This window comes from Ptychodera flava, chromosome 9, assembly GCF_041260155.1.
Source record: "Ptychodera flava strain L36383 chromosome 9, AS_Pfla_20210202, whole genome shotgun sequence".
In the NCBI taxonomy this organism is placed as follows: domain Eukaryota; kingdom Metazoa; phylum Hemichordata; class Enteropneusta; family Ptychoderidae; genus Ptychodera; species Ptychodera flava.
In genome coordinates, this window is record NC_091936.1 from 6,273,550 (window position 1) to 6,345,638 (window position 72,089).

The 72,089-nt window shown below is 37.5% G+C and overlaps 4 protein-coding genes across 4 annotated transcripts; 2 read left to right on the forward strand and 2 right to left on the reverse strand.

The window, feature by feature from the left end:
• Nucleotides 1–10,652: 10,652 nt before the first annotated feature.
• Nucleotides 10,653–12,928, reverse strand: LOC139139859 (stabilin-1-like). Its single transcript, XM_070708803.1, has 2 exons — nt 12,257–12,928; nt 10,653–11,264 (listed from the first exon to the last, which is right to left on the reverse strand). Exons 1-2 carry the CDS (start codon nt 12,606–12,608, stop codon nt 10,978–10,980), a joined length of 639 nt encoding a protein of 212 aa, XP_070564904.1. The 5' UTR covers nt 12,609–12,928; the 3' UTR covers nt 10,653–10,977.
• Nucleotides 12,929–15,330: 2,402 nt separating this feature from the next.
• Nucleotides 15,331–24,187, reverse strand: LOC139139860 (uncharacterized). Its single transcript, XM_070708804.1, has 2 exons — nt 23,460–24,187; nt 15,331–15,944 (listed from the first exon to the last, which is right to left on the reverse strand). Exons 1-2 carry the CDS (start codon nt 23,776–23,778, stop codon nt 15,658–15,660), a joined length of 606 nt encoding a protein of 201 aa, XP_070564905.1. The 5' UTR covers nt 23,779–24,187; the 3' UTR covers nt 15,331–15,657.
• Nucleotides 24,188–39,249: 15,062 nt separating this feature from the next.
• Nucleotides 39,250–46,077, forward strand: LOC139139861 (uncharacterized). The gene is made up of 2 exons (XM_070708805.1): nt 39,250–39,472; nt 43,264–46,077. Exon 2 carries the CDS (start codon nt 43,292–43,294, stop codon nt 44,111–44,113), a length of 822 nt encoding a protein of 273 aa, XP_070564906.1. The 5' UTR covers nt 39,250–39,472; nt 43,264–43,291; the 3' UTR covers nt 44,114–46,077.
• An 8,154-nt stretch (nt 46,078–54,231) lies between these two features.
• LOC139139862 (uncharacterized) lies at nt 54,232–60,191 on the forward strand. Its single transcript, XM_070708806.1, has 5 exons — nt 54,232–54,401; nt 54,923–55,044; nt 55,599–55,707; nt 56,196–56,331; nt 58,736–60,191. The coding sequence occupies exons 2-5, from the start codon at nt 55,008–55,010 to the stop codon at nt 58,871–58,873; spliced, it is 420 nt and encodes a 139-aa protein (XP_070564907.1). The 5' UTR covers nt 54,232–54,401; nt 54,923–55,007; the 3' UTR covers nt 58,874–60,191.
• The last annotated feature ends 11,898 nt before the right edge of the window (nt 60,192–72,089 follow it).

The window sequence follows — 72,089 nt, forward strand, 5'->3', positions numbered from 1 at the left end:
GATCAACTTCCCTAGAAGCATCTTGTGATGTTTTTAGAACTTCTTGAACGGTTGCATTCTCTGTTATTGGAGCGAAAATGGGACGCATGTAATCAATAGTAGTTATGTGTTCGCTACCAGCATTATTCCCTGTGACAGACACCCAGCCTGCCCACGAAGGTACTTTCAATGTTTGTCTTGAATTCTTAAGCAAAGCCCTAGCAAATATCCATAACATATCACAGTTTTGAGCCTTTCTTATCACATTATTATTTTTTATTTCGGTGGTTGTTATTTTTAGTGTAGGTTCAGCCTTAGATTTCATAAAACAAGGTTCTATTTCATTTTGTCGTGCTGTAATAGATCTTTTTTTTGTTCTAGGTACACTTTCAGATACACCTCCTGTTTCACTTGTACCGTTACTGTTTACTGATGTTTCTTGTAGAATGATTCCATGTGCAGTGTGTGTTGTGCCAGCCCCAGATGGCGTTTCTTCCCGCATATCAAAATTATCCCAACATAGATGAGTTACAATGTTACAGTCCGTCTTAACAGAAGGGGGGATCACACGATTTGTTTCCTCTATTCTCCTACACATTGCTGTTTCCAACTCAAGAAGGGTAGAATATGATGAACAATGACCGAAACGATTGATAAATGTTAAAATTTCAGCACTTCCTGTTAGATGTCTCAAGGTCATGCCAAGCAATAGATGCTTTGGCATTGTCCACTGTCCATTTGTGACAGCTGCACAGAGATCTTGACCAAAAGACATAGCCAATCGTTCCTGCTTACCAGTTGAAACTTCAGTTTTTTTGCCAGTAATCAAATATGCAAAAAATTTTGAAGATGTACTGGTGGATGAATGGTGTCACCAAGTAAAAATGTTGATGACGGTGGCCATTGCATTTGTTCTGACTCTCTGTAAGCATTTTGAATTACTCTACGCAAAAACAATGCTGATTCTTCCAAACGCCTGGTATCCGATGCAGCTGTTTCAAAAGCTGATTCAACTGCTCGGCCTTTTTGCAATCCCGAGGAATACACAAGCTCACTTCTATAGTTTGGCTGCCAAAAATTTAGCTCATTTCCAAAATGTTTAATCAGTTTGTCTTTCAATTTATACGTTTTATAGTTTGGATTGTAAAACTCAGGATTATTTTCAAGAATATGCGACATATATCTTTCTTTAAGCATTGATATTCGTTCAACATTCAAACCTTTTATGACGTTTTCAAAAACGTAACAACAGATATATTCAAATGCTTCCTTGTGTGCGATTTGTTTTTCACTTGGTTCGGTATTACTTGTGTATTCATTACGATCATCATCACGTGTATATGCTTTCCTACAAGATTCATGGTAATGTACTTCCCTGGCTACCAAATCTATACCTTCAACTTTACGTATCATTGTCTCGTCTTGCTTTTTCTCTACTGCCACCTTTATAGAATTTTCAGCTGTTTTAGTTTGACATTTGACGAGTTTTATGTTTATTCCTCGTTTTGTGATGCGATTCCTGTCGCAAAACAGACACTTATCGGATGGGAATAAAACACTCGTTGACGACTGCTCTGATGTTCTGCGCCTTTTTTTAACACATACATCGTCCGCATTACTTGCTGAACTTTTACGCTTAAGAAGTCTAGATATGTTAGTGAAGTTATTGTAGCACCATCTGTGACACCCATGTACATTAGAAAGGAATTCAGGCACTGAAGAACAAATTTGGTCTAATCTATCCGTTAATTTGTCCTGTTGCTGTCTAAGTCTACAAGAATCCTGAATTTTTTGGAAACTGAATTGAGACAGCGGCCTTACTTTCTTGTCCGAATTATTTTTAGGGTAGTGAATAATGCACACCAAACCACCCGTGTCTTTAATTGGTTTGGTTTTATTAACCCGACTCATGTTTACAGGTTTTTCATCCAGGCGTTTCTCTTCTGCCATTTCTCGAATGAGAGAGAGAGAGAGAGAGAGAGAGAGAGAGAGAAAGAGAGAGAGAGATTCAATATCTGCCTTTGTTAAAGCACGTGTAACAAAACAATTCGTTGTAAACTATCACCTCACTAACGACGAGAACCAACAATCACTACTGTGCTTTGACACAAAAAACACCCTCCTAGAACGGAAAAAACTTCTGAAACCACCCTTATCAACTGTTTACAGGTCGATATGTACAGTAAACTACTAACAGTTTTAGCAGCAAGTAGAGGTATGGGAGCGCGCAGCGTGTGAACGAGAGGAACGGTTTACGCTCTGTTGCTTTCACCGCTTACACTGACCAGACTGGCGAAACCTTTGAAGCCTAGAGTTTTTATAACCTTCATCACGTGACAACAAACGCGCCACGTCTAATTGTAAAAGGGTGTCCCAATCTCAATACAAGGATGTATTGAGATGATGTAGTACATATGCCGGAAGTGTCACGTCAGCATGTCCGGATATACAGGCAGAAGAAACAGCGTTTGTGATTCATGTAATGATATTATTTTTGTCACTGAATCACATTCAATAATTTTCAATCCCGCAATCTTTTTTTTGTTCAGTATAAATGAATTAGAAACAATATAAATATACATTAACACTGAATATAATTTAGAAAAGTAGTAGGGTACAGAATTCTAGGCGAAATCAGTGTTAAGGAAAATAAATGTGGATGGCATCATTTATAATATATTCTGCTCTGATTGGAATGACCTTGACCTTTAACCCTAAAAATGTCAACTTACCACTAAACAGCCAGCAAGTGAAAATGTGAATGTAAATGTCTAAACTTTTAATACTTTCCAGTGAATTGATAGCAACGATATGGTCATTTCTTATTTTGAGGATTTTGGGCAAAGTTGGTATCTGTCGTTATGGTAACAAATTTCATAAATAAATCAATTCCATAGAGTAAGCAGCACAACTTGTTACAAATAACATAAAATCCTATGTAATGACCACTTTTTGGCCCTCAATGTTGAATATTTTTCCGTTAGCAGAGACTATTGGCGGTTGTTTTTCTACAAGATGCGATAATCTTACGTTCAACTGAAGTTTTGAAGGTGACCTTGACCTTTGACCTTGTCGGTCATGTGACCATTGAATAGCATGTGTCGAAATATGTAAGAAAGAGTGTTTGAATTTTTTCTCTATCATTTTCAGTTCCTGAGATATCACATATTTTAATTTTAAGGGTTTTGTGTAGAATTTAATATCAGATGCTATGGTAACTGAATTTGATATCATGCGATATCACGCAATATCACAAAAGTAAACCAACTTAAATTTCTTTAAAGTAATATAATACCCTATGTGATGACCAATTTACAGCTTCCTATGGCAAGTAATTTTGAAGTAAACGGAAACTATAACTGGTCATATTTGTCGAAAAACAGTGAAATTTCTACTTTCCTTTCAATTTTCAAGGTGACCTTGACCTTTGACCTTATCGGTTATGTCATCATTGAATAGTACGTGTCCAAATAAGTAAGAATAAGTGTTTGAATTTTATCTCTATCATTTTCAGTTCCTGAAATATCACATTTTTTAATCTTATGCACACCCCTCAAATTTTGCTGCCGTTACCATGACAACAGCTCCCCACAGCCACACGCATATTCGATACGACTGCAGACAACCTGATTCCGACAGCTGGATAGATAAGCTTTCAGAAAATATCGGTCTGCAAAAATCCCTAGAGGGGGGGAGGGTTTCGGTTCCTGGCCCATGGACTATAAGTATTGGTAGTTTTCTATTGACTAGTAATGGAGCATCAATACATTCTCTGTTAAGTATAGATGGCAAATCATTCAAAAAGAGATTAAACAATGTAGGACTGAGATTGCAGCCTTGTCTGGTACCAATGTGTGAATGAAAATAATTAGTAAAACCAGATGGTAACTTGATACAAGATGTAATGTTGTCATACAGAGACTTGATAATATTTAAAAACTTACAGCTAAAACCTTGTTTAGATAACTTATAAAACAATCCCATATGCCAGACACTGTCAAAAGCTTTCTGGAGGTCAACAAAGCATGTAAATAAATGTCTAGATCTACTCTTGTGCTTGTAGTAATTGATAAGAGATTTCAATACAAAAATGTGATCTGAAGTGCGATGACCTTTTTGAAAACCTATTTGTTCACAATTAAGTAAATTATTCCCGTTAATAAACTTGTTTGCTCTGTTATTGAGAATCACAGTAAAAAGTTTACCAATACAACTACTAACAGTAATACCTCTGTAATTTGTAGGGTCATATTCTGACCCAGACTTGTGGATAGGCACTATATGTCCTTTGGCCAAATAGTAGGAAAAAGTTCAGAACTCAACACAGTATTGAAAATCTTAAGTAAAGCTGGCATCAAAATGGCAGAACCACTTTTAATCATTTCATTTAAATTGCATCATCACCACAGGCTTTCCCTGATTTTAGAGATCTGATTGCAGCTGACACTTCACCGGCAGCAACATCAGAGTCAAGAATTGCATTATAAGAAAACTTAAAACCATTAGCAAGCTGTTTCTTTACCTTTGCCTGAAAATTGGTATCAAAATGTTGAGAATGTAAACCTTTCTGTGCAAGTGATTTAAAGTGGTTGTACCAAGCATCAGGAGAAATTCTGTCACTAGCAGAGTTATTTTTGTTTTTCAGGGTATTAACTAACTTCCAAAATTTTTTTTGGATTTTTCTTTTCAGCATCTGCAATAATTGTTAACATATTTTCTCTAAATGAACGCTTACGGTGTCTTACAGTCTTAGTGTACATTTTTTTATAACGGAAAAATATGCCTCTAATGACTGGGTCATAGGGGTTTTTGTGTAAAAGTTTACCCATCTTACAAGTCTCCCTTTTCAATTCATAACACGAGTAATCATACCATGGTTTGTTGATTTTTCTCTTCTTTTGTTTTGTTCTCATTTTAAGATTTTTACATGCCATGTGGATGATCTTAACAAAATCACCAACTAACAAATTAATGCCACACATGTCAACATCATATTTCTTACTTAATAACAAATTAATGTGGTTTTTAACCATTGGATTATTTAATCCCTTAATAAATGGTTCTGAATTTGACCAAATATAAGAGTTGGGTAAAGCACTGAGAAGGTTGTCATACTGTGTATTGGATTGAACATGTGGTAACTTAAAACCGAGTGAAATCATACAGTGATCAGATAAATGACTTGGATAATCTACGTGAAAATATTCACACAGCTGTAAAACATCATGACTAACAATACCATAATCTACTGTGCTACAACCATTATTATGATAGCAAGTTGTCATGCCCAACAGATCACCACTGACACGGCCATTTAAAACTAATAATCTACTTGTTGTACAGAGAGATATTAACTTCCTGCCATAAGGATTAACAAAATTATCTCTGTTCTTTCTAGCAAAGACAGATTCATCACAATCATTTTCCAGATTTTGGGGTAGCTGATCAGAAATAAAATCCTCTAACGTACCTGTGCGTGCATTGAAGTCACCCAACATGATGACTTTACCAGAAGAAAGATAGGTTTGCAACTCCTTTTCAATCATTTCATAAGGATCAAAATCAGTAACAATTTTTGTCATTCGTAACATGTAACTTGAATTTTCGGGAGGAAAGTAGACAAAGCAAATGAAAACGTCATGACTGATATTAAAAAATGACTTATCTAATCTTAGCCAAACAGCAAAATCATGTTTCTTTTGTAAAATTTTAACACCAGCTCGTAAGGAGTTTTTAATAAATACACAAATGCCTCCACTAGTTTTTCGACCAATAACACCCATAGATCTATAAGAATTATAACAATAGTAATCATCAATAGAAATACACTGGTCAGAAGATGACCATGATTCAACAATTCCAAAATGTCAAATTTCATAACCCTACCAAGGAAATCAGGGTCAGACATCTTACTATCAGAAAGACCTTGAATATTCCAACATGCTAAGTTAATAATAGGTTTTGATACAACCATACTTGAATTACATACCATAAAGCACAAAGGAGTAACCTTTGGCTGGGAGAAATCAGCAATATGATACAAATATTATACTAATACTGGAACTTATCACGGAAAGGAAAGAGGGAAAAAACAATATAGACAAGGATGAAAAGATGGGAAGGAAGGAAGGGGGAAAAAAAAAATACGTACCACCCTCATCCCTTTTTCACTCATGGATTTGAAGTGAATTAAACACAGAGAAAGGTTCTTATTCAATTTAGTTACCCACTATAACCAACACACTGTTGTGGGTTTGAAAACATGGCATTAGCACCTGGAGCAACTGTTCCAGATGTTACATTGGAATTTAAGTAAACATTTCTAAAATTGCCTCTTGGCACAGAAACACTTGTGGAACCATGAAAAGTGTTTGGAGTGCCTACTGGGTTAGTATAGCCTCCACTTTGAGATTGTTGTGGATAATTTTGATTGGGAAGTACAGTCCCTTTACTATTTTGATCAACACTAGACTGGCAGATGAAAGGCATGCTAGAATTTCCATCTGCACATATACCAGAGTATATTTGACCAGTATTTACTGGGTAAACAGATCCATTTATTGGATAGCCATGACGTGGCCATGCATAGCCAGTAGAACGTGTAGCGGCATTGCTTTGTAAGGAATTCCATGAGCAGGAATTTGAGACATTAGACCCTTCAATATTAGGATCGTTAAATCTGTTATTATTCAAGCTAGGCAGCTGATGTTGTGTTATATTTCTTGCATTTGATTGCTTCTCACTGTGATAAACAAAATCACTCCCATGTTCCTCAATGTCACCAGATTTCACAAACTGTAGGTCCTTGGTGTTGATTTCTTTGAAAGCAGGATACACCAATCGTTTGTTCCACTTCTCAGAATATTATATTTCAAAGCCCATCCTGTTTTCGCTCGGCGCATCGTCGGGGTCGTGCATCTCTTTGACCTCTGCTGATACGACAATGTTATCACACCACGAATAGCTGAATTGGTATGTACTGCAATGAGCGATGGAATTCCATCTCTTCGTCCTTGATCGTAAACTTCGGAAGATAGCAACGTGCTTTACTGTGTCAGAGCTTTGTTTGCGTAATCATCATGTTTCCTAAAGAGATCGACCCAATAATTATTGTACATAATATTGTAGTAGAAAAACTTATACAAGTACAAATCGAAAGAAAATGCATTTTTGAATAATTTGTCGATAAAAGCTTGGATAATCGTCCTTAATAATGAGGGGCGATGATTCGTTTTGCAAATCATTTCATGAGCCAAACTTTGTCCATGATTTCCAGACGCGTGTCCAGTTTAAGACGATTGCATGCAAGAGACGCTGTGCCCCTATTAGTCAAGATAAAAGAATTAAACCTACTATAAATTGCAACAGATTTTTTGTCTTCTAAGGGACTGGTCAGTTTCTTCAGCCTGGGGGGGGGGCGGTGGATTCATGGGGGGTCACCCTGTTTTGACTTTGGTGATAGGGGGGTCACCATGTTTTTGAAATGCCCAATAGGGGGGGTCAGTGTGTTTTTGAATTTTGACACAGGCTCATCATTGCCTTAAATGCTAGTGTCAGCCACAAATTTCATCATTTAGTTGTATTTACGGCGCGCCCTTCGGCGCGTAACTTTCATAATCAGTCATATTTTTCAGCACGCCCAATTTTAACATATCAAGCATACATACATCAGAGATATCTGTATGTTCAATATTTTTCAGCGTGCTCTTCAAGTTCATTACTTTTATATATCAGACATTTTTCAGCATGCCCTTCAGGTGCATGACTTTAATATACAAGACATATATATATCAGAGATATCAGGATGTTTCATATTTTTCGGCGCGCCCTTCGGGCGCCATACTTTTATATTTCAGAGATATCTTGATGTTTGCTAAGTGAAAGTGTACCATTATGAAATCTGCATTTCATATGAAAAGGATGACAAATTCCTGATACTTTTCTGTTCTCTCTATGAGAATTCAGTATGAGAAAGCAACATGCACAAATATTTCACAATATATATTTGATACAGTGACTTATTTTAGAAATAGAAAAATGACAAGATATCTTTCCTTCTCATTGATGCAATTATTTTCCTTTGTGTCACTGGTTTTCTGTAGAAAGATGCTCGCTTTTTTATGAACAAAATAACAGTTAAAAAAGGCAGTTTTTGTCATTATTACCTGTGCTTTTATGGTTTCAATGTTACAAGAAAAGATCCTCTCAGACACTGTACACATCAGATTTGGCTAAAAAAGCTCTCTATGGCTCCTCAGGAGATTTAATTGGATGGTTGGCAAGTCTTAACACCCATAAAAGTTTTTGATTCACTGCTTTTTCCTCTTTGATATTAATGATTGACATCCATTTCTGTACAACAGTTCAGGACATCTGGTTAAGCATAGAAAGTGTGAAATACATTCACAGCTCATTCAAAATACAGCTCATTCAAAATGTACTGTATTCAAACTTTAAGATTTACATTTTGAAATTCCTATCTTACAACTGACATGTCAACAATTTCATTAAACATAGAATGACTGTTAAAAATATAAATATATGTAAAATGTAAAATATAATGTATATATATATACATATATATATATATATATATATATATATATATATATATATATATATATATATATATATATATATATATATAAAATTTATGTCCACCTTTTGTTTTACCTATGTCGCGCCGGGGGGGGGGTCACCCTGTTTTCGAAATTTGGAATAGGGGGGTCACCCTGTTTTCAAAATTTGGAATAGGGGGGTCAACCAGTTTTTGACGTCGGCAAAAAATAATCCACCGGCCCCCCCAGGCTGAAGAAACTGACCAGTCCCTAAGAGAGGTACCAAGAATAATGTTTAAAGGTTATCAATCCATGTTCAACCATATATTACATAGTATACAAGCTATATTTCTTTGGCACAGGGAACTTTTTTGTGAGACACGATGTTTTACATGGGCACTTTGATAATTTGCATCAAACTAAGGTGGCTGTCTGCATTCCGACGAAATAATATGTTTGGGCTATTTCAGTGATTTTATAAAATTTCTTTGGCATGGAACTATTTTTACAGGTACCATGATTTAGAGGCATTTTGACAATTTGCATCGATCCAATATGGCCATCTGCATGCCAATAGAAGTATGTAAAATATTACACTAAATATTTCAGTGATAAAATCTAAAATTATTTCTTTTGAATGGGATTTTATATTGATACGATGTTTTACAGGGGCACTTAGATAATTTGCACAAATCAAATATGACTGACAGCATTCTGATAAAATATTTTCGACTATATACCCTGTATTCAATAGGCTGTTTCAGTGAAGTGAAAATACAAAATTATTTCTCTAATATAAGAAAACATTTTAGAAGTTCAACGTTTTACATAGTCACTTAGATAATTTGCAAAAGTCCAACATGACTGCTAACAGTCCTACCAAATAAAAATTTTGACCAATATATCACATATAATTTAGAAGTTTCATTTTTTACATGGACACTTTGATAATTTGCAAAAAACCAACATGGCTGCAAGCAATAGACAAATTGTTTTTGGCCATATCTCAAGTATTTAATAACCTATTTTGATACTTTAATTAGGTGTACATCATTTTGTGTAAACAACCAAAACGGCAATGATTTAATTTGATATTTTAGAGATTAAGAACATTATGAAGAAGTTTTGTATACTGAGTAGTAATATTATCAGATTCTAATTTGCAACACACGATACTTGCTCACCTAGCAAGCAATGCATGTGCTTTCGGCGGTGCAAAGGTTTGTTTTTACACCCTGAAATTAACCAATTGTTTGCGGAGTGCTATCATCAACCATCATATGCTTTTAAGATACACACACACACACACACACACACACACACACACATGCACACACACACACACACACACTCTCTCTCTCTCTCTCTCTCTCTCTCTCTCTCTCTCTCTCTCTCTCTCTCTTTCTCACACAGACACACACAGACACACACAGTTGGTATACAGTGGATCGGTAAGTTCGTCCATAGACGGTCCCTTCCGCGTCTCTTTAAGGGTCAACGCTTGTCCTCACTCTTCACAAGAACATCGAATTTTTTTTCTTGCATTCCAAAGGAGATTTCGTTTGAATTTTATGGAGGCTCAGGATTGTAAAAGTGGTCCTTCGTCAGAGATGGTGCAGATATTAACTGATATAAAGAATAGCAGCTGCAATTTTTTCCCTGGTGGTCTTGGTGATTTTGACGGTAATTATGATGATTGATGATGATAATGATTGTGTTGTTGTTGTTGTTGTGTTGTTGCTTTTGTTGTTGTTGTTGTTGTTATCATTGCTGCTGCTACTGCTGATGATGACGATGAAAATATTTGTATTTTCCCCTCGTGAAAAATTCCGCCCCCCTTATGCAGTTGATGTTCATCCCTTATTTGTTATTAGAGGGCCACTACCCTTTTCACTGCCAACTTTTTGTGATGGTCCATTGTCTTCTTTGATAAACTTTGACCCCTACGCAGAAAAAAATGAGGTGAAACAGCAATCGAAGGAGCCTATAACAATATGCATTAACAACTTCAGCCGAAAGTAAATGACCGGGAAGAAATCACAACTTCCCGAGTAAGTGGTACAGTTATTTGTCCCGAGAACACACAAGGATAGAAAGAGACGAGGACTCTCAGGATTTGACACATAGTGACATATATTACAATGCTAATCAAACAAATCATGCTAGAACCGTGAAACACACAGTCACAGACGACCGCCTTTACCTTGTCGCTATTTGATGTCAAAGCATCAATACAGACAAGTCGATTCGTAAATCAAATGTTTCCGGCAAAAATGAACACTGTTGCAGACGACCCATGCTTTTGTTTCGATAGACTATCAAAACTAGGCTATGTGTTAAAACGTTTCGGCTCCAAATGTTGAAAGCTAACATGATGCAGCACATTGGAATCTTATATCGCTTCCTTGATCGTTGCCATGACGATAGCATAGACAAAAAATTAACATCTGACATTGGACATGCAGTACACGTCATATTCCCTATCTTTGGAGGGGTAACCCGCGCTATGTATTCCCTTTCTATTGCCACAGCCAGTCCTTGCCGACTGCATTGGAAACTGCGCACTGCCGTCGGACAACCATCCATATGCACACACTTCTAGACCATTCTCCCAAGCCGCATACAGGTCATCGTACGATGCCATCCGTGCGTGGTGTTTGATGCATTCAACTGCAGCCTCCGCGAAAGTCAGCTTGTACGTTCCTTCTAAGCTCCGCACATGGAATGCTGGAAATGAGAACACGAACTCGATATGAATTCTTATTTTTATCATCAGCAATTAAGTCAGGCTTGCATCCACTTTGTCTTTAAGGCAGTACGCGCCTCCCAGGTGAAAGACTTAAACTTTTGCTCAAACTTTCCACGCGAAATCTTTTCTCCACTTTCTTTCAAAAATCGAGAATAAAACTCGGGGGTCAGGTGCACATTTCAGTACTAGAGAAACAAATTATCCAAGATTTACCAATATATGAAATTCAAAATGGCCGTCATCCCCATGGAGAAAAATAAAAATTTTGATTTTCAAAAAACTAAGACGGTGGAAGTTTTTCTTTCTCCAATGGATTCAAAATGAGCCCCACACAAGTAGATCACAAAAGAGGTGGAAAAATTTAAGAGTCTAAATATCTGTCCCCGAGGCGCAGTCTACCATAGTACGATAAACGGAAATGTGCATTACAATTGCAACAAAGCTGACGATAAAGTGATGCGGAGGGAAATGATGACGTGTTATTAAGAGGCATATCTATCGGCCATCTACATTTTTATTGGATATAAGTCAAGATTGTCACTGACTCAATCTTATATGATAACCGACAAGTTGAGAATTTACGCTGAAACTGAAGCCTCAAGTCATCAAGTGAAGTGACTTTTATTGGTTCGATCGTCTTTCGTTCTCATTTGGAAGAATGTCCTTGGAATGTCCTTCCTTTCCTATCACGGTTGAACACAAGGAACACATTTGTGGCATAACATGATCTAATTTCCTTTTTTTAAAAATTGTGCCCGATAGGAACGAAGAAAATATGATGAAAGGCGAAGTAAGATTCGCCAATGTAAATAATGAGATAAATTGTGGTTTCCGTTCCATAAATCCCTATGTTTTTATGTTCATCCTTAATTAACACGGTCAAACATTTCATCCCCCACCATTAATTTCTCCATACGCTCCCCCCTCTCTCTCACTCGTTTTCTTTGAGTGGCCTGATGTGGTTGCTTACCCTGGAGTGGCGTGGATGTGGCATCTTCGTTACATGGACAGTCTCTCTTCCGCTCTTCAAATTCATTTCGGAGAGATTGTAGAGAAGTCTTCAAGGCGTCAAACTTCAAGGTGTTAATCTCTTCTCTCAAAGCGTCCAGTCTTTCAGTGTCTGTGCTGTCATCGGTGCATTCTCGGCACCCCACGGCTTGTTTAAGATGAGGGCATCGGCCGTCAACATCTGATGGTGCTGTCAGGGTGTATGAGCAAACTGCCCTGTCTCCTGTATCCAACGTCGCCTGCTGAGCTAGACTGTTCGTCCCTGTCAACAGTACAATCAACACGACGACTAGACAAACAAAGGAAATTGACATTTCGGTATCTTATTTGTAAAGACAGCACACAGTGGTAAGGTCCGAACAAAGCGCTGGATGAAAATCTTAGCAAATGTGTGCTTTCTTGTAACTTTTATACTGTCTTTTTGACTGTTCCATTTTATTCAGAGGGCAGGTGATTGTGTTTAACTTTAGGGTGAGATAATCAATCGCTTTCATGTGATTATGCGACTAAGATTGGCAGAATTTGGTGTCAACGTACACTATAATCAACAAAATTTAATGTAAACAACTTAATTCGTTTAAACAACTTGATTCACATTATTCTGTCAAATCCAACTGCAACTTGTTCTCTCTCTCTCTCTCTCTCTCTCATTTCTTTCCCCTCTTTCTCTCACTTACAATCATTTCCGATGTGTTCCTCAAAGCCTGATCAAATTTCATGGATTATCAGATCCGTGCTGTTGATTTCTCTCTTGGCAGAATATACTTGTCGTTTCCTTTTTATTTCAACACATCCTGGGTCAAGGAGTCTGCTTGGCGTATCCTTACTGCAAAGAGTCATACGTCATTACGAACATTACACCACGAATTGGTATGTACTCCAATACGTTGTGATATTCCAAGCTCAATTGCTTTGAGTTTGAAGCAGTACTGCTTTAATACATTTTCGAATATTTATTTGCGTGATTATGTAATTCCTTGAGTAGCAGAATACTGCTGGACTAGACTACTTGGAAAACATTTATCTCTACTAACTTCAGCAATTACGTTCACTTATGTTATCCCATCCACCTACTGTGAAGTCAACGTCTTTGTACACAGCTGAGCTTTTTCGATTGCTTCCATGAAAAGATTGGTGTGATCAGATAGCTTATGTAATATTTAGTAGGCATCTGATATCCAGGTAATTACATGTTAGCTTGAAAATAAACTTTGAAAGAATGGGTGAGAATAAGCTCTGCGCAAATTAAAACCTAGGGATTTTCGTCCATGATGTTGAAAGTTTTGCGGTGTTAGCTCGTGAGGAAAACCTTTTTGATAGGGAAAATGTGAAAAAATCTAACCTTCATATCAAAGGAGGACGTTTGCGTCATGGCAGCATGTGCATACTTTATAGAATCCTTTTTTCTCTATTGAACCATATCTTTTTAGGTCTTTTGCTTGATTATGTTTTCCAAAACTAGCCCAGATGTTTTCGCTTCGATATTCAAAACCACGATAATTCAAGTGGTACATCGTTCGTCCGAAACATGACTTTACTTTGAATATGTCTGTATGCATACGTGTGCATATTCATGTATTTCGAACTTGATTGCCATAGGTAGTTTAACAGGTTTTGGCATCATTTCCGTTAAATCATTGACACATCGCAAAAATCCATGATATTTCGCAATTTGTCTCTGTAATACATGGGCAGAAATCGATTGCCATCGTTTTAGGGAATTGCTTGATTGGAAAGTCTATTCTGATGAACTGTTTATCATATCGTGCAGGCAAATTTAATGTGAGTGTTGGCAATTTATCCTTTGTGAAACGACTTAAAAACATACTCGGTCACCGATTTGTCATATCCTATTGGTCGTTTTGATATTTTTCGATGTAACTGAGATGTAAAACCATATTTCTAATTTACAGGTGAAACGCCTGACAAAAATTGGTGTGCATTTGCCATGATTTTTATTCCTAGTTGTATCGACTTGGATTTATACTTTTCATCTTCTGCGTTTTTTGTCAAATGAAATAAATATCAAAATCAATAACGCTATTATCACCGTAATTGATAATATAAAGTGTGTCGGTAGTTTCACAAAGTCATAGTGGATGAAAGTAGAAAATGTTTAATTACTATTTGTCGGCCTTCTAATACTCTGTTCTATTCATTTCTATTTTGATTGATTGATTATCTTTTCATTTATTCATTGGTTATTTGATTGATTGATTTATGATGTCGACTTTAGTGGTGACCGTTTTTTAAAACGAGGCTATTTGTTGATAGTACACAACAAGCTCTATTTGTAACATAAGTTTGAAAAACTGTTAAAACTTGAATCTCCTTGTAGGCAGTTCAGATTTTATTCTTTGTCATTCGTAGGTGCCAGCCTTCGTTGTTGAGGGCGCCTAACTGAGAGACGATGATTTAAACCGGCACATTTCAAACATTGCATTTCGTAGAGTACGTAGGTATATTCTTAGTCAAGTTCTGTCATTTCTTGCATTTCCAGTCAGTTTGTACATCAAAGAGAGGGCGCTGTTGTTCAACGGGAAGACATTCCGCTTTCTTGTCCATGGCTGGTTTTTACAAGGCCCTAACAGATACCTTTACAAAGCGAAGTTCTGTTGATAGGGTTTGGAGCTACTAAAAAGAATAATTGAACTTACAAAATCAGCTGTAAGCATAATTATTTTTCTTTTTCTATGCGGAAACAATACAGTGCTACGTATACAAATTACTTATAACCTTCTTCCGCGCCATATTTTGGTTTAGCTCCATTGTTTTCCAGGGGAAGTTGGTCCTCCAACAATTCAATTGGGTGACAGGTTTTGCTAAAGAAGCATGGAACAATTTGCATCGACATCAACTGCCGAAAGTCACGGCAGTCTGTCAGGCAAAACCTGAAATTCTACGAACATGGGACACAGTTTCTCTCTGAACGCACAATATGATAGAAGGTGACTAAGACTGTCAGCAGTCGACACAGGATGAGCAATTGCCGAATGATACAACCAAAACAAAATACATTTCAAAACACACAAGAAATGTTGGTGGAAACTAGTCGATCGCAGACAACCATGTTTATTTGTCGCGTTTTGATATCAAAAATGCAGAGACAGGCAAATTATAAATCATATTTACCGGGCAAAGACGGACGCTGTGCCAAATGACCAATACTATTGTTTCAATAGACTATCAATACTGGGTCATGTCTATACATATGTGAAAAGGGAAAGCATATTCATTCATTAAGTAGACTTAAAGAGAGAAAAATAAAGATAAAGAAAGCTGACATGGAGGGTGAATCATGATCGCTACACTTTCCATATCTCTAGCCATGTCATGCCATGTCCCTAGCTGACATAAAAATTATTAACATCTGACATTTAATACGCAGTAAACATCATATGTATTATCTCTGGAGGGAAAACCCCAGCTTTGTATAGCCTTGGTACTGCCACAGCCAGTTCTAGGTGTCTGCGTTGGATACCGTACACTGCCGTCAGAAAGCCATCCGGCTGCACACACGTCTAGACCATTCTCCCAAGCCGCATACAGGTCATCGTACGATGCCATCCTTGCACTGTGTTTGATGCATTCAGCGGCAGCCGCCGCGAAAGTCAGCTTGTACGTTCCTTCTGTGCCCTGTACATGGAAAGCTGAAAATAAAAAATGAAACATTTCAAATATAGTCTAGACCTTTCTTCGGTTACTGTATACGCTACGCTCCAACAAGACCAACGTCTATGGCGACGTAAACGACTGCGACCGAGCTTCAGTTAAGGGACTGGTCAGTTTCTCCGGCCTGGGGGGCCGGTGGATTCATGGGGGGGGGGGGGGTTCACCCTGTTTTTGACTTTGGTGATAGGGGTTCACTATGTTTTTGAAATGTCCAATGGGGGGGGGGGGGTCAGTGTGTTTTTGAATTTCGACACAGGCTCCTCATTGCCTAAAATGCATCGTGTCAGCCACAAATTTCATCATTCAGTTGCATTTTTCGGCGCGCCCTTCGGGCGCGTAACTTTAATAATCAGACATATTTTTCAGCACGCCCAACTTTAACATATCAAGCATACATATATCAGAGATATCTGTATGTTCAATATTTTTTAGCGTGCTCTTCGAGTGCATTACTTTAATATATCAGATATTTTTCAGCACGCCCTTCCTGTGCATGACTTTAATATACAAGACATATATATCAGAGATATCAGGATGTTTCATATTTTTCTCCGCGCCCTTTGGGCGCCATACTTTAACAAATCAGAGATATATGTCAGAGATATCTTGATGTTTGCTAAGTGAAAGTGTACCATTATGAAATCTGCATTTCATATGAAAAGGATGACAAATTCCTGATACTTTTCTGTTCTCTCTATGAGAATTCAGTATGAGAAAGCAACAGGCACAAATATTTCACAATATATATTTTATACAGTGACTTATTTTAGAGATAGAAAAATGACAAGATATCTTTCGTTCTCATTGATGCAACTGTTTTCCTTTGTGTCTCAGATTTTCTGTAGAATGATGCTTTTTTATGACCAAAATAACAGTTAAAAAAGGCAGTTTTTGTCATTATTAGCTGTGCTTTTATGGTTTCAATGTTACAAGAAAAGGTCATCTCAGACACTGCACACATCAGATTTGGCTAAAATGCCTCTCTATGGCTTCTCAGGAGATTTAATTGGATGGATGGCAAGTCTTAACACCATCAACATTTTTGATTTACTGCTTTTTTCCTCTTTGATATTAATGATTGACATCCATTTCTGTTCAGGACATCTGGTTAAGCATAGAAAGTGTGAAATACATTCAAAGCTCATTAAAAATGTACTGTATTCAAACTTTAAGATTGACACTTTGAAATTCCTATCTTACAACTGACATGTCAACAATTTCATTAAAACACAGAATGACTGTTAAAATATAAATGTATGTAAAATATAATATATATATATATATATATATATATATATATATATATATATATATATATATATTCGTTTGTAGGATATTACACACGTACCAATCTTCTGACGGCACCTGACGGCCTAAATATTCACAGCTAGCTACTCCCATTGTCTTTATTCAAATTCCAACACTAGCGCCCTCCCAGCCACACTATAAATACACATTCAAACATTCTCCAATTGCCATTCAACATCTGAGCCATTCAAATAGGTAAGAAACAACTCCTGTATTTTCACCATACTGTCACTTAGTATTTTCTCCGACATGTAACTTTTGTACGTTAAATATCACTGTGACTTACTCCGTGTTGAAACTTTTTGATCTGTAGCACCTGAGGAAGTCCTACTTTTAGGACGAAACGTTGTGCTGTTATAATAAACTATTTGAACCAGAAGATTGGTACGTGTGTAATATCCTACAAACGAATTTATCATAACCACGCCACCGACAACACTGGGGACAACCTGAAAAACCACAGTCGAACAATATATATATATATATATATATATATATATATATATATATATATATATATATATATATATATATATATATATATATATTATATATATATATATTATATATGTGTGTGTGTGTGTGTGTGTGTGGTGTGTGTGTGTGTGTGTGTGTGTGTGTGTGTGTGTGTGTGTGTGTATAAATTATGTCCACCTCTTGTTTTACAGTTGTCGCGTGCGGGGGGGGGGGTTCACCCTGTTTTCAAAATTTGGAATAGGGGGGGTCACCCTGTTTTCAAAATTTGGAATAGGGGGTCAGCCACTTTTTGACGTCGGCAAAAAATAATCCACCCCCCCCCCCCCCCCCCCCAGGCCGAAGAAACTGACCAGTCCTTAAGAAAAAAACTTTACGTCACTCGTGTTACCATGCCACTCATTCAGGAGTTGTCTGGTTCCCTGTCCCATTCCTACCGTTGGCTGCGCGCTAACTAAACAGGGTCAGGTATACGCTAAAGCACGGTTGTCATTGGTCATGAGTATCCAGCAGGGTGATTGACTGGAGTTTGAATTGGTTGCCAGAGAAAACCCAATGTGAACTGAAAATACTCCCGTGTTTCAGTATATATATATATATTGCAGTTTTCTGTAAATTTAAGCTTTTGCCACAAATTGCAGCTTCACTACAATTGTTATGATCAAGATCACGGACAATATACACGAACATACATTAATTCGAAAAAGCATATACAAAATATAAATCAGCTGAAATGAAAATACCAAATTTCTGTGCCTGCTGTCATTGTATCACCACTTTACACAGGGCAAGTGTAATTGCCTTTGGTCAAGCTCTATGTACCATATTGTGAAAGCTCATTAAATATACAAATTAGAATGAGCTGACGCGAAATTGCAAAACTTTGCACTGTTGCAACTTTTGTCAACTTTTGTCAAGTCCTTCCAGTTAAATGCGCTTACTAGTAATTTGAAATGTTCATTAAAATGCAAATCATCAAATGGCTGACATGAAAATGCAAGATGTCTTTCGCTGTATATCACCATCATCAATATCCATAGTAAGTTAAAGGGGGTGGTCGTCGGAACTGCGCGTGTGCGACTTGCTTGTTTATAAACAATATATTTCATGCATGATATGCATTACTTCAACATAGCTGCAACATATAAAGTTTACGATATTCATTGTTAACAAACATGTTTCAACTTTCATCAATCACCAACGTACCCTAGATACAGTATTTACATCGGTCATAGGGGTCCCTGGCAACCTTTGAGCAGAGTTCGGACGACCAACTCCCTTTAAATAAATTTTGCTTACATGTAAGTCCTTCCAGTCTTATATCCTTTATTGGGAATGTTTGTTCAATATGCAAATTAGTAATTAGCTGATAAAAATGATAAATGACTTTCATTAATGTTTTATCATAGTATCTTCAATGTCCATAACAAGTTTTCTCAACTTTAAAAAAAGTCTGTTTTGATATATTTCCAATTAAGAAAGTTCATTAAATATGCAAATTAGTAATTAGCTGATCTCAAAATGCTAAAACGCCTTTCATCAATGTTGTATCATAGTATCTCCAATGGAAATAGCAAGTTTCGTAAACTTAAGTTGATCAAGTCAGTTAGTAGACATATATCCCTAACTACAAGTTATTTAAGTATGCAAATTAGTAATTATCTTATAGTGTTATATCATAGTGATTTCAATTTACGTACAAAATTTCGTCAACTTTGGTATAGAGTCAATCCAGATATGTACCCATAATTCTGAAAGATCATCAAATATGCAAAATAGCAATAAACTTCTATGTCACCCTTAATATCTTTCATGGCTAATACACCCTACTGTGATCAACATTTGCAGCAAATCTCATCAAATTGTGTGCAGCCGTTCTCAATGTATATCCGCTTTTTCCAAATCACTAATTACGCAAATAGGATAAAATATGCAAGCCTCACCCACCAAAAACCAATCAGTTCTTGCTATTTCTGAATAGAATCTATGTATTTGACTATCAGCCGTTCTCGAGATATCGCGCTAACAGAGTCATACAGAAAACAGAGACAGAAAGACAGACAGAAAGACAACATCGGTGCGACATTAGCCCCCGTGTCCACAAACGGGAGCTAAAATGATTTGGCGAAACAGAATGAAAAACATTAACCGTAGTGCTCTGGTTGTGAGCCAGTCCACTAGACTGCCTTCCAAAGGGAAGAATCCAAAAGGACTACTACCATTGGGGGATTTGCTCATTTTTGAGTCTCTCCCTAACATGTGAAATAACGGATTGTCCGAGCCATGAGGTAGTATATAGAACTCAAGGACTAAAAATGCATCTATGTGAAAACGCACAATGTCCCTTGGAAGTGAGGTCCGGTGGAAATGTGGTTGAATTTTTATACAGAGTCTTCACGTATATCAACAGAAATAGCAGGATATTCGGTCCACGAAGGAATCACGGATATGGCCAAAGGTTTTGGAAAAGGTTTCGGTTCAATGCCTGTTGAGAAGTACACGATATGTATGTACAAGAACTGAACAAATGCTAGGAAAAATTGCTCAAAGTCTGTATGCATAAAATATCAAAACAACAGCAGACTGTCAAGTTAGAAGTACTCTGTCGCACAGATCGTGGGGTGAACGCGATGGCCCACACCAGCCAGTAACTGCTACCGAGAAAAGCTACGTGACTGTGGGTCAGTCTTAACAAATACTGAAAACACGATTGGAACTAATTTGGGATAATTGGATGGTGAAGTAATGCCAATCTCATCTACAAATGTAATCTCATCTGCTTTTCTTTTTACGTTACACTCTTCTTTTTATGAGTACTTTGTAATATTGCAACATTCAGCTATACGGCACCTAACACTTTTGAGAAATTTGAAAAATGTGAAAATCCAATTATCCCAAATTAGTTCCAATCGTGTTTGAATTTATCATAATATGTCAACCAAAGGGAACAAAGGAAACAAAATCAAAGCAGTTACCTGTGATGCACTCAGGTGAGAACAGAAAAACATGGAAACTCAGAGAAAGACCATAAATTATTTGAAAACTATTCAAAGTACAGATAGTGACAGTGACAGTGACATGTCTGACTCAGAGCTTTTTGCCGATGAAGAAGATGAAGATGTTGTGATCCATAAAATTGGCAGCAGCACAAGTGATGAAGAACTTTTTGAACCTTCCGAGACACAGTATACAATGTATACAAGTTCTGGAAGAACATCGGGATCTTCAGTGGAAAAATCTCTTTTCCACTGATGTTATATTGCATCTATGCACCGGTAATGGCCAGTGTTACCATTCAAAACTGAATCAAGCAATGAGGGGGGGGGGGGGGGGGGGGGTCATGAAATTTTTGTCATCCTTAAAGGGTCATCAATATTGGGGGGGGGCAATGGGTAGGGGGGTTCACTTATTCTGACAGATGCACAGGGAGATTTTGCCGGCCCACCCTGGTCACAATAACTGAACGCTCCCTGAAGCTTGTGTAATTGAAGACGAACATGCAAGTAGACTGAGATCGATTACTTTATTTAAACGAAGGGAACTTTGCCCAGGTTACACCTTGAGCTCTCTGATACCGTCTCTCCTAAATTAATTTCATTTCTCATTTAACACCATTCAAGCTAGACCTTTACTCTAAAGGTAATACTCATTGTATTCTAATGACACCATCTCGTGATATAACGAATTGTTTACTCTTCATACTTTGTTGATTCTGCAAAGTATATTTACTGTCGGTACTTTATTGCCTACTGGGTGAGTTTTCACCTTGAAACATCACGCGACATCACCTGAGCAGCGTGTCGTACCAGGATGTGTCGTAACCGGCCGTTACATTATGTGTAGAACAGCGCCGGTGAAATTTTCTGAGGTCCCGAACAAATCGGAATTTGAGATCATGTCGAAATCAAAGTGCCGCGATTACAAGCTATCTGTGAGTCACATGAGGCGACTGACCCACTCTGAACTCGTTAAAGAACGAATAAGCTGGCATCGTGAGTCAACCTTGAAATAAATAGTAACTCTGTGATAGGCATTTAAGCCCCAATAGCTGCAAATGTGCTATAAACCGATCTCAAAATACCCTCAGTTTTCCAAGAGTTTTCTTTGAACAAGTCATTGTCAATTACATAGTCCCTGCCAAGTATAAATTATGTCACTGTAATACATTGAAAGTGCATAAATCCAATAGTTCTATTTTCATGACTGTCCATCCTGGTACTTTTGTTGGCATGTTGTCTGAAATGAACATTTTTGTGCAAGGAATGTGTAAAATCAACTTGTGTTTTGATGGGTTTTGAACCTGGATCTGCCGTAACTTGGAAGTCCGCCGTCATAACCACTTGGCCAAGTTCACATGCACAAAAAGTTTTGTTTGAATAAGACCCATTCAAGACTGAAAAAGTATATAACACTTTCATACGTGTCGAAAGTGGCATGTAGATTTTAGATTTCCCGCCATTTTCAAAGACCTTTAGACGCACCCACGTTTACAAATTTAACAAAAAATGGCATCACCAGTAGTATTTGGCAACTATTTCCCGGTAAAAAGTGTGTCTAACTCTAGCAAACTTGCGAAGCCAACACCAGCAGAGTGTTACGCATATGAAAATCTCTCTCTCTCTCTCTCTCTCTCTCTCTCTCTCTCTCTCTCTCTCTCTCTCTCTCTCTCTCTCTCTCTCTCTCTCTCTCGTCAAGTATACAGCTATTTGCGATGTTTTATTTTGTCGACATTTATTTGCCGGTAAATGTCGACAAGTCATCCATATCGGTATGATCCCCCAACGATTCGTCATTCTAATGTTTGTTGTATCAGGTGGTAATAAATATTGCAGCTGTAGTCTTGTAAGCAGGTAAACGTTGTAACAGGTGACTTGTCACCCACTTCTCTGGAGCAAGTTATCGCATCTATAGTCAGTGAGAAATTCGCCGACTTTCAAAACCATTAACTGTACTGTCAACAATAATCACGATGGAACAAGGATGTCGACTTCAAAGGCTTTGCGTGTTTTGTCACAGTTACCGAGTGGCGAGTGAAGATTGAGTCGTGAAACTTTTATGATCGTGGTATTTGGCTTTGAATTTTCAATCGAACCCCTTGTGCTATGTTAAATGTGAAAGCAAAAGTTGAGTATTCTCTCTATCATAGGGCACTTGAACATGAAAGATTCGGACATCTGAACCACACCGCTACTTGCTACGCAGCTTGAAGATCGCTCGTCAATTAGCTACCAATCACAATATAGTGAATTTGTAAATTTCGATTCACGTAGTAGTGTTCAACAATCATTACACTCAACTTCAGAAAGAATAAAAACGAGGCTTGCGGTCATATTCAAGATGAGACGCCTTATTCACTTATATTCAATCACGGTTCCTCTGTGATAGAGGGACCAAGATTCAATTTATTGTTTTCTAGTGTATTTATTTGTTTGTTTATCCTAACTTCCCAATTGACTTGACTTTCATCACTTGGTCTTTTATTCTCTTTTAAAGAATGTGCTGTAAAAAGTCTACCAGAGTGCTATCGCCGTTGGAAATAAGGAAGTCATTATATATATATTAACTTCTGTAACAGTGGCAAATATAATTATATGATTGCATTTTTTGTATTTAATTTACTTCCTATTGGCAATGAAAGTAAAAGAAGATACACAATGTAGGTTGTGGTGTGCGTACTACCCTCCAACACAGCCCAATATAGGTTTGCTTACCCTGGAGTGGCGTGGATGAGGGGTCTTCATTACACGGGCAGTCTCTCTTCCACTCTTCAAATTCAACTCTGAGAGATTGTAGAGAAGTCTTCAGGGCTTCAATCTCTTCTCTTACAGCATCGTCGTCGGTGACGTCGGTGCGTTCTCGGCAGCCCACTGCCTGTTTGAGATGAGGACACCGTCCGTCGACATCTGATGGTGATGTAAGTGAGTATGAGCAAACTCTGTCTGTTGTATCAGATGTCTGCTGAGACCAGGTGTACGTGCCCATTCCAAGTAGAGTTGCCAAGACGACGACGGAAACGAAGGAGATTGACATTTCGGTAGCTTGTTGGGAAAGTTTCCCTGTACGCAGTTACAATGCCTAAACAAGACGAGCGATGAAGGTCTTGACAAAACTATGACCGTATCTCGTAACTTATACGGTGTTCTTGACTGATCCATTATAATTCAGAGGGGGGTTAGTTTTGCACCTTTAAGGTGAGAAAATCCACTACTCTTGCGTCATTTAGCTGTGCCTGAAGATTTGGCACTTTTAAAGGGAGGGAGCCGTAGGAACTGCGCTCAAAGTTAGTATGGGACCCATACAACACCGTATCCAAGGCACCTTTGTAACAATATAAATCGTATAGATACAAATTATGTCAATTTGTTCTGTCAACTCTAATAGCACAGACTCACTCGGTTCTTTCTTTCCCCTCTTCTTCTTTCTTCCCGTCCACATCCTTCTAATGCGTTCCTAATTTGCATGAAATTACATATACTATGATAATTCTTTTTGTTCATTTCTCCGAAAGCAGGACATACCACTTGTTTATTTCATTATTCAGAATGTTATGATCCAGATATCATGACACATCCTGTTTACGGTGGTCGCATATCCATGGCATTATATTTTGGTTTTTGTTTGAGTTAAGCAATCCGCATCCATTACCCTGTCTGTGTCCGTGAGAAATCGCTTAGAATAGTGATGGCGGTGGAAGGCATCGATCCACTCTGTTGTTGATTGATTCAACACAATATTTCCATGTCATTTTAATACGATGATTAAGGAAGCTTTCATTATTATGAGGGGTGGGCTGGAGAATATTGGATATGGTCCGTCATGTGAAATGTGACGTCTCCCAGATGCCACCTTCATCTTGAGTACGGCCCCTCTTTTTTCCACTTTGTAAAAGTGACCCTCTCCAGCGGCTTAATTTTAAATTTTGCGATGTGTGTACATCTTGACAGGTAGTAACCTGACTCATCACTCAATGTTCATTACTGACGTCATCATTTGCTTAGCAACGTAATCTCTCGGTTTACAAGGAAAAATTTTGAAGATCAGTTCAAAAGTATGTCTGTCAATAAAATTAAGGTGGTATATGGGAAGGAGACGGTCTGACAGTGTCAGTGTTTTTCCTGCTTTTGCAAGCACCATTGTTGCTGGTGTTGGCACCTGAGTGTCCCCCTCCTGTCTGGAAGTTATAATTTCTTCATATAACCTGGTTGAGTATTTCCCTTATTTGTCTAATCATCAAATCTAAACAATGTTAGTTTGATTGTTGGATGTGTCCTGCGCACTAAAAGTCCATCAAAATAACTGTCTGACATAACTTAGTCTGCTGGTTATTGCATGCGCGACAAATTTGTATCAAAATCGAAATATTTTTTCAAGGCAACGGTAAAATTGAAGATAGGGGAGGGTAATGTTCAACAAGTTTCGTGAAGGGGAGAGTCATATTTGAGAAAAAGAAATTGGGAGAACAACATTTCAAACTGTGGGCATGCTCCGATTTCCTCTAGCCCACCCCTTCATAATAAATGAAAGTTCCCTTACTAAAACACAGTGACTAAATATTTCGTAAATTATAAATCAAACCCTAAATCAAGTATGGGGTACAATGTAAGTAATCAATATATGCGTGACAACAAAGTGTACTTGGCCCCGTTGTGTCCAATGTATTGCACATACCGTCGGACGATGCAATTATGGTAAACGTCAGGGTTGGATATTTTGATGAAATCTGTGTTATGACATTGTCACAACTTTATGATTTCAATCAACACACGATTGTGATTACAAGGAAAAAACACGAAATTCGTACATCCGTTTTATGATTCTTTGATATTTCCAATAAAGACACGCGTTTTCTCTCAACGGTCTCCTCTCCCATTACTCACACTTTTATCGCAACCGCCAATCACTGGACTACACAGTAGCTGCTATATGTCCATAAAAATTGCCCAATCGCCAATCGTACGGACCCTATCACGGGATTAAATCAGTGGGCCAACATCTTGTGATATACCAGTGACGTCATCAGTCAAAAGTTTGCACAGGCCATCGTGAAAAACGAAAACAAGTTTACTATATTCATAGCACTTCATTTATTCATAAATATTAGTCGATAAAAGCGGAATTCCGTTCTCAGTAACCGCCTTATCAATGATCAGGTATGTAAATTGTAGAATATTCATTCACAATAACGGCTATAGATGGATTTTGTTTGTAGTAATTTGAACGTCGACAAAGGAGAAACCAGAACATAAGTCGTTAAATGAAATTCAGAGGTCAGGATCAAGCATTGTAAACCACGGGGATGCGTCATAAGCCAATGACAGTGCATAGGGTAATCATACCATCATGATTACAAAGTCGACGGCCGATGGATGAGTAAATATGTGGATGTAGTCAACACACTTGGCATCTAACAAAGGAGTAAATATTTATGACTCGCTTACTGCCCATGCAGTGTTGACTCTGTCAATTAAGCCGTCAATCGTGTCTACATATTTTCAAATAAATAGCCTTCGCGTCATAGGCAATTGGATAGCTTTTTTATTCAGTGGGTCAGAAACATGCAAAGATTAATCAATCAATCAATCCATTTATAAAGCGCCTGTATCCTATAAATCAATAGTTCAAAGGCGCTGGACAGAATTAAGCAAAAGCTTTAGTGAATAAGTAAGTTTTCAGGTTTTTTCTGAAGCTGGTGGCTGATGGCTTCTGTCTAATTTCAAGAGGAAGTTTATTCCACAGTCTAGGCGCGGCGCGCGAAAATGATCGTCCACCGTAAGCGTCAAGATTGTAGCTTGGTTCCTTCAAAAGACATTTAGCAGATGAACGGAGAATCCTTGTACATTGCTTTTCCTGGATGAGGTCGGTTATGTAGGTGGCGCCAATCCGTTTAGTGCTTTATAGGTAGTATAGAGAACTTTGAATTGTATCCTTGACTGCACTGGTAACCAATGAAGCTTCTTGAGAATAGGTGTAATGTGTTGACGTTTCTTGGTACGGGTGACGACTCTTGCAGCGGAATTCTGTCCATGTTGAAGTGGTTTGATGTGGTCGTAAGCTAAGCCATATAAAAGTGCATTACCGTAATCCAGTTTTGATGAAAGTACAGCTTGGACGAGCTGTTGACAAGTGTCGGTGGTGAGATAATTACGGATATGGCCGATTTTTCGAAGATTAAAGTAAATAGAACGGCATGTAGTGGATATATGTTTCCGGTAGGAGAGGTGACTATCAAATTCGACGCTGAATCTGTGAGTAAAACAGGACTTGATCCAATGATGATGTCAGCAATTTGGCATGGCGCACGGCTAAATTTGGAACGAATAAGTAGCACTTCTGTTTTTTCATCATTTAGTTTTAACTTGTTATGAGTCATCCAGAGCTTGATGTCATGTACTGCCTTTTCCATAATATTGACTGAAGACTGGGTATCAGATGGTGCAAAAGATAAGTACAATTGATTGTCATCTGCGTAGAGATGGAATTTAAGGTTGTGTCGTCTGATAAGCTGACCAAGTGGGATGATGTAAATACAGAAAAGGGGAGGACCAAGCAAAGATCCTTGTGGGACACCAGACTCCAGTCGCTGTGATGCTGATAGTGTGCCCTCTATGTTCACGCATTGATATCGATTAAAGTTGACAATAGCTCAGAAATATTGTTTCCTAGTGCCAAATAGTGAAAAGAGCTACACGGACGTCTACTGTGTGCTGATATCATTGCCGTATGCACGGTCCCTCCACAAAATACCCTGTGGCAATAACAGTGATACCATTTTCCCGTGAACAATTGAAGTGGCGCTGGTGACAGTGTAGCTGCAGTACAGTAGCTCGAGGTTTTGCCATGGTATTTTGGTCGGACGGCAAAACCAGATTCGTGCAATCCAAATACCAAGGCAAAACTTCGAGCTACTGTACTACAGCTAGTGACAGTGACAACAGCCATGTGTGACGAATAGCTTACTAAATATCCCGATGTCAATAGAGTAGTGCTGAAAACAAGTTTTAGAAAGACCGTTTTTCATAAATATTCATTTATGTAATCAGTTAATTTGATTTAACCTAAATTTCCGTTGTTGCCTCAATGGCCTTTGCTTCGGCATAAACCTGAACTATGCTAGTAGTCGGGTCTTCGGCATACGCACTGGCATAAGTATTGTACCGGAGTTCGTGAGCTCTCATCCATGTAGAAACGATGCATTGGTTAAACTTGACATCATTTGATCAATAAATTATATCTAATTTGTGTGTGAGGACAGGTTATACTTTAGAAATTCCAGACATTAATTTGACTAAATTCGGCAGCTGAAGTAACTCTAAAGCGCCCTCAAAGTCTGAGTCACCAGCGAAGTAGGAAATTATGATGGTGACAATAAATCACATGGTAATGAAAGAATGAGGATGAAAGTCACAACAAAAACGCAGCCAATCTGCATTGCTCGTCAATACAGTCAACACAATTGGAACTAATCTGGGAGAATTTGATCTTTTAATTGTTCAAATTAATCAAAAGCGTTAGGTGCTGTATAGTTAAAAGTTGCAGTATTACAAATTATCCACAAAACAAGTATATTGCAAAAAGTGGATGAGCTTCAATTTGCTGATTAAACCAACATCACTACAGTATCCAGTTATCCCAAATTAGTTCCAATCGTGTTAGTCTGAACTCCAGTGACGATGACGTAACTTGTAGACTGTTAACCATCGACTACCGTATGCCGTCACAACTTTCAGAAAATTGCCCTCAACTGCAGCAGCATAGGGGACACTGCTAAGTTTTTACATCTGAGCTACCATTTCTCAGGTACCCCTGCTTAAGAGTTAATAAATGCAAACAAGCTCCGTATGAAAATTTTGAATTATAACACAGCCTGGAATGGGTCCTTTAGTTTTCAGTCTTTCTCCATCAAATCAGTCTGAATGACGAATTCCGTACATCATGAACGGGGAATAAATGACATCACTCTGAGCAAATTTCCAAAATTTTAGTTTATTCGGATAGTACGTTTCCAATCTTTATATTGAGATCACCGTCATATAAACCAAATGTCACAATCGGTTTGAAAAGGAGTATAGCTTGTCAAAAATTTACGGTTCGAAGTTTGCTTCTTCTACACGTAAACATGCACTTGGAGGGTGAAGAAGTCAAGGACGGAAGGGTTTTTAAAGGCCGACCGAGGATATGAAAGGGATCCTTCTCCGCGAGGGGTCCATATGTAATTTGAATGGCAGTGGTCAAAAAACGTGAGAGAGGCTCCATAAAAAGCACAGTTTTGTTGAATTGGAGGGATTGTTTTGGCAAAGCTTCATGCTTCACCAATCCATGAACATCTGTAAAATGATATCGTACTCAAACGATGTCAGATTTTGAGCGTGAGAATTGGAATTGATCAAAAACGTAGCTTCGGCCAACAAAGGGATGGCACATCGTGTAAATCAAGCTGTGTGATTGCTTTTCCTGCATTGCTACTGGACGAGAGATAATAATATCTCAAAATCTGGATTTTGCTGTAAGCTTTAATGTTGTTATTGTTTCTCGGGTTTATGAAATACCATGACTCCTTTGTTAGTTTTTTCTTGACGCCTAGTCTTCGTCATTTAATGGTCTTCATGTAATGAGTAGAAGATGGATACCGCAAGGTATTCCTGTGTCTGCCCTCTTTCGACTTTAGTGCCTGACTAGCACAGCATAAATAAAACATGCAAAGTAAAATAAAGGGAAAGTGGCTACACACATCAACTACCTGATTGTGTTTAGTTTATATTGTTAGATACAGAATAATATCATATGACACCTCACTGAGGTATGCTTTACTTATGACATCAATCTCACCAAGCACCGCCGAGTTTGACAGTGGTAGCTATCAGTGTGCGGTGACCCGGCTGAGGGACGACGTCGCTTTAATTGATGGAATATCAAGGACTGCAATAGTAAACATCTATGCCATCCCAACTTTAAATTACCCAGATTGCAGGGCACACAATACCGCAACGGGTCAGGAAGTCTACGGAAGTCCGATTACGGATGTTAGGAACGGTAATCGGTTAACTTTAAACTGTCTAGCCGGTCAATCAATGCCTGCTGTTGGGTTATTTTGATATCGAAATGACCAATCAAGCTCACTACCAAGCTCTGATTTCGGCATAAATGATGACGAGTCTCACTATATCACTTACGATTTGATACCGTCAAAAAAATGATGGCTCGACCTTGACGTTTACTTGTACTCCTCGACATCCTGGTTTGTCATCTGATAGAACCTGTTCGATCAACTTCAATATCCAGTACGCACCAGTAGGCCTAGCAGCAGTCGATTCAAGTGATGCCATGGTAACAGAGGAGAATGATGAAATAGTGCTGCACTGCAGCCAAGATGCAAATCCACAAGTTACAGAGACTGTTTGGTACTATGACGATGACGCAGTGACCTGTGGTGGTAGATTCCACAGGTGCTCAAATCAACCAGTGATCGCGAAGCCCCCTGCTATTTATGTACGTTTACAGGGGGCTTGGCGATCACTGGTTGATTTGAGCACCTGTGGTGGTAGATTCCGTATTGAAGGAATGACCCTTCGTATAAATTTTAGTCCACATGACAATGGTGATCATACCATAACATGTGAGCTAAGCAATGCTATAGGTAAAGGTTGTGACAGTGTAACATTGACTGTAAATATTACATTTCCATCTACAAAACAGCCACATTCTGAGGACGCTACAACGCCACTGTCTTTAAACAATATTGTTTACGTGAACCCAAGTCGGCTGTTATCCGCTCACAGAATGAGACATTTAGCATTTGGCTCAGTGTTGGACTCTTCTCGGTTGGTTTAGGGATGGACCATTAGACCTGGGGGGGGGTGGTCACAATGAAATTGTGAAAATTTTTTTTTACTATTGTAATTTTCTGAAATTTTTTTTTTCCCATTGAGATTAGCTGTGCAAATTTTTTTTTTCAGACCAATTTTCAGATTTATAATTTTTTAGTTCGTCGCTGTCTGAAGATAAAGAGGGCAAAGATGTGGTGCCAAGCACCACAAGCGGCTACGCAAGCGGTCATAGGAGAGGGGTGTCCCCCTGCTGCTGTGGAGCTTTTGAAAAATAGAGATTAAAATGATGTTATTTGGTGGCACTTTGGGAGCATTTTTGCGGGGGGAGGTCAGGAGGGGGTGTCCCCCTCCCGCCGTTGGAGCTTTTGAAAAATAGAGATTAAAATGATGTTATTTGGTGGCACTTTGGGAGTATTTTGCGGGGGGAGGTCAGGAGGGGGTGTCCCCCTCCTGCCGTTGGAGCTTTTGAAAAATAGAGATTAAAATGGTGTTATTTGGTGGCACTTGGGGAGTATTTTTGCGGGGGGGGGGTGGTCAGGAGGGGGTGTCCCCCTCCTGCCGTTGGAGCTTTTGAAAAATAGAGATTAAAATGGTGTTATTTGGTGGCACTTGGGGAGTATTTTTGTGGGGGGAGGTCAGGAGGGGGTGTCCCCCCTCCTGCTGTTGGAGCTTTTGAAAAATAGAGATAAAAATGGTGTTATTTGGTGGCACTTTGGGAGCATTTTTTTCGGATTACACATCTTCCTCTGAAACATGGTCTTCTTGCTCCTCATTAGCTTCCTATAGTTTTGAAAATTGACTATTTTGGTTTCCTGGCTTCCCTTTCTACTGCGTGGTGAAATGCCTACATTCACCCCACCAAACATCATGCATATCTCATGATTTACAATTGATTTTGACAAGCTGTGAAGCTAAAATAAGCTAAATAATATAGTTAAATTTGCATATTTGTGTTTTTAGAGCAATTGTTGCCCTTTTTTGATCAAAACATCTATTTCTCTGTAGCAGTATGTCCAAATTGATTGGATGTGTATAGATGTGTTGAAATTTCAATATTTGTCTTTTTAGGGCAATTGATGCTATTCATGGTCAAAAAAATCTGTATTCTCTGAAAGGGCTTGTCCAATTTCTTTGAAACGATTATTCATGCAGATTTGTTCAGTATTTGCTATCGAGAAACTTTCAAAGTTCAACCCTTTTGTGTGTTTTTGTGTTGGGATTTGTTGGATACATGGCATTCTACGTAGTGTATTGTTGAATGTTAAAACATGTGTTGCTGTTGTTTTTTGAGGCTGTTTTTGAGAAAAAAGAATTGAAAATGCCTTTTTAAAAGCAAAATAATACAAAATGACTTGATATGTTGTTTTATCATTATTGACGTGTTTCTACTTGTTCACCCATTCTTGCATTCATCATTGCAATAAAATGCTGTGAAAAAATGAAACTGATGTGGCCTGCATCTGTTTACCTTGATCTTAAAAGGCAAATACAACTTTCTGTCTTGACAACCATACCATAGTTTCAATGTTTTACCTAGTGTACCTGCTTGGTTTGTACGCAGGAAACAAGTAGAAAACAGGCTCTATAATTTTATAATTTTCAAGTGATCAGAATACAAAAGTCCTGAAAAGATAAGATAATCACAACTTCCAGTATAAGGGATACAGTCACTCTAAATGTATAAATTAAAATTAAAAATGTGCCTGGAGAATGTACTAAAAATACAGAAAGTTGCTTCCTGTCGGTAAAATCTAAAAAATTCAAAATTTTAAAGACTTTTGCAGATTTGTTTTTACGCCTAGTCTTCTTATTTATTTTTTTTTTATTTTGCAAACTAGTTTGAAGATTTTTTTTTCCTAACTTTCTGCTCTGAAAAATTTTTTTTTTGTTTTTGACCACCCCCTCCCAAGATCTAATGGTCCGTCCCTTAGTGGCAGGAGTTTCGAGCACCATGGTGGTTGTATGCGTATTCATTAATAAACGTGGCCTAACCGAACGGCAGTACAGCAAAGACTCAAATCTCGCTGACTGCGTGAAATCTCATGATGAAATTAAACTGAACAGCAGGGATAATCTTGGTTTAAAGGAGATAGATGTTGACGATGAGCAAAAATATCAAGTTATCAAGGAGACCAACGACGCTTTGAGATCCCAAGATGAGAATACACTCAGTACCTACACCAATGTCCCGTCAAGGCAAAACGATCTTGCAGAAGATGAACGTTATCAAAGCCTTGGTGAAAAAAGTGGTAGTAATTACACAGGGCTCAATGTCGACGACAAAATCTAAAATTGGCACTCAGTATTACTGGCTCGAATAGACAGCATGATCAAATCCTTACAAAGTATTCAACAAGATGCTATACGAAAGTCAAGACAAAAGTTTAACATTGCAAAGTAAAAAGATTCGCAAGACTTTGATTTTGAAAATTTGATAATTCTAAGAAATGTTATTCGTCTATTGTCCACAATAATCCTTAATTATTGATAAAGGGTAGTTAAGGTCTGAATAGATTACTTTCGAAGTAGTTAATAGTTAATATGTATTACATGAACTGAAAACGTCATTTGAAAATAAATGTACGCGAACAGGGACCTCCTCAATCTGAAGTCGTTTAGATTTTGTTTGGCCGTCACCATCACACAGTTACAATCATTGTAACGCCCCTTTCATGCTTTTCTTATTTTGTGAAGCTGTTTTTGAAAGGTAAAAGATACTTTTTACTAAAACCACCATAGATTCCCCACTTTTATAGAAATTGTCCTGAGAAGATCATTTCCAATCGTGTCACTCCGTGTCACCCCGAACATTTCGTTCACTTGACTCACAGTCGAGAGGGACATAGAAATTAGCGACTCTGTCACGGTGAAAAGCTTTCTTTTCTTTTCTTTCTATTTATAAAGAGTATAAATGATGAACCCGGAACAGGAGGGCAACATTTTTCCAGCGGTTGCTGTAAAGTGGCAGCGTTAATCCCCCTCAAAGGGCTCGAATCGTAAAGGGTTCTACAAACGACCTTTATCCATTTTGAGCATAAATGCAGCACACTGTGGTGTCAACAGTTATCGAATATCGCACATTCTATTTGCGCAGTGGTAACGTTTAGTGATTTGTGTCGTGAAAACTTTATTCATTTACACCTTTAGAGAACCAATTTACTAAAGTGAAAAATCTTCATCGGGGCTCACACATACAAATAAATCACAATTCTCGTAAATAGAAATTTTATTATTAAAATACTTTCTAAATCTTTAGTTGTACTAAGGATGGAATGCTACGTGCTCTCCCTCGTAGGGTATGGAGAAATGTAAAGTTGCGAATTGAAATTCTAAAGAACTCGTACAGCAATGACAAACTATCAAAGTGGGTAGTATTTACCGCCTTGAAATGGTCAAGATTTTGCCTATAGAAGCAGATGTGACCCATGTGTTGCACTATTTGATGTGTTGCACTATATGCACAGGATCTAGAGAACGTCGGGACACGTTGCTAAGTTTGCGCCACCTACGGCGTGATCGACGAAACGTAAATACAGTGAATCATCGATCATACCACTTCGTCACTGTTGCTCATCTCCAATTCATTAGCATGAACTGATGCACATAATGATTAGTATGACCATTGCATTACAGAGTTGAGCTATTTTAGTTTTAATATATTATGCACTGCCCGCAGATACTCCATGTCCAATTATTGGTGTACTCAACAACAACAGCCAGTCTTTCCCGTCGACGGTGATCAATCCCAGTGAAAACATTTTAAATATAAAGTAACATCAGTTTGTTAAAGCCTTGCTGAAATGACTTTATTTTGCACAATCACCGACTTCAACCACGGTCACTCCACAAAATCAATCAAATCTACGGTATTGCCGAGACACAGCCATGTGACGACAATAGGTCAATGTACAAACCAATGATCATTACAAGAGTCAATCACCGCCCCTCCCACAGTAGATCAATCTTTTAATGTTTTTTTTTTTTCAAGAAGGGCACAGTGCATGCAGTTTTAAAACTCTTTGCTGTATCCAGATGAAGCAGTATAGCGTTTGCTGCTGTACCTATACCACAGACTACTGTAAAGCCACCACTATAGGGAAAAATTGCGAGACTAGAGCGAGAAAATGACGCTTTCTCGCAATCACTGAGAATATGTCCTTATTCTCACCGCTGTCGGTGAGAAAATTTTAATCTCCACTGGAGATTGGTGAGAAATGCACTCCTTGGCGAGAATGATCAAGTGTGAGAACAAATTCTCACCAGTGAGAATAAAATTTTCTCACCGACAGCGGTGAGAATAAGAACAGATTCTCACTGATTGCGAGAAAGCGTCATATTCTCGCTCTAGTCTCGCTATTTTTCCCTATAGTACACGGAAACCCGATTATCATGGCGTTCCTTTGTGCATCTACAACATCATCAATATAAACAGAAACCATAACAAGAAAACACATTTGTGTGTAATTTTCTATCGGTCTCTCCAAACGTCACCTTGCAACAGCCTTGATATATTAAATTGCATTATTATTATTGTTGTTGTTATTTATATTCATTTATTGGTTTATTTACCACGGCAGGATAGTTATGCAGCGTGCAGAAAGATTTTGAAATGGACGAAAGATAAGACAGAAAACAGAAAAAATCCAGAGAAATGGGAAATCGAGAAATAGTTAATAGCTAGTCAAACCTGAACTCTGATACGTAAGATAGTATGAGAGAACGACAGCGAGGGCGTTTTCAAATAATTATTTAAAAGATGAATTAAAACAGAATTGAACATTCTAAAAGCACGGAAACTAAATACAAACAAATGCCTACCTAAATTACAAAAAAATGATCAGTATTGGAGTGCTGGCTGAACTGAAACTTGGAGGTAAAAACGAGACCCCATCCAGCTCCACGATTGAAACAAAATTAAGGTTTGCACAATTAATGTGAATTGGACTTTCGTTCAAAATGTTTGCACATGAAAAAGAAATGCAAAATGAGCTTATTTCGTCCATGATTAGCTCCATGTTTCGTCCTAGTATCTGATATTTAAATTGCAAGTAGAATTCGAAGGGATCCTTTGTCCCAGCAAAACCTCGTAGCCTAAGGCTTTGAGGTCGTAAAGACACCGACAGATGTTGACAACGGAATCATTACCACTATCTGATACCTACAAGCTATTGCTCCAGATGTCACAGCCCGCACTTTTCAGTATACCGGTATAACGGAGCACAGCTTTAATGATATGTAAATTATTCAAGTTTTTAAACAATGAGGTTATTAAATTAACAAGCATCTATAGAAAGTATACCGTATTGAGGCGGACACGTGCGGGTATGACACATTGGTGTCATCATGGACATAAGATGATGGCTGTGACGTCACTGCTAAAACATCCGGGTTGTTCTTTATTAAAACAATCACATCTACTGGATATGTTACAAAAGGCATTGATCCCATTCATCGTCTGTACAGAGGCAAAGCCGTAAAAAAGTATCAAAGTGCGTTGTTCCGGAAAACATACATTCACATTGCACACACGGTTGATTAAGTAAAGGTTTGAAAGTCAACTGCACCCGACAGATTGATAACACTGTGGAGATACATGATAATCTGCCATACCAAAAAGCCCATTTTCTCATGTACTTCACTACTCAACTCCCGATTTGTTAAAACCTTACTGATTTGTACTGTACAAGAAAGGGGGCCCTCAATGTCAACAATTACGCGTCAAATATTTGAAAATTATCACCAAATTTCACCAATTTTTCGTCAGGATCTCACCAGAGCTCGTCCAAAAGTTACCAGGGTTGTACATTAAACAGAACAAAAGGCATCGGCGGTGTTTCTGCCTCTCTTAAGGCTTGAAATCCAGCGGAGGAAAAAGAAAAGCTGTATCCACCCCAGTTTCACCATAACGGTCAAAATTGACATCGATTTGACCAGTGAAGGGGTTTTGGAGAGAAAGTGTTAGCAGGCCTCTTTGAAGGGAGATTCACGAACGGTTTACGTGGGGGCAGCATTCCGGCTCAAATGCAAACTTCTGGTCTTGGAAATGCTGACTGCTAATGCAAAAAAAGAAATCATTTTTTGAATAAGATATTTCCTACGCATATGATATCACAGTTTCATTTGCCTTCATATGGTATATCTATATTATAATAGCAATATTTATGAAAATAATATTTATATCTAGAAAGGGACCTTAGTGGTTTGATCAAAGGTATGATGAGAAGTGGCATATTATGTGTGTTCCTTGCAGCCTTCAAAACCTCATTATACAAATCATGAAACTTCGATAAACATTTATTGAATATGATGTAAACATGAGTCATGAACACATACACGTCACAATGAGCCCTTTTTTGATTGAAATCACAACAGCAGCCAAAACAATGTATATGCTCCCAAAACAGGTATTATTCCAGCTCTCAAAACAGACAGGTCAAAGTTCGACACCGTTCCACAAACAGGCTGGAGATCAGGTGCCGACAACGAAGCTGTTCGTGCAAAAAGGTATTCATGCGAAGTTTTTAGCAAGCGGGCATTTTAAAAAACTAATCAGCGGGCGCAACACGGCGAAAGAGAAATTTCAGTTTTTACAGTGGGTGGGGAGAAAATTTTAGACAGTGCACGTGGGTATCATAATAGATTTCAATACAAAATCGACACTAGCTAACCGTTTTCCTTTTGGAAAGACGATATGTAATCAAGTAAATAAGTGGGCGGGAGTTTCAGTGGTAGGGAGAGGGCAGTGGGGAGCTTGAATTGTGGTGGGGAGTGGGGAGCGGGCAGACCAATCAAAGATACTGGGGGTTGGGGGCAGTGGGCCACAAAATTCAGTCACATATTTTCCCCTTGTGCCAGTGGGAGGGCGGTTACGAACAGCTCTACTTCCCCCTCCAAATTTTGTGGCGGACGGAAATTACGGCGGTGATGGAAGGACGTACAGACAAGCCGATACGAGGTGTTGCATTTGAACACCAGCAAATAAGAAATCCTACTTTATTAACAAATCTAAAGGTTTATAAACAACAAAGCCGTACTTTCTTTTCGAAATCTTCTCTCAGCCCTTCCCGTTCAAGTTTCGACAGAGTAGAAAAAACCTAGATATTTGATTTTTACCTTCGGTGGACTACAAATTCTAAATATGCTGGGTCAAGATAGGATCCTATGGCAACAAAAGATTTAAAATGCATACACAGTTGCTTCACATACCAACTTTCTTTTGGCGGAGTCAATGACAAAGGTCATGAATTAATTTGATGCGAATCAATACAATTTTATGAGCATACACGTGCACCTGTAACAACATTTGATGAAAAGAATAAGACCATACACGTGCCACAAATCTATTAGTGGTCAGTGTGAACAAATGCGTTTCCAATTCAGTGACGAGAACAATAGACATTTGCATTGTACAGTTGTTTTCATAATTAACCACTGCTCGGCAACGCTAGAGCATCAGGCCAAGAAAAAAATCTAACGTTTCCGGTAACCGTTGGTAAATCACGTCTTTTTCAACGCATATTTATGAATTAATTTTGCAATTTATTTCATCCATATATTCTTCCTTTGGCATGTAATATCCAGATATTCGTATATTCGCTATTTTCCGTTAATTTCACATGAATTTCGAAAACAAAAGAAAAACAGCGTGCCGTTAATGAGTAGTCGTGGTTCCATAAAGATATCGATAGCCAACATGTCACGTGACTGATATTGTTATTCAGAATGACTTACTTAAACTATGATCTGGTGTACAAGTGGTGTTTGAATTCCGAATTGAATCACAAAGTACTTTGAAGTGAAACCATACTCTCTGAGACTTTGTGAACAATAGCACAAACGTATCAACTCACTAGCACAAATAACTCAAATATACAATAATACTGCCCCCTTTTCCTTCCCTGTAATTGATTTGTTAAATGTTATTTGCGTCAATGGAAATTTAATATTCTATCCTATGCTTTTTATCACCGATAAATATCAAACGAAAGTAGAGAAACCATGGATACCATTAACGATCTAAAATTTTCCCCAGTTTCTATAATTGCAATAAGGTAGGTCAGCGAGTTATTTGTAATTGAATTGCAACCAACTACTTTCAAAAAAAAAACTTTCTACGTTTTATCACGAAAATAAATATCTACATGTAACTGACTCGCTTGAACTTCACGATCACGATGTATTGAGAGGATTACATCCCTGGCAATTAAGCGTCACAACCTATGTACGGCAACAGTTCCAAATGTTTGTTTCTTGATGAAAATACCACTGTTATTCTTCATTTGATTCCGACTTACGTTAAAGTCTCTACACCCAAGTACTGACTTCTAATCATATTCAGAGTCCCTCTGTGTTCTTTTCTTTCAAAAGTATTTTGTTTCCTCTGTCTTTAACTTATGTATCAAAAGACCCGATGTAGGGTTTCGTTCTTGTTCTCTCCGCTATAATCATAATGCTACGACAGACAAAGACATATCTCAACAAAAGAATTTAACAAAAGTTCTCCCACACGCCTCGTGATTTAACCATCATGGGTCATGAATAGATGACCCCTTATTTACATTGAATCTCATTACATTCTAATTTATGACTCGGAAACGATCAAATCTTCCTTTGTACTAACCCGATATAGTGGCATGCGGCCTCATTATGTAAAATGTCATGTGACATCCCTCCTGCCAATCAGAATCCATTTGCCGATATGACAATATGACAGCAGAAAAGGAACACTCGTCGCAATATGAAAATTTAGGATATAAATAGGGGCAAGGACCTGGTTTTACAGTTGAATCCTCGAAAAGGAGTCCTACACTTCGCTCTCTCGACGGTGGAAGTACAGGAAGATCACAGGCAATCGCATTTTGGAGAAACTGCTCAAGAATTCGTTTGCCTACTCTGTTGAGGTAAGCGTTATGTTTTCGATCAGAATTCGACTTAAAATCAATCGGCAATGTCATAATTGTTATGTATAGTTTTCCATGCACATTACACTCCTGTCTGAATGTCTGTAAGACTTGTAGCAAATGTCTGTACTATGTTAAATGGTGATCTGTTACAAAGGAAAGACAATTTCGACAAAGTCACGGTCGAATTAAAATCAAAAATGGCGATGCCATGAAATAAAATGAGCAAGGGGACTGAAATCCCTCCGTGTTTGCTGACACAAGCTAACACACCTTGCAAATGTGTATTATCATAGTTGCCGAAACATGTCCAGGCTTATTTTATTGTCTTAATAGTTTCAATTCAAAGTCGCGTTGAGTAAATAAAGAAATATTGCTTAGTAAACACAACATGTTACTCTGACATCATACCGACAATATCTCACATTGGAGAGCAACGAATTCTATTTTAATTCCACCCAAACCTGGGTCATTTTACTTAGTTCTGTTCCTTAAGTCGATGTCTCGTCCAGATTCACCATAGTCGTCGTTTTTGAATCCTAACATCAGCTACAGCAATGAACTGTGTGGGCTTCAATCTCATTCTTCAACCCTTGCACCATGCTATTAGCATAACAATACATGTATTTTATTTTCTGTCTGAGCATGCTGTGCGCATATTTAAAAAAATCAATGGCATGAAACAACGCAATAACACTACGATCGAAAGGTAAACTTTCACTTAAATATGGTGATTAAGATCGGACGTGGAACTGCGCAACTTTTGTTTTCAAAGACAGATATTCTAATGCAGGTGACCTCCAGATGAAAGTGTATCTTACCAAATTAAGAATGGCCTAGAATTTGTCAATTTTAATCACAGAATGAAACGCTATCAGTATCTAGCCCTTTGTATTTTTTTATGAATGAATGGATGTATGAATTGAACGGTATAAATAGATTATCTCAAACGAAAATTATGGGCAGATCGGAGTACATAGAATTATAATCTCTAGTACAAGTACCAGAATTGCAGTAAAAGTATTTTGCAAAAGTCTCTTCAATCAATACATTTCAAATAATCTACTTTTTATTTCACCAAATACTGTGAGAGCAATCGTTGGTAGGTAAAATCAAACAAAAGAAGTAAAAGATCGTTATTACACCGATTACAGTGCATTATGTTGAAGCGTTTTTAGTGAGGACAATGGAAATTGTATGTCAGGGCGAGTCTAGTCCATGGCCGTAACACAGGGAAAAATTACAGAGCAAAAAATATAATTTTGACGGTAGTATATTGTTTTGACAATATCACTTGCAGTGCAATATAAATTTAATCGTGTGACGTTATGTAACATGAATGGTTCAATTTCAAACATGTCAGGGCGAATCTACTCCATGGCCTGTAACACAGGAAAAATTACAGAGCAAAAAATATCATTTTGACGGTAGTATATTGTTTTGACAATATCACTTGCAGTGCAATATAAATTTAATCGTGTGACGTTATGTAACATGAATGGTTCAATTTCAAACATGTCAGGGCGAATCTAGTCCATGGCCTGTAACACAGGGAAAAATTACAGAGCAAAAAATATAATTTTGACGGTAGTATATTGTTTTGACAATATCACTTGCAGTGCAATATAAATTTAATCGTGTGACGTTATGTAACATGAATGGTTCAATTTGACGTTCAGTTTGACGTTGTTAGTCAACATTCATAAAATATATAGAGCATTTATACTGTAGAATCTAAAAAATCAAATTTCATTTCCTTGATTTATATTCGAATTAGAAGCTAAGTTTAAACGTCTTCGTACTGGGGTACCCATTGAATATATCGACGCGATATTTTCGAAGTTTACATTTTAGAAAAACAATAGAACGCCATTCCACGAAATTTACATCACAATTAATGTGAAAGTTTTGTCAAAATGGTAGGAAACAGGTTTTGTAAAGAAAATAGCCTGAAAATTTTAAAGGGCATCTGACTGTGCTATAACTTGATAGCTATCGTCATGTTGCAATATGTTTGTTTTTTTAAAATAAAGCAAAAGAGTTCATAAATCCAGTTATAGCCTGAAGAAGTAGATGTGAAATTCCAGATTGAATGCCATTGTTTACAGAGTAATTAACATATATACTATGAAATGAACATGTAGACGCCTGTCATTGTAGTAAAGTGAAACTCTGTTACTAATGATGTACGGTGCCGTATAAACTGATGGGCGATATATGTAGTCGGCAGTGAACGTACCAGGCAACGATTCTCTAGATACTTCCCTCGTGAAATATTAGTTAGTAAATTAGTACCCTCATTTTGAAAAGGTGTTACAGTCAAGAGTTTAATGTGATAATCCAAGAAATTGTTAAGATCTTTCATTGATCCCACAGGGAAATTCAACTTGAAATGTTCGCAAAACAATGACAAATAGACAGGATAATTTAACCATGATGGGTCTATTATATTCACTGAATGATTGAAATAATACAAAATACTCAAAAAACAGCAGAACTAGAAAGTAAAATTTGGACTTTATTAAATTTGGACTTTAAAAATTGAGATTGTACATGATAAAAATGACAATCTGTACCGCTACGTGTCTGTTGGTGGTGGTCTCAGACGGTACTGTCAAATTCCCCATAAAGGGTAAGGGTAGAGTTTGCCAAGATATGTCTTAATTTCTCTGAAAGACGCCAATCATCAATTTTCTCAAAGACAACTGAATTTCCCATGTAACTCTAACTTTATTGTTGCAAGATATCATCTGTTTTTGTCGTGGTCCGAAATTACAAGCACACAACCTAAAGTTAAAATGCTTAGAGCTAAGGCGTTATAAACGTAGCTATTATAGTATTGGATCAATATTTAATGATCGTAGCTCATGTAAAAGTGTATATATGCGACTGTTATCTGTCCCCATGATGTAATCGATGTTTTCACTGAGCAAAAGCTTATTATCAAGGCCTGTATAGATTTACTGTTTCTTCGTATTTATTTTGAACATTTTATGTTGTACGCGCCTCCAAAGTGAAAGACTTCAACTTTCACTCAAACTTTCCTCAAAGGGACATTAGCTGTAACTGTTGACTAATTTTTCACTATATTTTAATGTATCAACTACAGAATTTTACTATAATCCGATCAACATGACCACTGCCCGTTGTCCTGCTTGCCAACACAGCCTGAATACGTGAAATGACCATTGTTATTGTAAACAATAACAATGCAGATTATACGCATATAAGGTATATTTATGAGCTAAATATTAGGAATTTCTCCATGGTTCAGGGATTCACACCAGAAACTGCAGATGATACACAGAAACAAACAAAATAAAAAAAAATGACCAAAGTTACAGCTAATGGATCTTCAACCATCCCCTCACAAATCAAGGATAAACATCAGAGGTCACCATACAAAGTTTCATACCTTTGAAATTCAAAATGCCCGCCATTCCAGTGTTAACTCTATGAGAAACATTAAATTTTTGATTTTCGAAAAACTAATACGGGTAATTTTTTTCTTCCTCAGAGAGCTTTAAAATGAGCCATCAGAAGCGGTAGATAGGAAAATAATGAAAACGTTCCAGGATCCAAATATCTGTCCCCGATGCGCATTCCACTTTGATCATAAATGTTCCATCTTGCACTGATGCATTTGCCTGAGTGTTTTTCTTCCTCGATGCTAATGCTATTGTTTGTCTACACGGTTGAAATATTATATATGGTTTTTCATTGGTCATATTGTTTTCAATTCGAAGAGGTAGATGTTGTTCTTATCGTTTTCTCTCCCCTTTCCTCTTCAGAAAAGGAAGTTCACATAATTTGTGCACGATGGCAGACAACAGACCTGTGGTGAAGGTAATTCAGAACATAAACGAGATAATCAAGAAGTGGGCACTGAAAGGAAAAGACGGCCAAGACAAATATGTGGTAGAGATTATTAAAAATACCCTTGAATTTATTCAAGTCGGTGATATTAAATACAAACCAATCAGGAAAATGGTGCCGAGCGAGACCAATCCAGATGAATTCATAATTATACCAGATGCCGGTGATGATAGCGCCGAGGCCCCGCCACCAGAGACGTGTACACGCACTGTTCACACAACTTCTTTCACAAACAACACAACAGCCGAGTCTCAAAAACATCATTTTAAAGTGGAAAGAAGCGCAAAGAGCAGCTACAGTTGGTCGATGACAAGTGGACACACGTTCAGTTCAGAGGCTGGCGTTTCCTTCAAACCCCCTAACGTCGGCATCGATGTCGGTATTGAATTCTCCAAAACAACTTCTGAAGAGACGAACACGGTGAACGCCGACGAGAAAACTCGCTTGAATACCATTGAGTCAGATGTAGTCGTACCTAAAGGCAAACGTGTAAACGTGAAACTAAACATCACGGAAGAAGACTACATCGCTAGGTATGAAGTTCAATACCGCATCGAGGGTGAAGTCTGCGTCATCCTCAAGAAAGGCGATAAGCTAGAAGACAGGAAGGGAGAGGCGCAGGACATTTTTAAGGGATACGATGGATTTGATGTCTTCCCAAAGAAACCAAACCAGAAAGGTTATGCAACATTTGTAAACAGAGGAGTTTTCATGGCAAAGAGAGAAGTTAAACAGGAGCTAGAGATGAACGATGAGGACTTATGATCGGGTTGATAATCTTTGTTGGTTCATCATGATCAAAGAAATGAATTCATTTAAGAATTCAAAATTAACACGATTGGAACTAATTTGGGATAATTGGATGGTGAAGTAATGTCGGTTGAATCTGCAAATGTAAGTTCATCTGCCTTTCTTCATAAGTTACACACTTGTTTTTATGAGTAATTTGCAATCTTGCAACATTCGGGTATAGGGCTCCTAAAATTGTTGGGAAATTTGAAAAATATGAATATCCAATTATCCAATTATCGTGTTAAATTGATCCACGACACACGCAACAATAAAACGAGATTCATAAACATTCAAAATAACACGGATTTGGAAGGTGCTATTCTGTATTCTTGCTGTTTTACATGATTTTGATTACATTTCTGCCGAGATAACGCAGAAGAGTGATGTGCAAATGATATAATTTGCTCAACTTACAAACTAATAACAGCTATTTTTATATTTTAACATACAATATTCGGCATAGTCATCGGTAACGAATCAAATACAGTACAATGCCTTGGTGATGGCTTGTTAGTCCCCACGGACACCGTCCGGGGGGACTTATAGGTTTGGTCGTGTCCGTGCGTGTGTGCGTGCGTGCGTCCGTCCGTCCGTGCGTGCGTCCGTCCGTTCACGCAGATATCTCAGAGATGCCCGAAGCGATTTCATTCAAACTTGGTACAAGGATTACTTCATATGTCATACAGATGCACGTCGATTTGTTTTGTGATACGATCCAATATGGCTGCCAGGCGGCCATTTTATTACGATTTTTTCATGTACAGAGCCATAATTCAGGCATGTTTCAACTGATTTTATTCAAAGTTGGTACAAGGACATTGACCAATGTCATAGATATGCACGTCAATTCTTTTTGTGATACGATCCAATATGGCCGCCGTGCGGCCATTTTGTTACGATTTTTTCATGTACAGAGCCATAACTCAGGCATATCTCAACCGATTATATTCAAACTTGGTACAAGGACATTGACCTATGTCATACATATGCACATCAATTTGTGTTGTGATACGATCCAATATGGTCGCCAGGCGGCCATTTTATTACGATTTTTTCATGTACAGAGCCATAACTCAGGCATGTTTCTACAGATTTTATTCAAAGTTGGTTCAAGGACATTGACCAATGTCATAGCTATGCACATCAATTTTTTTTGTGATACTATCCAATATGGCCGCCGTGCGGCCATTTTGTTACGATTTTTTCATGTACAGAGCCATAACTCAGGCATATCTCAACCAATTTTATTCAAAGTTGGTACAAGGACATCAACCTATGTCATACACATGCACATTGACTTGTTTTGTGATACAATCCAATATGGCCGCCGTGTGGCCATTTTATTACGTTTTTTCATGTCCAAAACCATAACTCAGACATGTATCAAGCAAATTTATTCAAAGTTGGTACAAGGAGATTGACCAATGTCATACATATGCAGGTGAATTTGTTTTGTGATACGATCCAATATGGCTGCTGTGCGGCCATTTTGTTATGATTTTTTCATGTACAAAGCCATAACTCAGTCATATTTCAACCAATTTTAATCAAAGTTGGTACAAGGACATTGACCTACCGTATGTCATACATATGCACATTGATTTGTTTTGTGATTCGATCCATTATGGCCACCATGTGGCCATTTTATTACGATTTTTTCATGTCCTGAACTACAACTCAGACATGTATCAAGCGAATTTATTCAAAAGTATTTTTATCACAGACCTAATGAAGAGGACTCTATCCTCTCTGAGGACCTGTAATCAAAGCACCCATTAACAAGTGGGGACTGTGTCATCAACGATGACTTGTTTAGCAAGAAAATGGGTTTGTTAAGTTAATGTACTTTTTCCAGATTGTGCATTATTGTACAAACTATCATTTATGCTGTAATTTTTTTTCTTCAAATAAAGTTGACAAATTTGATTCATCCGTAATCTTGTTGTGGTACAATCTGTTGCACGACTAAGTCTTCTTTTTCTGTCTAACCTTCCGTGGAATGCAATGTCTTAGCGGTCAAAAGTAGACCAAGCGGCATGGATATTAATTTCACGCCTGTTTTCAACATTGCTCGCTATTGAAAACATAAATGTAATCACGATTCTTCTATCAACTTCTGATGGACAAACTTACTTGAGATTAAACTTAGTGTACAGAGTGCTGCTGTTCTTGTGAGTTGCTTGGTCTTCGTATTTGTTCAAATTTGTCTTTGCATAATTGCAATTTATTGACCTTATAGTTGCACCTGACCAGTTCTGCATACTACGCGTCAACGGTCACAGTTGCGTTTACGAATTTTATTCACTGTACACAGGTATTGGAATACATGTACCCAACATTTAGCCCATTTCCGTGCTACAGCGCCCGCAGTCGGATGTAACGGGAAATAGATCAGTAGTGTGTTATTAGTTACGTGAAGAGCGTAACATTTGAAAGAATGCCTTTAAACTGAAAAAAACTGTTCTTTCTTCAAAGTTTCTTAGTGAAAGGAAGGGCGATGCTAGCCAAATCATCTGGAAAACGGCCTATGGCCGCCAATACTCATCTGTGGATTTGTTGATAGCTGACAAACAAAATCCCGCTGACAACCAAGATAACAACCAGGAAGTTATGTACTCGACTCTTTTAATCACCCCCTGCTCTTATCAAGCGTTGCAGATAGCTAATTGTAACAAGCAAAATTTGCAAGCGGAACATAAACTTTTGAAACAACTTACAGAAGTATTACAAAAGTATGATAGCATATTTCAATTTCATATTCTTACTCTGGTAGAAACAAGTGTAAAACGACTTTGACAAAAACACATTTTCTATTCGTATTTTTGATGATCTGCGAAGAGATCCTGCGACACCATACAGAAACTAGAAAATTGGAATACAATTTCATCATGAAATTGACTGCATAGAGTTTATCAATATTCATAAGAAGCGTGTTGCCTGAAGGAAAACACTATTGTAAAATACTTTCATATATTTTTTTTTACTTTTACTATGATTGAGACCACGAAATCTGTCCCCCAATAATCTTTTGACATTCTCATCAAATGAAAGATTCACTGACCCATCCATCATACATCGATTCATCATCCATCCGTGGATCCAAAATACACGAAGATACTGGTGCTGTTTCATTCTGTCATTGAAGATGACCTTTTCTTAGTCATCGTAAATTTAGAAAGATATCTTTTATGTTGAGGCTCTGACGACTACCACAACAGAAAAGAAACATGAATTGTCTATGTGCTACTGTGTGAACGAGGTTCTTAAACCGCATGATGATTGTCACAGCAGCTCCAAGCCAGCAACTACTTCAGAGAACATTTTCAGATGTCAGAACGAGGAACTTTGGAAATTTGATTTTCCTTTTATTTCTGGACAAGCGTTTTAAAATGCCGGTCTCCGTCTTGTAAATTAGAATTGAACTCCTCGACGGAAATGTGGTTGAAATCAATAAACTTCACGGAAAGTTACATTTTCAAAATTTGTCTTGTAATTTATGAATATATAATTTATGAATATATAATTTATTTGTTTTATGAATCTATTCACACGTACAAAAAACCTGAGAGACAATGGGCAATTGTTGAAACGCATTCACTCTAGGGTAAAAGATAACTCAGCGTTGACACCTCGTCGTTTTTGTAATCATGGCATTTGTGCGTTCTGTGAATGAATCCTTATGAGTTCAACATTTCTCTTTGGTTGGCAGGTTCAGGCGTTCACGTCTGAGCAGCGACTAAAATAAAACCACCACCCTCAGCTTCGATGATTTGTATCCCAGTGCTCGATTCACTCAAGCCATTCAAACTTTTCACCTACCAGATCATGGAACAACACAGCGAAGCTCGTTGAATAATGACGCGACCACTTGGTCTTCCGTGTCTCTTCGGCCTAACATCTGGTATCCCAATATTGCACACTAAGAGTCGCACGCAATTGACTATGTTGAATTTTGCGATGGTGGATATATCACAGAAATCATGGACAGCATGTGTTGAAAGTCTCTTAAATGTTCGTGCCAGAACACTGTTTACAGTGGCATAGTTTATTTAATATCTTGGCCCCGGCATATTCAATACTTTACGATAAAAACTCGGATGTGAAACTGAAATTTATCCGCATCATGTGTTGAAATTCTCTTCCGTGTGCATGCATTGTTTTCAACGGCATAATTTATTATGTATCTACCTCCTGTCGTACTCAATAGATCACCAGGATTTTGCGATAACCTATCACATTAAACTGAAAATTATCAGCAGCATTTATTGAAATTCTATTCAAAAGTCTCTTCGATGACATGTTTTATCTTGGCTCTGTCATACTCAGCCACTTCCCCCACCTCCCTCGCAGAGCCCAGTCAGTGGTATTGATGTACCTACATTCATCGAAGCAAGCATTTTAAGTTCATCGAGTATTCAGTGAGATTCGCTTGAATTAATGACAATCCTCTTCATTTCTTTTACAAAATAATTGACAGATCAGCATATCGTTTCCAGGTTTAGCATACCTGTACCGGCATTTTTACTTCGTGAGTGGGATGGGGTAGTTTATAACTCAGTGTATTACCCAGGGCGAATGACTCATTGTCTACCTGATCAAACGACAAGATCCCACATTTCTTTAGAGCGTTTTACCGGGCAGAAAAGGATGAATAGAGGATTAATGGTATCAAAATATAACCTTTATTCGAAGACATTCTATCAAAATAAGATATACACTTCTAGTCTGTTGTTGTAGTCGTCGTAGCTGAAGGTCGTACACAACAGAATATCTATATTGGAAATTAATTTTGAACGGTGCCATGTCAAACTTCAATGAGATCGATAAAACTGTTCATGCATATTATCCTTATAAAAACAACAATTTCTATGTCTCTCACGATCCCGTAGTCAACATCTACACAATGTAAATTTGCAATTTCTTACAAAGAAGTGATTTCAATTTCGACCTCAGGACAGCAAGCTAGAAGCATATGTTGTTATCCGATATGTGAACGATATCGTCAGGCTAATAGATAGCTGTCATTGCAGCTCCGAATCAGAAGCTATAGTTAAGAGTATTTTGATGTTGTTTGTGAACGAGGAACTCCGAAAGCATTCGATTTTTCTTCTATTTCCGGAGAAGGGGTTGATCATTGAGAGTGAAACGTCAGTCTTTGTCTTGGACAATTCAAAGTCATTGCGTCACCATTTATCTCGTTAAAGTCAATAATCTGCATGATAAGTAACGGATAATTGTGAAAAATAGCCAAGTAATTTATGAATAATAATTACTCATTTTATGGATCTATTGTAAACGAAATCATAGACAAGTTTTCCTTGCTTTTTTGAAGCGCATTCGGTCATAGAATATGATAAATAAATGTTGTTTGAGTTGTCATAGTTTTTTTAATTTCTAATTTTGAGACTGAATAAATCCTTGCAGACGTTTTTCTAGGTTTTTAACGCTGCCAAGCGGCTTGGGTCGTTTCACCTCCAATCTCACCCTCGATGATCTTTGACCTGGTCTTTGATTTGGTCCGTCCATTCACAATTGTGACCTTCAAGATTACTGAATCCTTCGACAAGATAGGCCTACATGATATTCCTCTAAATTGAAACTCGTCCAATACTGATACGTTCACTTGACAAGTTAGTCTTGTGTGTCTCAAATCGTCTGCTTCACATCCGGCATCCCAATATTGCGGCATGTATTAAAACTCAATAGATGGTATGGAAGTTCACTATAAAAACTCATATGTGTAACCGAAAATCATCAGCAGCATATGTTTAAATTCTTTTCAGCGTGCATGAGAAAACGCTGGTTTAAGTAATGTGTTTCAGTTTGCGTCTTGGCCCTATCACACTCGACAGATTATCCGAAAATGTATGATAAAATCCAAATACGAAATGAAAATCAGCAGCAGCACATGTTTAAATTCTCTGCAGTGTTTTAAACGGTATCTTTCATTTTATATCTTCGTACTGTCATACTCACGAGGTCGTGTGGAATTTTGCGATAATCAAATTCAGAAATGAAACTCAAAATTATCAGCAGCACATGCATATTGTTTGGTTTTCGTATTTAATGATATTTTTCTTTGCACAAACGCAATTTATTGGTCTTATACTCGCAGCTGACCGGTTCTGCATATAAGGCGTCAACTTGATGGGGCAACAGTCACGTGTTTACAACTTCGTCCAATGTATATGGGTATTAGAATATTTTCCGTTCGGGGTTTCCAACAAATTGCAAGTTAAGTTTACATGTAAGTTACAGTAGGTGAAACAACCCTGAAAAAACAGACAAAGTTAATTCATAGTGAGTCAATTTGGTCGGTACCTCACCAAAAGCGAACATATTTTAACGTCATACAGAAAAACATATGGTCATTAGCTATATTTAGATACAAGAGTATAACGTCTTGTTTGCTTTTGACTTGCCGTTGTTAGTCTAACAAAAAGTAGTTTATTTCATAAACCATGTCTAAGTTTCTCTATTCATGTCATATCAAAGATTTGCTTATAGCGACTCAAGGTCAAAGAAAACTCATATTCAGCTAATATCTCATATCCAATCAATGTATTTGAAGCCAATTGTCCAGTGTAAATGTATAGAAAGGGGATCCCATATGTATTATCAGAGTCATTAGGTACTGGTCAGTCCGTCAACTTAACATCCATCTTAATTGATTTCATGTCTAAGCTGGTACCATTTCTTATTGGCGTAACTTTTTAAAAACATTTGGTCCATTATAATCAGCAGCATTATGTTTTCAAGTCCCCCTTTAAACCTCACAGTATTTTCAAGTCTCCGCAAATGTAACCCAAGTTTTATCAAGCCTCCAATTCAAAATTTCCCCTTTCCAGAGGTATTTTTGAACACAGCCTAATCGCCAGACAACAGTTTACAAACAATAACGTGGTGTTCAACAAAGAGAGTAAAATGTAATTTCTATTTTAGTTGCGTTAATGCTACCAATGTTACGGCAATGCAATCCTTATTATCTTTTCTTCCCAAGTTTCGACGATATACTATTTCAAACATGTTCTAAATTTACAAAAGTGCTTCTAAATATTTCAACTAGTTCTGGTTGAAATAAATTTCATGATAAAATTCTGCGCGAGTCAGACCTCTTGGTTGTTTACACTGATCATCTCTTTTTCAGTTCCGTTATGGCAACGTGTACCTATATATAAGGAGGTGAACGTTGGGGGCACCTCGGCAGGATTGCCAATTTTTCATCAAGTGACAGTGCATGAATGTCACACAAATCAATGATTTTCTCAATTCCGTTTATGACAATCTATACATATCAAGCACTGGTCCTTCATACACAAATCGTTGACTGTCTCAGTTTGGCATTGTGTACCTATACTAAGGTAGGTGAAAATTTACGGCACATGGGCAGATTTGCCTACTTTCTCCCGTTGGCAAAGCATGGATATATCTGAAAAAGACTTCTGAATTTTCCTGATAACTACCTGGATGTGAAAATATCCTGACGAACATGAAGTAAAGCAGCGGCGTTACTTTAAGAATAAAAAATTCGTGAACTTCAAGATAGAGCTGACGAAAAATGTACCGTATGTTTGGATGCGTCATCTCATCTTACATGTGAACGTATAGATCAATATGACTCGACCCTAAGTTTTGTTACCTCACATTCAAATATTGGGGTTTTGGTTGACTTTGATATCACATTGCAATATCATCATTTCTAACGAAAATGGAACCCGTTTTGGTCCTCTAGAACAATTTCATGATCTTTCTGTCTTCCCTGTTAAAGAAAGCATATAACACGATCGGAACTAATCTGGGAATTAGATCTCCATATTTTTCAAATTTCTCCAAAGTGTTAGGTACCCTATAGCTTAATGTTGCAATATTGCAAATTACTCATAAAAGCAAGTGTATAAATTAAAAAGAAAAGTAGATGAGATTACATTTGCAGGTTAAATCGACATTACTTCACCATTCCAATTATCCCAAATTAGTTCCAATCGTGTCATATACGAGAGACTATAACACTTTAAGGGTTTGAGGATAAACATAACACGAGGTAAGAAGCTTCGGCGATTCATCTTTTGGTAAAAATTAATTTACCATGGTGTCATGACAAATGGAAAAAAAGGAAATCTCGAGTATCGCCGAATCTCGGTTAAAAAAAGGAGAAATGCCATACTTAGTATTTTTCAGTCTGTCCCACTCAATAAATTATGTGCAATTTCCAATAACTACTCAGATATGCACAACCTCAAATCATGAGTTGCATATGTTGGAATTCTTTATACAGGGTGCCATTATTGAGAGGAAACTTTTCAGCGGTATACTTTATTCCGTATCTTTTCCCTATCACAGTTAGCCCCATCCCTTGCAAACCAGCCAGCAGTCTTGATGCGCCCTTTTTCCATGGAAGCCATAATTTGTCATTTCGATTGTCATGGCGAGTATTCGCTTGGTTAATGAAAGTCTTGCAGGCATGGTATTTAGGCAAACTGTGAGCATTCCAATTGGGACAAACTGTGCACCACTTCCTGCAGATTTGTTTCTATATTCATATGAAGCTGAGTTCATCCAATCTCTCAACAAATCTGGCTGTAAGTGAATTGCCAAACGTTTTACAATAATAACACACACAGATATATTGATGACCTTTCAAGTTTGAAAAATCCAAACATATCAAATTATCTGAATTATATTTATCCAGATGAGTTAGAGATCAAAGAAGCAACAGAAAGTGCGAATTCAGTTTCATACCTTGATCTGTTTATCCAAATAAGACATCATGCTCTGTACACAAAGCTATATGACAAGAGGTATGATTTTTATATTTAAATTATCAACTTTCTCTACTTGTCGAGCAACATTCCATCTGCTCCAGCGTATGGTGTACATAATTCACAGCTCCTTAGATACTGTAGAGCTTGCGAGTCATATGATGATTTTCGTGAACGACATGCCTCATTGGCTTTTACGTTAGTGAGACGGGGCTTCTCGGAAAGTAGACTTGCAAGATCTTTTAAGAAATTCTATGGTAGATATTGGGACATGGTTTCCAAATATGTCACAACTGATACGCAAATGATGCCTGACAGTATTCCAAACTTTGACCGTATACGGTAGCTTCACTGAGTTGCCATTGATTTTGACATTTCAGGGCTATGCTTGACGGGTGTAGCATGCTAGCAGGGTACGCTTACCCATTCCGGACACCTGGTACCACCACTTATAACTGTATTCGTGGTCCAAGATAGCCCTTCATTATCTTGTAATATTTTCATTTTGATACTTTATGCTAAAGGACCTGGGATGCTATTTATCCTTTGAAAAAACTTTTGAGAGAGATTTCAACTTGTCATGCTTCCTTGAAACCCTCTTTATGTTTTGTTTGTTATTCTCCCTTTGTTTTGCGTTTTCTTTTGCTTTGTAGCCCTTGTCCTTCCTTCTGTCAATAATTTTTGGTAAAAAATGAAGCCGGAAAAAACAAACAAACAAAAAAAACCCAAGCTATACAAAAAACATCCAATGAACTTGTCCCAAAGCTGAAAATTTAGGACTATAAGGTATGATAACATTTGTGTCTTCTGCGAGTCTGACTGTCATAGTGCTACTGTCCCGATAACGCGTAACTAAAAAACATGGTGTCACCAGTTTCGCCGCTGTCTCCAGAATTGAACGAATGATTTTGAGCAGTACATATATCCAGTGATCTATCGCTTGATCTTTACCAGTTCGGACTTGCGAGGTTTGGGCAAAGGTGTACATATGGATATAAATACGGGTAAACTTCATTTATGATCTCTGTATACCCAGTACGCCATCACCGGTAGCTTGTGAATTTCTCCAAAGATGTCAAATGTAATAATATGCAGCCACGAGGTCCATCTTGTGCAATACTCAGTGTCTTGCGTGATAATCGCAAATGGCAATAAATTAGTTGGGTTCTTTTTTGATGTTTGCGTATATATTGTATTTCAAGAAGTCGGCATCTGACCAGATCTGATCAGTCCAGTAATCACCGCTATGCAGTGTATTACCCCCTACATTAACATAATTTTATGAAATGTGTGCATTTGCATTGATAATTCGTTTGCATTCCGCTTACAGTCAGTCGTTCGTCTAATTACAAAGATGTAACAACCGAGTCAGATGGACCAGCTGCGTGGCATGTGAAGCTGAATATTTTATACGGAAGGCTTCCAATCCGACTGACGAAACGGTGCTGACGACAGATGATGCGATCAGGCTGCAAAATTGATCGTTGTACTGAATAGACAGGGTAAGGTGTGAACTGTACTTAATATCATTTCGCATTCTCTGTTTTCTTATTTGCCCATAATGTTACTTATCTATCCGGCAAGGGAAGCCATAGCTGCCCGATGTTGAAACGGAGTGTTGACTGTCGTCTTACCATTTGTTTGCTTTCTTTTATAATAATATGTGCTACATTACAGCATATTGTCATACCCTTTCACCTTTAACCCTTGACCTCTTCAACCACAGAATCCGCATATCATTAATTTTACCGAATTCAAAACGGGACTTTTACTCGGAAACGATGGCATATTGGATGAATACGTTTCTCAGGCATTGGTTTACATCACAGCTATTATATGCAGGCCTAGACGATAAAAATTACCTCACATGAACAGCCATATCCATTACAATACTCTTGGGCACACAATATAGGCAGACGCATTACAATTACATCGTCTGTGATGGCCCATTATATGTGTATACCATATTCGATCTTCTGTGCCCAAAATAAAATCCATTATCACATGTCTTTCCTGATTTCAGTGACATCCTACGTTTGATTTATGGTTCAGAGTCAGGGTCAAGTGTTTCAATTACGGTGAAAGGAAAATGACGCTTTGACGTCGCCATGTCTGAAACGGCTGTAAAATTATTGACACAATACGGTAGGTACGAAAAACTATCGTTCGTCTGTTGAATGCATGTAATTTTGTCTGCTGTAAGGACCGGAGCCACTGGCCTAAATACGATTAATGTTCAGGTGTTTTTGGTCGTAGAATTTTGGTTTAAGGGCAAATTGTGGATGATTTTAGCAGAGCGTTTTGGTTAAATTATGAATTTAAACCATAAAGAGCGAAATAAGGAATTTTCGACTGCTGTATTTGAACGGTTACCAATACCAAACGCTGGGGGCGCTATCAAAAAGAAATTCAGTTGCAATTGAATACTTTGCACATGAACGATTCCGTTGCATGCGGATGCTTGCGATCTCCGACTAGATGACTGCTAAGAAAAGGCTTAATCTCATTTATCATGTCTCTAATTTGACCATGGTAACCTACGCCACGCCTTGATTAGTCATGGAGGGAGTCAGAGATGGCAGAGAACGCAACTTTATGTTTCAGTCTACATATAATTCACCTGTTTCGTCCTGCTTCGTGGAACAATCAACATGTAATGTTATACTTACATGTAACAACAACTACTATCTTGCTTGCAGAAGTTTGGGAAAACAGATCATATGTCAACATCAAGGTCAGACTGACAGGGATCACCTGGTTGAACGTCAAACGGGGAAGAATTAAACTTACTGTGTCATTTCAAGACAGGTACACTGATATACAGATTTCAGATTTGTTCATACATTTTCTACTTGACATTCACTTGACCCAAGTTTAAGATTATAAGAGTCTAACAAACCAGGTAATAAAAAGCTGAGACTAAAGTAATTTCCATCTTGAACTCCAACACACACACACACATACATACATACATACATACATTCATACATACATACATACATGCTTGCATAGATGCGTAATATGTACATTTATTCTCGGTATATTTGATAAAGAGCATGGACCATGCAGACTATTTTTTTATGAAAATGCCAAACTATCCACACATATGTATAAAATAAAGTATCTTCATAAGTTGTAAATATAACAATATGATGAACGTGTGGTAACATATGTCTGTGATCAAACAGTGAATTGCAGGAAGTTGAATAGTTTTGTTGATTACGCGCTTGTCGTTCAAACCAGATGTCGACAATTTCATAATGGGCTGTATTTTTGCTTAACATATCGATCACCAGATCGCTAAACCTGAATGTGACAGGGGAGTTAGGAAATTACAAACTACCAATCAACGGGAAGGAGTTACACAAGAATATCATTGGAGATTCAAACCCATCGAGAAGTCTGCTTCGTAGAAGATATTGCAGACACCAGGTACAACGTTGTTTTCCTCCTTTGGAATTGTCTATTGAGAATTTAAGTTTGTATCTGTCCAGATTTTCTGAAATGTTGCTAAATGTTATATTTCTGTGACAATCCTAGTCTTATATACAGCCGAATGTTTCAACTTAACTTTTAAATCAGTTAACGTGTCCAATGATCTCTACTTCAATGTTGCAAATTTCACCTGTCTGCCCTTCTATCCAGTTTCCACTCAAACGCACTGACGTGGCCAAGTAATCATACCGAAACGATGTTTAAGTGTTTGAGGGATTCATTTGCTTTTGAAGAGTACCATTTATTTGATGGTCGGGCTTCAGATGTGTGAATAAGACTAGCAGACATATGGTCACAGACACACTGGTAGATTACTCTCAAATCGCATGAGACCTGTCCGAAATGTTACCTAGATGCCACCATGTATCATGTCCAATCAAGGCGCAATAATATATGTAGTTACATGTAGTATAAATAAATTGAAGAATGTAATACTTTCAATCTTATGTAAAAATTTTCCTCATGTAACGTCGTTTCCTTACATGTACTGTCTATTCACTTTGAGAACCTTATTCGACAAAGTGGCGACAAAATATTTACCTCTTAGAACAGTTCTTTAGGCTGCGTTCAAAAATAACGATTGAGGGGGGGGGGCGCTGGAGGAATCGCGATTGAAATCTATTTTTTTCAGATCCCCCTCAATACCCTAAAAAATTTCAAATGCCCCTCTATATGATGAAAATTTTTCAAGTCCCCCCAAACTATCACAAGCATGCATATTTGTAAAGGATGTACGCGCACACAAAATAAACACGTATTGCGCCGTTCCGCTCGCAGGTGTACAACACTACCTGTTATTAGCTGTTTGTAAAGTAATATTCCTATGGCAAGTTCTTAAATTGATTCATTTTTAAACTCATCGGTGAACTTTTTGGATTTATCGGTCTAAGCCAACTTGAGTTAATCCAACTCTGCCGAAGAGCAAACAAAATGACGATCATGAGAGAGTAGGCAAATTGTGAATTCTGGCTAATTGCCACATTGTAAAAAAAAACTGAGCTCAGTGACCTACCAAAAATTTGTTTCAAAAGTAGAACACATATATGAATTAGATGCTACTCAAAATTGACAATACTGGAAGGTTAAAATATTCCATTACATAAATGTTTTAATCTCTGAAATTTTGGGTGTAATAATGGCACCTTTAGTCACATATTTTTTCATTTAGTCTTTACTATTCAAAGTTTTATTTTTGTATTATTTTATGACAAGAATGTGAAAATTTAGAATATCAAGTATGTTGACCCCATCTTTTTTCTTTAATATTTGATTATTCTCATATGCCAAGAATTCAAAAATTCCCGACAATTTTTCAAGTTTCCTTGTCTTCCGTGTGTTACTCTCTGGTCTGATCTTGTGTGCAGGTATGTTTCATTTAACTGTCATGAGCGTCATTTGACTCAAACTCTTTCTTTAACTACCAAGTACATCAGGGTCAGAGCTATCTCTGACACTGCTCAGGTATGCAGTGACAGTGACACTGCAGTATCAGGGCGGTACCTGATAGTGACACTGTCCGTAGGGAATAGCTGTATTAACTTTGGTAATTTTGGCAATATTTTGTTTCAGTTTATTAACAGTGTGTTCTTGTCTACTCCCTACAGCATGTTGAAGTGTTCAGTTTTCAGCTTGCTATCACAGCCCGTGTATGTGTACCATGCATTTGTATCACTGACAACTGACTGTCAGTCTGGACTCTAATTAAATTATCACCTAATACATATTTATACAAGCTTTGTCGACAAACTAAATATTATGTGTTTGGGCATGCTGTAGAGAAACAGCAAGAAACTGTATTTGATAAATTGCATAAGAAATATTGCAAAAATGATCAACAGTTTCAGCTTCTGCCCTGTTAGTAACAGGCTCAAGTTCGTTTTTTTTACAAAAAATCACACATGATTAGATTTTATCGAGATAAAAAGTAATGAAATGTGGCAAAATGGTTCTAGATTTATTAAATTATTACTGACATTACAACAATTGGATGGCATAAAAATGGTATTTATTTTTCATTGAATTACCTGCAAAAACTTGGAATTGGAAAATGTAAAACAAAAAAGGGAACCAAAAAAATTTTCAAGTCCCCCCCTACAGGTAGAGCAAAATTTTCAGGTCCCCCCCTCTACTACCCCAAAAATTTTCGAATCCCCCTGAATTCCTCCAGCTCCCCCTAACCCATCTTTATAAAGTAGACTTGAAAACTGGTGACAGCGATAAAAACAACTCTGTTTCTCCTCCTCGTCATCATCACTTTTCATCATCATCATCATCATCATCATCATCATCATCATCATCATCATAATTTTCTTTATCGCCCTCATTGTCTCTTTGTTCTTAGGTGACCGAAAATTACATCACGCTGATCCTACGGAAGGAAGTACAGGAGTCCTGGATGAACAGAAGCAATGAAATAGTTCTGTTGGCCGAAAAGAGCGACACTGATAGTCAAAGTAACGACAGTGGATGTGATAAGTGATATCTTAGATCAACATTAATCCATTATTTGGTCAAAGTTGAAGACAATGTACCTCGATATCATAGCAGAGTTTTTCTGAACTAACCATCACGTATTGTCGCCATATATCACTTTCATCTCATTCTACTTGACTTGTTCATTTAGGACACATGTTGTAATGACTCGTTTAACTGAACGATAAGGCGGCCATTACGTCGAGCTTAGCAAAGGCGAAAATCAAAAGAGACGCGCTAAATTTTAAGGGGAGTGCTTGTAAATCTCTTAGACCGTGCCTTTAGAAAGTTTGTTTGGAATATTATTCCTCGCTATGACATATTGAAAACAGGAAATTTTCAAATGCACATGCTATTTCTGAAAATGTGAAACAACTTTGGGGTCGGTGGGTTAAAAAAACCGTAAGATCGGAGAAGGGACACGTATTTTCTCTTGACCAACATATTTAATCCTGAAAATCATTTGAGGCGCTTTGGCTATGCCCCAACAGAGAAACGAAAATTCACAGAATGATCTTAACCGATTGATCGTGGTATAATTTCTAAAAGACGTTGTGCTATAATGTTCATCTTGTTTGATCCTATTCCAGCGGTCACAGAGTATCAACTACTAATTAAATTTAATCAGAGACACGCATGCAACATACTCTGGTTCTGACATAGGAGAATTAATGGCGCCATTGCAATGCATAGAGTAGAATTGGCTCTGGTCTTTAAGTAGCGTGTTTTCTCTTTAAAATAATTGTCGCTGTCATCAATATACGACGGCAGCAGAGTTACTATAAATAGAATTGAGCTTAAAATTATCTCCCCTCTTCAACGAATGAATTTGCTTTTGAACTTCTGCGACAATCTGAGATTGTCCGAAGTATGTTGGTTGAACGTGTAACATAGGGAGTAAAGTCTCCAACAACACGTTGCATGAGTGTACATCGACTTACTTTAACATGACAATTATGCGGCATCTATTGTCGGGGGGGGGGGGGGATAAAAAACTGCTCATCACAAAGGAGTAAATCTGCTCAACACTGCACATTCTTTTTGCTTCGAACTCAAGGGTTGAAGAGTATCTTATAGCTTCCATCACCTCTCGATTACAACAAAATTGTATGAAACGTGACATTTCCTGTGAAGACCTCTAAGTGGTCCCTGACTTCAAAGTGGTCCCCGTAGTTGTAATTGAACTGAAATTTTACGCAGTCCAGGGATTTTTCCATTCCTATATTTGCATAAAGTTGTTAAACTTTGTAACATTGCCAATACTAATCTGTTATTTTGGTCCTTTTTGATATATGCGCTCACTTTTATTACTTTTTCTAAATTCCGATGCATTTTACCAGTCCAAACTGCGCGTCCAATTTTTTCACCTGGTTAGGGTGTCTCATATTAGCATCATGGGAGATTGCGCTGCACACGGCACGGTCGAGACCAGCGACCGCGACCCACCGATCACTTGTACGGATATGCGGATGTCCATACGGCCTAGCAGTTTACTGAGTGAGTACCAGCTCAAACAGTCATTAATTTCAATCTTGTTGCTCGACGTTATATTTCATACTCGCATACAGGCGTTCTGTTTACTGGGTAGCTCTGCATGGCAGGGCTGTGTGTTACCGGCGTTATACGGCCTCCCACCACATGTGTTGGGAGGTCGAGGTCGTATAACGCCGCGCCGCTAACACACAGCCCTGCCATGGCCATGCAGAGCTATATTTACTGGGTAGTTTGTTTTATGCTACGTTCCGACCATTGTTCCGACGTTCTGTTCCGTAGACTTTTACGGAACAGAACATCGGAACGTAGCATAAACTACACTTATACAAACTATCCAGTAAACAGAACGCCTGTGTGCGAGTGCTGATTGTCTTCGTCCAAAATCAAATTACACTGTGAACTTACAGTTACACAGAAACATCGCACAATGAATGATGGCCCTGCTACGATGCTGTGTTTCCGGCGTTATATAATGCAGAGCTAGAACTGCTGTACCTCTCTCGGGGGAGGGGGAAGTACTTGTTCAGAGAAGTGGTAGGGGTGTGCGGCCGCAGGTATAAAACCCAGGGCCCATTTTAGACCTAAAATCTCGTTGTTTTAGGACCCCATTGTAGACCTTTATGACCTTTGACCCAGGTCAACAGTCATAGCGTCAACATTTTTAAAACGGAAAAAGCAAGTATTTGCCCCGGCAAAGCCTACCACTGTAAGCTTATACTGCGTTTAGAGCTATTTTGTTGCTGGCCAAGCCATGATTTCAAAAAATCATGAGGAAATACCAACAAATTTTGTGAAAGAAAATGCCTTTCACTCTCACCAAATTTTGGTCCAGCTTCTGCAAATTATCAGTTATCTGCAGTAGTCTGAGTGGTGTTTTTTTTAAAATTACAATTGACAACAAACCTCGCTGTTTGTCTGTAAAGCAATAGTACTTCATATGGCCATGGTCGACCTGAATAATACTAGGAGCAGTAGAGCCACTTTGTTTGGTATTTTCTATTGGGCAAAAATCTGCCATATGTAGAGTTCTGACAAATCAGTGACAATGTTTTAAAACAAAGTCCATGTTTACTTTAAGCCAGGGGTCTCTGTAATGGTTCCCCTGCCACAGAAAAGATATCCATGCTTATTGAGTGCAGCTCAGAACCCTGCTAGCGAGATGGGAACAGACTGTTGAAATTTGTTCTTGTGTGGCACTCAAACTTCAACCCCATTTTAGACCATGGTTTACAGTGGAATTGACCCCCCCCCCCCCTATTTTGGACCAAGTTGCTGAAATACCCACCCCATTGGGCGGCGCATATTCATATTGGCAAGTAATAGAAGTGACCCCCCCCCCTGATTTTTTTTACCTGTCCGTGGTATTTTGGGGAAAGGGTTTTAAACACAGTTTGTCAGGAATTTATGATGATACTTGAAAGAATAGAAATATACTCAACACCCGACCCTGGCCCACTAAGCCCCAAGGCTGTATCATGTACGCACAGGAAAGCAAATTTAGCACTTGGAGGCAGCCATATTGTCTAGTTTCCATGTGTTGAGTTTGTACTCTACATGCCTTGACATTGTTTTCATTGTAACTTAGGTCATTTCACATCATTGGTACAACGTACATTTCAGTGACTTTGAATGACAAAGTTCTTTTACGTCAAGGACTGTGTCATCAGTCTTAACTGATGTCTAGCTGTAAATTCAAGCTGACAATCTAAACTGAATACAAGACATGGAATTTGTGTCCATACACTTTTGTAATATATTGTGGTTTCAGTCGGATTTGAACTCACAACGTATAGCACCAGTCACCTAGCGCAGAAGCCATAGATAAAACCGCTGAGCCAAATCCCAAATCTCAGCCTCATGTGTGTTCAGCACACAATTTGAGTCTTTACGGTTACACCTATAGTGTACTCATTTATGTATTTTGTTATGTCTCCATTTCAATACTTACCGTAGTCATAATTTTACATATGTGCTTATAATGAACAGACCTGCTTTGAGTCGGTTTTTAGCTCATATTTGGTGTGTATATAAATACCAAAAAGAGATTATATTTGTGTTTCTTTCTTAATTTGCATACATTTTATCTTCTGATAATGATGACTGGATTGATTTGCTTACTGGTAATAAATTTTTCAATTTTAATCTCTCCAGATAACAGAGTTCTTGGAAATGATGTGGAAAGATCAGAGTTATAACTGCTTGCTGATTTGGACCATGCCTACACGTTTTAACAGGCTGAATAATAAACTGGTGACGTACTCAAAAATTTGCGACCAACAGAAAATTAAAAAAAGAACAGTTTTTCCCCGCACATGCACACCATGATCATACCAGAAACAAGCATGATGCCATTTACTTAATGCACAACACACGAATGCCAACTATTTGTTGTAATCTTTATTTTCCTGTCATATGATTATTAGTCCCCAAGGACACAGTCCGGGGGACTTATAGGTTTGGTCATGTCCGTGCGTCCGTCCGTGCGTGTGTCCGTCCGTCCATTCACACAGATATCTCAGAGACGCCTGGAGCGATTTTGTTCAAACTTGGTACAAGGATAGTACCCTACCTCATACAGATGCACGTCAATTTGTTTCACAATGTGATCAAATTTGGCCGTGTTAGAGGACTTTTTAGTTTACACCTCCATAGACTCCCATGTATAAGGCAGCTCTCCATAGACTCCCATGTATAAGGCCAAGAAAAATAAAAATTTAGTTTCTCATCGTATTCATATTGCCAAAAGGATGCAGTGACACAGTTTTTAGTCCCCACAGATAAAGTCCAGGGGGCTCATAGATTGGGTCATGTCAGTCCGTGAGTCCATCCATGTGAGTCCATCCGTTCACGCAGATATCTCAGACACTTCGACAAAATGTCACGTGACCTTGGTGACCTTTGACGTCAAATATACATATTTGTCCATAACTTAGTAACCACAAGTGCTAAACCTTTCATATATGGTATGATAGGACACCTTATGACGCCACATATCGTACCTCATTAATGATGTGCATATCTAATTTTGAGCGAGCCAATAGAGCTAGAGGTCTGATTTTTGGTATATAGGGATAACTTAGCAATACAATTTTTTTGACAAAATGTCACGTGACCTTGGTGACCTTTGACCTTGATTATACATATATATGCACAACTCAGTAACCACAAGTTCTTTACGCTTCAATTTTGATAGGATAATAGACCTTAAGATGTCACATCTTGTACCTCATTTATTATGCGCATATGTATTTCTTGGCTGGCCAATACAGCTAGAGGTCTGATCTTTTTTCCTGATTTAGAACCATAACTTAGACATGCCTCTTGTTTCAAATTCGGAACAATGACATAGACCTATGTGCCCATAGATCTGAACATATACACTCCAGTTATACTTCTTAATGACCACATTTCCATGCCCCATCAAGACAATACTCCTATTACAAGTGGGGACTATGTCATTGTCAATGACTTGTTTTTTGAAATTCTCGGAAAATCTAAAATCATGTTAAAAGTTTGAATTTAAATGCTACTTCTTAGGCTATCGACAGTGTTGTACACTTTTTGGTCTTTAATGTGTCTTACTTGAAGAAAACCCTTGGAAAACTGAGGATAATTTGAGATTGGTTTACAACACATTTGCTGCTGTATGGGGCTTTAAGGTTTGGCTGAAACAAAATAGAATTTTTTACACCAAAACCCCTTGTCTGACAGCACTGATATTTGTTATACAGGTTCATAGGGATGATCAAATTGTGAAATATTCAAATTTTGATAAATCCACAATTTTATATTTTCAGGACAATTTTTAGCTCACATTTAGTGTGTACATGTATGTATATTATACCAAAAAGAGTTTTTTTATGGTAGGTCAGCGGTGTCTACATTTATGTATGTTAGTATGTGTGCATGCTATCTTCGTGCACATCGAAAACTCAAAACCCGCAGCACTACCATTGTAGTATTTGGTGTTCTGGTGCACCTGGGGGTGGAGATGTGAATTTGTTCAAATGAAAGTGTCAGTCTTCAAAATATGATGATGAGGTAAAAAAAAGAAATGTGGTAGAAAACAGAGAAAATCCAGCAAACGCTTAAACTCTGTAACGGCAGTCTAGATTTTGTTGAAACTCTGTATGCGGGATGTTTATGGTGATTTTCGTTAGTATTGTGGTGATATTTTCATTTTTAGCTACTATACGATAGTCTTTTGAAGCTATTGGGATGGGTATCTTTCCGGCATCTGTTGTCAGTATGTATGTATGTCCGTTTGTGAGGCGTCCAGTCACTCAAATATCTTGATAACTGCAGTACTTACTGATTTGCTATTTGTTGCGTAGATGAAAAATATGATTTGAGAATATATTTTTTTTAATTTTTAGCTCACATTTGGTATACCAATGTGAGGTTATCATATAAGCTGAATCAGTTCATTTGCATCCGATTTGCATGTCTGTATGTCTGTATATTTGTGGGTATATGCAGATGTATGTCCATCACACACAAAGGCTCCCATACCGCCAAAGCTACCATCTCAGTATTTGGTGTACAGGTAGATGCAGGGGTTGAGATGTGAATTTGTTCAAATGAACACATCAGTGTCAAAATGTGCAAATGAGGTAAGAAAAAGTGAAATCCAGCAAATGTGCAGGAGGCATGCCAGTGAGAAACAGGCAAACTCCACCGATCTTGACTCATTTCCTGTCATTGTTTATGAACCGTTACATATTAACAGACCAGCTGCAACCATAGACAGTAGATGGGGAAGACAGTTTATACTAACTAGGAGGGGCTTGTTTCTGCTATGCATGTTGCTAAAGTTGACCTCCAGTACCAAAAGTTAGACCTTAAAGTCCCTATAGCTGTAACTCTTGAAATTTGTGGACCTGAAAAAGGCTTTCTTTTTTCTCTGGTTTTCTTCAATTCTACAAATTTAAAGGATATAGTCTTTAACCACTGAAAAATTGGACAAGCAAATTTAAATTTTAACCGTTATTTTGATTTCCCGCCATTTTTAAAAATTGATAATATTACAACGAAAACATAGCATATTGTGTCCCGGTAGAGAACATTCAGCACTATGCATTATATTTGGACTACTCTGTTGTTTCTGTGAAGATTCCAATGCATATATGCACTGCGTACTGTGTTTTTGCTTTATTTGCATGAGGGCGCCATTTTATGTTTGGGCAAACATTTATTATTTATCTTGCTCAAAATTGCACATGTAGTCCCAGTGGACAGTTTACTATACCGGTATAAACACCCCACAATGAATACATTCCCATTAACTTGTTTTAGTTTGGAAGTAAAATCACAAAAATAATGCGAAAAAGATACAGCTATCGGGCCTTTAATTACTTTTGTCATTCTTGTTTTTCTGGTTTAAATATTTCTTGTTGTTTTCTGGTTGTACTGTGCAGAAATCATTGCCATAACATCAACGTAGAATTTTCCTCCACTGAACAGATAGAAACAACATTTATTGTTGATCATTGGTAACCCATACTGGTATATACCAATTCTGATCAAATTTGAGCGACACCGTATAATTGCGGTATTTTTTCTGAAACCACTCATCTGATTATTTTGAAAGTTGGTATACATGTTCCTCAGGATGACCTCAGTCAAGTTTATACAAATTGAATTGAAATTTTCATATTTGTAATTTAGGGCAATTTTCCGAATTTTTGGTCAATTTTTTTTTTATTCAAAAGCAACAAATCTGATAGCTTTGATATTTGGTATACAGGTTCCTCAGGTTGATGAAAATCAGTTTTATGAATATTGTGAAGATATCTCGAATTTTGTATTTTTGCTGAATTTTTTGTTATTTTTCTCATTTTAAGTAAAATTTCTTCTTTTCAGAAACCGCTAGCCCAATTGCTCTCAAATTTGGATTGGATGTTTACAAGGGTGTTACCCTTCTAATTGTTGAAGTTACGACAAAATTGGAAATATTACTGTTTTTGGGCAATTTTTGTCATTTTTGGTCAAAAAATCTTAAACAATATTTTCTTTTTAAAGCTCCTGGACAGACAACTTGTTCTCAAAATTACTTGTCTGATAGCTTTGTAATTTGGTACAAAAGTTCCGAGGGATGTTATTTGATAAAATTTCTGCTCAAAGTGTTGGGAAACCCCCAAATTTTTATATTTTAGGTAATTTTCTCAGTTTGTGACCTTAAATGACTTACACCAACCCAGGATATGTTGTGAGAGAGTTTCGAAGGCTGTGAACATAATTTTGTCATATTTAATATCAATTTGTAGTAAAATTTGATCCAGAAAACAAAGTTGAAGTAAATATTTTCATTGCGAACCAATTTTTGCAACTTTTGCATGTTAAGACCCATAAGAACTGATGAGAAATTAGGATCCAGGATAATTCCAGATGTTGTAATCCCCCCACAGTGGAAGGCATTTCACTATCTGTAACTGATTTAAGTGTTGTTTACATTTGAATGATAGCACTCATAAGCATTATATAATTAAAACATCCCCAAGGTTGTAAATACATTTCCTGTCAGCTGGTTTTATGTAAGGGGTGGAACATTTGATATTCAGGAGGGGTAGGGGCTAGAAGATTGATGAGGTAGCATTACTTTTTACCAGATCCCTTGTACATTTTTTCCCACTCTTTATTTTTTCCCCACTCTCCCACCTTTTCTTTTTGTCAAGCTTCTCTGGCTAATTTTTTTGTTGACATTGCTTTCTGTATGTAGGATCTGCTTGTCCCGTTGCTATAGAAGATGATATGCATGTTCCCAAAGACGACCTCCAGTACCTAAGTTGCAGACCTTATTTGCTTTTGTCATTCTTGTTTTTCTTGTTTAAATATTTCTTGAATTTACCAATTCAAACCGAATGTGAGCACACTGTCCTTGACGGTATTTTTTGATATTGTTGAAAATATGCAAATTAGCGCCAAAAAAGGCGTTTTTGGTAAAAAATCTTCTTCATAATCGCTGGTCAGACAGCTTTGTAATTTTGTATATAGGTCCCTTGGGATAACCCAACTTAGATTTGTTCAAATTGTAATGAAATATGCAAATCTGTACTTTTAAGGAATTTTTTTTGTCATTTTTGGTCAAAACTTTATTTCATCAAAACCGCCCATCTTACAGCTTTGATATTTGGTATTGGTATACAGGTTCCTACAGATGAACTAAATATGATATCTTGAATATATGATGAAATGTGCAATTTTGTATTTTTAGGGCAATTTTTCCAGTTTTTGGTCAAAAAATGTTTTTCTCTCAAATTTCTTGTTGGATTGCTTTGAAACTTAATAATCTTGACTCTAGAGCTGTTTTCTATATGATTTCTTAAATTGTGGTGAAATTTTCATCTTTGTGTTTTTGTTGTTTTTTTTTGCATTTTGGGGCAATATTTTGGTCAAAAAATAATTTTCTTTGAAATAAATGTTTTGATTGGTTTGAAATTTGTTTTTAATGTATCTAGAGGCAACCTCGGTTGAGTGTCTTCAAATTTTTGGTGAATATTTTCATATAGGCATTTTTGCGCAACTTTTCCCATATTTGGTCAAAAATTTTCTCTGAAATCCCTCTTCCAATGGCTATGAAACTTTTTATGCATGTTGCCAAGGGTAAACATAGTTAAGTATACACACTGTGGCCTGCCTCATCAAATCAAATGAGAGCCAAGTGTCATTGATGCTATGTTTTCCATTATTGATCAAAAATTCTCTTTCTCTAAACACTACTCATCTCATACCACTGGCTGATTTGTTCTCAGGGATAATCTTACTGTGATGTTCAAATTATAATAATATTTTCAATTTTGTATTAGTGGTAATGCAGCTTTTTTGACATTTTTTGAAATGTGCTATCAAAGGTATCTATCTTCATAGACATATGTGTCACAAAAAGCTATTCTCTACATAGCACAACAGGACTGTATTGGCCTTTAGGTAATGTGCTTTTATTTTTGTGAAATTGATGCCCTTTATCTCATTTTTCTGGTTATTGAAAGTAGTTATTTTACTTTATAGAGAAAAACTGCTCTCGTGCTTTACTCTACTGTTAAAATTTATGTACAGTTAAATAAAGATTTTTTGGCTAAATAATGCTCAACGTCCATTTGTATGTGTGTATGAGATTGAGTTTATAAGACAGAGTTACTTGTAGGATTATTCTACATTTCTACTGATTTATCACACATTTGGTATTGTATTGAAAAAATACACATGACACTAAAATGTCCGTAAAGATGTCCACGGAAATTCCACTTGATTACATGCTCCATCTGTTATGTTCAGCTTCTTTTAAGGAAAATTAAAAAGAACTGTTGACTTGAAAAATGTAACATGCCAGCTGTGAAGTATCAGGTATAATAGGCCTATAGTACACTTCCTTGGATTTTTGTCAACTTTTAGTATTGAATAAAGAAAATCAGTTTGACTCCAAAAGTGTCCTTTTGACTTCAAAGTGGTCCCCGAAAACTTGGGATGATTTTACGGTCTCTCTGCTGTATTCCACATCGTTTAAGTTAAAGACAGAATGTGTTGACTTGAAAAATGTAACATGCGACCTGTGAGGTATCAGGTGTTAATAAAACTATAGTACACTTTCCTTTTTTGTCCATTTTTTAATATTGCATAAGGAAAATCAGTTTGGCTCCAAAAGTGTCCTTTTGACTTCAAAGTGGTCCCCGGGAAAATCGAATGATTGTACACTCTGTCTGCTTTATTCAACTTCTTTTGCGTAATTGAAGCAATGTTCTAACTTGAAAATTGTAACATGTGACCTATGAAGTATCAGTTATTAATAGGACTATAGTACACTTCCTTGGATTTTGTCAACTTTTAGTATTGTATAGAGAAAATCAGTTTGACTCCAAAAGTGTCCTTTTGACTTCAAAGTGGTCCCCAGGAAAATCGAATGATTGTACACTCTGTCTGCTTAATTAACTTCTTTTGCGTAATTGAAGCAATGTTCTAACTTGAAAATTGTAACATGTGACCTATGAAGTATCAGTTATTAATAGGACTATAGTACACTTCCTTGGATTTTTGTCAACTTTTAGTATTGCTTAAAGAAAATCAGTTTGACTCCAAAAGTGTCTTTTTGACTTCAAAGTGGTCCCCGAAACTTGGGATGATTTTACGGTCTCTCTGCTGTATTCCACATCGTTTAAGTTAAAGACAGAATGTGTTGACTTGAATGTAACATGCGACCTGTGAGGTATCAGGTGTTAATAAAACTATAGTACACTTTCCTTTTTTGTCCATTTTTTAATATTGCATAAGGAAAATCAGTTTGACTCCAAAAGTGTCCTTTTGACTTCAAAGTGGTCCCCGGGAAATTCGAATGATTGTACACTCTGTCTGCTTTATTCAACTTCTTTTGCGTAATTGAAGCAATGTTCTAACTTGAAAAATGGAACATGCGACCTGTGAAGTATCAGGTATTAGTAGGACTATAGCACACTTCCTTGGATATTTGTCAACTTTTAGTATTGAATAAAGAAAATCAGTTTGACTCCAAAAGTGTCCTTTTGACTTCAAAGTGGTCCCCGGGAAAATCGAATGATTGTACACTCTGTCTGCTTTATTCAACTTCTTTTGCGTTATTGAAGCAATGTTCTAACTTGAAAATTGTAACATGTGACCTATGAAGTATCAGTTATTAATAGGACTATAGTACACTTCCTTGGATTTTGTCAACTTTTAGTATTGTATAAAGAAAATCAGTTTGACTCCAAAAGTGTCTTTTTGACTTCAAAGTGGTCCCCGGGAAAATCGAATGATTGTACACTCTGTCTGCTTAATTAACTTCTTTTGCGTAATTGAAGCAATGTTCTAACTTGAAAATTGTAACATGTGACCTATGAAGTATCAGTTATAATAGGACTATAGTACACTTCCTTGGATTTTTGTCAACTTTTAGTATTGCTAAAGAAAATCAGTTTACTCCAAAAGTGTCTTTTTGACTTCAAAGTGGTCCCCGAAAACTTGGGATGATTTTACGGTCTCTCTGCTGTATTCCACATCGTTTAAGTTAAAGACAGAATGTGTTGACTTGAATGTAACATGCGACCTGTGAGGTATCAGGTGTTAATAAAACTATAGTACACTTTCCTTTTTTGTCCATTTTTTAATATTGCATAAGGAAAATCAGTTTGACTCCAAAAGTGTCCTTTTGACTTCAAAGTGGTCCCCGGGAAATTCGAATGATTGTACACTCTGTCTGCTTTATTCAACTTCTTTTGCGTAATTGAAGCAATGTTCTAATTTGAAAAATGGAACATGCTACCTGTGAAGTATCAGGTATCAGTAGAACTATAGCCCACTTCCTTGGATATTTGTCAACTTTTAGGATTGAATAAAGAAAATCAGTTTGACTCCAAAAGTGTCCTTTTGACTTCAAAGTGGTCCCCGGGAAAATCGAATGATTGTACACTCTGTCTGCTTTATTCAACTTCTTTTGCGTAATTGAAGCAATGTTCTAACTTGAAAATTGTAACATGTGACCTATGAAGTATCAGTTATTAATAGGACTATAGTACACTTCCTTGGATTTTGTCAACTTTAGTATTGTATAAAGAAAATCAGTTTGACCTCAAAAGTGTCTTTTTGACTTCAAAGTGGTCCCCGGGAAAATCGAATGATTGTACACTCTGTCTGCTTTATTCAACTTCTTTTGCGTAATTGAAGCAATGTTCTAACTTGAAAATTGTAACATGTGACCTATGAAGTATCAGTTATTAATAGGACTATAGTACACTTCCTTGGATTTTTGTCAACTTTTAGTATTGCTTGAAGAAAATCAGTTTGACTCCAAAAGTGTCTTTTTGACTTCAAAGTGGTCCCCGAAAACTTGGGATGATTTTACGGTCTCTCTGCTGTATTCAACATCGTTTAAGTTAAAGACAGAATGTGTTGACTTGAAAAATGTAACATGCGACCTGTGAGGTATCAGGTGTTAATAAAACTATAGTACACTTTCCTTTTTTGTCCATTTTTTAATATTGCATAAGGAAAATCAGTTTGGCTCCAAAAGTGTCCTTTTGACTTCAAAGTGGTCCCCGGGAAATTCGAATGATTGTACACTCTGTCTGCTTTATTCAACTTCTTTTGCGTAATTGAAGCAATGTTCTAACTTGAAAAATGGAACATGCGACCTGTGAAGTATCAGGTATTAGTAGGACTATAGCACACTTCCTTGAATATTTGTCAACTTTTAGTATTGAATAAAGAAAATCAGTTTGACTCCAAAAGTGTCCTTTTGACTTCAAAGTGGTCCCCGGGAAAATCGAATGATTGTACACTCTGTCTGCTTTATTCAACTTCTTTTGCGTTATTGAAGCAATGTTCTAACTTGAAAATTGTAACATGTGATCTATGAAGTATCAGTTATTAATAGGACTATAGTACACTTCCTTGGATTTTGTCAACTTTTAGTATTGTATAAAGAAAATCAGTTTGGCTCCAAAAGTGTCCTTTTGACTTCAAAGTGGTCCCCAGGAAAATCGAATGATTGTACACTCTGTCTGCTTAATTAACTTCTTTTGCGTAATTGAAGCAATGTTCTAACTTGAAAATTGTAACATGTGATCTATGAAGTATCAGTTATTAATAGGACTATAGTACACTTCCTTGGATTTTGTCAACTTTTAGTATTGTATAAAGAAAATCAGTTTGGCTCCAAAAGTGTCCTTTTGACTTCAAAGTGGTCCCCAGGAAAATCGAATGATTGTACACTCTGTCTGCTT

Coding starts and splice junctions, on each gene's coding strand:
- LOC139139859 (XM_070708803.1), bottom strand. CDS start 12,608: ATGTCAATTTCCTTTGTTTGTCTAGTCGTCGTGTTGATTGTACTGTTG. Junction 11,265..12,256: donor CACATCCACGCCACTCCAGG/GTAAGCAACCAC, acceptor TCTCATTTCCAG/CATTCCATGTGCGGAGCTTA.
- LOC139139860 (XM_070708804.1), bottom strand. CDS start 23,778: ATGTCAATCTCCTTCGTTTCCGTCGTCGTCTTGGCAACTCTACTTGGA. Junction 15,945..23,459: donor CTCATCCACGCCACTCCAGG/GTAAGCAAACCT, acceptor TTTTATTTTCAG/CTTTCCATGTACAGGGCACA.
- LOC139139861 (XM_070708805.1), top strand. CDS start 43,292: ATGGCAGACAACAGACCTGTGGTGAAGGTAATTCAGAACATAAACGAG.
- LOC139139862 (XM_070708806.1), top strand. CDS start 55,008: ATGTCTGAAACGGCTGTAAAATTATTGACACAATACG. Junction 55,708..56,195: donor ACTGTGTCATTTCAAGACAG/GTACACTGATAT, acceptor ATCGATCACCAG/ATCGCTAAACCTGAATGTGA. Junction 56,332..58,735: donor GAAGATATTGCAGACACCAG/GTACAACGTTGT, acceptor CTTTGTTCTTAG/GTGACCGAAAATTACATCAC.